The sequence below is a fragment of the Henckelia pumila genome, chromosome 1 (assembly GCF_033568475.1).
Source record: "Henckelia pumila isolate YLH828 chromosome 1, ASM3356847v2, whole genome shotgun sequence".
Classification (NCBI taxonomy): Eukaryota; Viridiplantae; Streptophyta; class Magnoliopsida; order Lamiales; family Gesneriaceae; genus Henckelia; species Henckelia pumila.
In genome coordinates, this window is record NC_133120.1 from 153,896,106 (window position 1) to 153,967,464 (window position 71,359).

A 71,359-nucleotide genomic window follows, 5' to 3' on the forward strand; every position below is an offset into this window, starting at 1 on the left:
ATATATATATTTTTTTTGAAATATTTATAAATATATCTTATAACGAGTATATATTAACTCAAAAGATATGATATGAGTATCAGTGAATTTTTAAATTAAATTTATGCTTTTTAAATATAAAATATTTTCAAAAATGATAAAACAAAATAAATTTATAGATTAACCCTTAACATAACTATGGAAAATGTTTTAAAGAAAAGATTCTTCAAACCGAGAGGTCAAAGCTTTGTGTGCGTGTATATGTATGGGCATGAACATGTATATATAGGCTACTTATCACCGATATCTAGCCATCATTTCCCCTTTTTCTTCTTCTCACTCGTTTTTTCTCTGTTCCTTCTCCTCTTTCTGAATCCCATTTCAATTTTTTTTATATACACAATTGTATACCCAATCAAACATACAAACCATTCGTATCTACATATTTGTTAATGATTTTTGGTTTCTTGAAAAAAAAAAAAAAATCTTTACGGGGTTTTTTTTAAAAGATTAGATCAGAATAATGGTGGAAACGAGAGGGAGCTCTTCTTCTAAGCGCCATCTTTCACTTTCTTCTCCATCATCTTCTTCGAAACGACCCAAGGTCTAATTTTTTTCTTGTGTAGGATTTCGTTCAATTTGTTTTGTTTTTTTGTTTTCGTTTCGGGTTTCTGTGTTTTTTTTTATTTCTGGCGGGTTTTTCTGCGCACAGTTGTCGGAGGCGTCGTCTTTATCTAAGAATGATTCGGTGTATGCGGAGGAATCCGTGGGTGCGGCGGCGGCGGGAGATGAATTTGTTAGAAATAATGGTGGATCGGATGAGGTTGCTGGAGGCGGCTGCCTAAAGAGATCAGAAGCTGTGGGGGCGGCGGAGAAACCTCCGGAAGTGGCAGTTGAAAGTGAGACTTTAGTTTCTTGTGTGATCTTTGAGTTGCATGTGAATTTATTTTTTCTAGTTCTGTTTTTCGGTGATTTCTTTATGGAAATCCTTCGGTGTTCTTGATGTTTTTTTCCCTTTCAATTGAGTTTTCTTTTTCTTTTTTTTTTTTAAAATCAAGTTTTTGCTAATTCTTGAGTTTACTCGATGAGTTTTTGGTGGATTATTGAATTTTTCAATCGTGAATTGTGTGCTGTAAATGTAGGTAATTCTTTGATTGAAGTGGAGCAAGTAAATTCCATTGTGCCTGTAGACAATGGGAAGAAGAAAAGTCAAATGAAATCTAATGCTGGAGTTGCATGGGGAAAACTTATTTCACAGTGCTCACAGGTAGGCTTATGCTTATTCATTCAATGTATGTTTCTTTATTTGAATACAAATTCATAATGACCTTTTACTGCAAAATACAATCCAGAATCCGCATGTTGTTATTCAGAGGCCTACTTTCACTGTTGGCCAAGGTAATCAATTTGACTTGTGGGTGAATGATGCAGAAGTTAGTGAATCGTTGTGTTGTCTGAAACAAATTGAGACAGAGGTAAATGTTATTTTATTTTCTTGTAGTTACCTTCAGGGATGTGACAATGGGGAGATTCGGCGGTCATCGCCCTCTTGAAAAAACAAGGGCAACTTAGGATTCAGTCCCGGACATCAAACATAAATTAGGATTCAGTCCACGTGTCAGAAAACTTAGTTTGAGCTCCCTGGCCCCACATGTTTTTATCATTTCAGCTTCATGACATTTTTTGGGTCCAAATAGGTACATATTGTTGAAATTATGACAAAAATTTATGCATTTCGGGTATCAAGAAATTTTAATTGGGTATATTATTTATGTCACGTGTAAGAAATGAAAACTAACACAATAACTATTTGTACAAATAGTTGAGATTATCGCCGAACTTTACAAATTTTAAGTATTAACCGAATCAAATTAGGTATATAATTATAATTTTTAGGTATGAAATGTTAGAACGTGTTTGGGTTAATAAGGTATGTATTGTTGAAATTATGGTACAAATGTATGCATTTCACGTAACAAGTGAATTAAATTGAGTATCAATAAACTTAAATTGACTACATGTACTATAATTTTGGAATATCTAAGTTTAGGGAGTCGAAATGAAAAAAAAACACGTCAGATCGAGAATTTAAAAACTAAGTTTTTCTGATACGGGGACTGAATTATAACTAATGTTTATACTCACGGACTGAATCCCTATTAACCCAGAAGACAATCCCAAAATTTTGTGTTATTTTTTGAAAGGTGCCAGTTTTGTCACCAAGTAATTGAATAGCGACTTCCCTGGTTACCTTGGTTTTTGTATTTGAAAAAAATTTGTCCCTGTTCAGATTTTAATGATTTGATGCCTATTGTGGCATCAATTACTGTTTATCCTTAGGGAGGAATCTCAGTCACATTACTTGAAATTACTGGAAAGAATGGTTCTGTCAAAGTGAATGGCAAAATTTATTATAAAGATTCCACTATTTACCTCAGTGGAGGTGATGAGGTGGTTTTTAGCTCGACTGGGGATCATTCTTATGTATCCTTTTGCCAAGATATAATTTCTCAGTTGCAGTTTCTTTGTGGTTGGAATATTTTGTGTATTTTTTTTACCTCAGACCTGTCACTGCTTCCTCAACTTGTATCAGCAACAGTTTTCCTTCACTTAGTATCAGATTTTTCAGCAACTTTCCGATGACTCTAGTTCTGCATCGAGTCTGCCATCTTCAGTAAGCATGCTAGAATCCCATGGCAAGCCAATAAAAGGATTACAAACCGAGGCAAGATCTGGAGATCCTTCTGCTGTGGCTGTTGCATCAACAGTTGCTTCACTGTCTAATCTTCGTGAAGAACTCTCTCTTATTCCTCCATCCTGTAACAGTGAAGGTGTACAACAAAATTCTGAATCACCATCAGTGCCTTTGGCTTGTGAAGTGTCAGATAATCATTTGGAGGATACTATAATGGAGGATAATTGTTTGGAGGATACCAAAATGAAGGACACCTCTGACCGAGAACATGGCCCTTTGCTATCAGTTCTTGAGAAGACAAGTGTTCCATCTCCTGATATTGTCAACAAAAGTTTAAATCGTGAAACATGGAGTGGGGAGATTGCTATTGAAAACAATGACTTTGGACCAATTATGCAGGTTCTCGCTGGTTCGACAGTTTCTGAGTATGAAATAAGTAGCAGCATCTCTAAAATCCTCGATGAGCATAGGAAATTTATAGATCAACAGAATGGTACTGACCCTCCTATTTCAATATCATCAAGGCGCCAAGCATTTAAAGTTGGGTTACAACAAGGATTACTTGATTGCAAAAAGAGTGGCATTTCATTTGAAAACTTTCCATATTACCTAAGGTAAATCAATCAAATTATTTGTCAATGCTCTGTTATCTTTATACCTTCCTTCATCTCTGTCTGCACTTTCCCAAACCAACGGCGCCAATCAAATTTATGGTCATGGAGGCATATTAAATATGTGATATTGTCCTCAATACTCATCGAAAGGCTGAGGTTTCTGTTATCGTGCTGGCTGTTGAGTATGTGAACAGAGGCCTCCATGTGAATATAAACCTCGCTTTCTTGTTCGAAAATGGCTTGTAAAACTTAAATGAGTCCAGTTGTTTGGTTGAGAGGACAACTGCACTGAATATTCTTATGTGCATGTATGTGTTTATATTCAATATTTCAAGGACACGTGTAACATGAATTGTTTTCTTCTATATACATGGATGACTTGAGCGATTTTACTCGCTTTCTATCTCTTGCCCTCCTTGTTTCAATGGTCTATGAACATGAAAATTCCGACTTATTGTTACTGTAATGTGAATATGTGGTTCGTGTGTCCCTGTTTTTTAACCCTTTCTTTTGCTTTGGCATAGACTACCATTATTTCCTTTTACCATATCTAGTTTTTCCTTTTTTGTTGTTGAGTTTTAGCAATTTGTATGACTTTTGACAGTGAATCCACGAAGGATGCCCTTATTGGTTCGGCATACATACATTTGAAGTGTAGCAAATTTGCAAAATTTGCTGCAGATCTTCCAACCGTGTGTCCAAGAATTTTATTATCTGGTCCTGCAGGTATAGCCTTGCATTTCTGATATGCTGTTGATATTTTTGTTTTCCTTCTTGATTGTGTCTAATTTTCTTCCAGGTTCTGAATTATATCAGGAAACCTTGATTAAGGCACTTGCTCAATATTTTGGTGCGAAGCTCCTAGTAGTCGACACCATTATACTGCCTGGGGTAAGCTTTTACCATTTTTACTCGCTAGTGTGTATATCTGTCTGTTTACTTGATCAAGCAGTTCATCATTTTCTGTTGTAAAATTTTTCTGCTTATATTCATTTACAGCAATTAAGTTTATTCAGGGACCAACTACAGAGATAGCTGATTCTATAAAGGAAAGTTCAAAGCCGGAGAGAGCACGTGTATATACTAGACGGACATTGCTACGGTCAAAGAAACCAGCATTTAATGTAGAGGCAGATAATACTGGTAGTCCTATTATAAGCTCCCAGGCTCCACCTAAGCAGGAGGCATCTACGGCTTCATCAAAAAACTATGTTTTCAAGAAAGGTATCTCATTCAATGCTTTTATTGTTGGTTTGTTAGAGTGTGAGTTGAGAACCATATTCTGTTTAACCAATTGCTTTGTTTTCTTTGCAGGTGACCGGGTGAAATATGTGGGTTCATTATTGTCGGGAGCTTCAGTGAGGTTGATAAGCTACATTCTGAAACTAAGTCATAATGTGACAAATTTTAAGTGACATCATCTTTATTTTATGTTTATGTCGTGTTCACTAACAAAATCGGCCATAAATATGTATTGGACATTGGCTTTTTCTGAATTCTAGAAGTTCCTTCAAAATTCTCCTTTTCTGCTACGTGTGTGCGTGTTCCAGAATTTTCTTTATTAAAACCCTCCAGGTATCTCATTATCAGTGTCGGTGTCTGTGATGAGTTCTGGTGAAAAGCTGGAGGTTCTTTGATGTTTCTTCTCAGTGTTTCACTCGTCATACCTCTTGATTTTTAGAACATGCAGTTTTATTAATTCGATATGATCTCAATTTTTTTGATGCCCTGAACAAATTATGGTATTGCACTATTTGACACGCTTGTATTCTTATGTGCATCTGGCATAACACATGTTCTGTGCAGGGGTCCGATTTATGGTTACAGAGGCAAGGTTGTACTTGCCTCTAAGGAAAGTACTTCAAAAATTGGGGTTAGATTTGATAAAACTATCCCAGATGGTACTAATCTCGGGGGCCTTTGTGAAGAAGATCATGGCTATCTTTGTGCTGGTAATTGTTTGCTTTTTTCATTTCTGGTCTTTCATTTTATACCCCTGAACAAGTGTCATCGTTTTTGTGGGGTTTTCTTCAATGCAGCTGACGTATTACGCCTTGATAGCTCCATCGACGATTTTGACAAGTTTGCCATCAATGAGGTCTTCGAGGTTAATATTTTGCAACTCTATAAAAGGCTTATTCTTGGCCCTATTTCTCTGTTCAAGGAGAAAAATTACGAATAATTGTTGAAATTTTGCAGGTCGCGTCTCTGGAAAGTAAAAATTCTCCTTTAATTTTGTTTGTGAAAGACATTGAGAAATATGTGGTGGGAAGTTGTGCAGCATATGCATTGCTCAAAACTAAACTCGATAATTTACCAGAAAATCTTGTTGTAATAGCTTCTCATACTCAGACAGACAGCAGAAAGGAGAAGGTAAGTTTAATGTTATTTAACGTTCTTATTATCCATTCATCTCGTAGAATTAACATTAAACGACCTACCATGTGTTCCAGTCTCATCCTGGGGGATTACTATTCACAAAATTTGGAAGCAACCAAACTGCGCTGCTCGACTTTTCCTTTCCGGTAATTAAAATAAATAGTGTTTGCTTTCATTTTGTTTAACTTTGTAGTTAAGTTTATGCAATGACCATTCAGAGACATCAGACAATGTTGAGAAGATGATATTTGGCCATGAATGTTTTCGTCATTTGATTCACGTATCCTAGAATCAGTGATTGCATATGAAACTGAATGAGTTTGGTCCTTGATGTAGTTTAAAATTTATTTTATTTTTCAAGGATAATTTGGGTAAACTGAATGATAAAGAAACTCCAAAAACAGCTAAGCAGCTCAACCGCCTTTTCCCTAACAAAGTGACCATACAGATTCCTCAGGTAATCAATTGTTGGTTTCTATTTAATATGTGAGTCTGTGGTTAAAATTCTGAGCAGACTGTGAAGGTTGTTAAACTTTTACAGGATGAAACAGTACTATCAGACTGGAAAATGCAGTTGGATCGAGACATTGAAACGATGAAAACACAGTCAAATATTGGTAGCATTCGCTCCGTGAGTCACCTCTGTCTACTAACCCCTTTTCGTGGCTACTCCCTTTGCTTCATTACATGAGAGTCTAAAGCGCGGCAAGAACCCATGGAGTGATCCATATCTTTATTTTTGTATAGAGCAACATGACATTAGTTTATAAGTTTCAAATTTTGTTTGATTAACAATTTGCTGGGATATGGTGGCTCTTTGATGTGAATTTTATAATTTTTTAGCGGAGTGTGTTATTCTATTTTGTCATCTATAGTGCAACACTTGGGCGGTGGTAATTATGCTGCTCTTGAGTAAAATGTAGATTGATAATTTTAATTATAAAACACTGTAAATTCTCTCTCCAGTTTTATGTTGTATGGCCTAATTATTTACCATATGATTTAAGCTATGGATAAACTTGTTATCTATGTTGACATTACACTTTGAGTCTCTTATTCATTTTCTTGTTTGAATTCAGGTTCTAAGTCGAGTTGGTCTCTTATGCCCTGATTTGGAAACTTTGAGCATCAAAGACCAAACTTTGACCGGTGAAGGTCAGTTGTTATCACACAACTTATAACTTCAATTTAGAGAGGCCACCCACTCAAATTCTTCTTTTAACACTATTGACTTGATGTTGATAGGCGTTGAGAAAATGATTGGCTGGGCTCTAGGTTATCACTTAATGCATTGTTCCAAGGTTTCTCTCAAAGAGTCTAAACTTGTCATTTCAAGTGAGAGGTAAACTTTTTTGCCTTGAGTTTCAAACTTATTACAAGACTGAAAATCGGAATAACTGGGGATGTAAGAAAGGAAAAACAACTAGCTGGTTTTGGTTTAGGCTCTTATTGTTTTTTGCTTTATATTGCAGTATCAGTTATGGGCTCAACATTCTGCAGGGTCTTTCGAATGAAAACAAGAGTTTCGAAAAATCTCTCAAGGTGAACATTGCTTCCCCTCTGTAACTTGCTCGTATAAAATAACTAACTTGATGTTTTCCGATTGTTTCATACAACCTGGGATGGAGACTGACTGCTTTAGTTCAGGACGTGGTTACTGAAAACGAATTTGAGAAGAGAATCCTCAGTGAGGTTATCCCACCGGGTGATATTGGTGTTAGTTTTGATGACATCGGGGCGTTGGAAAATGTGAAAGAGACTTTGAAGGAATTGGTGATGTTGCCACTTCAAAGGCCAGAATTGTTCACCAAAGGACAGTTGACAAAGGTAATTGAATTGTACTTATAGTGCATCTTTAGAAGTTTTAGTCAATCCCTCAACTATTGCTTTGGCAGCCATGTAAGGGAATATTGCTATTTGGACCGCCTGGCACTGGTAAAACAATGCTAGCAAAAGCTGTGGCAACTGAAGCTGGTGCAAACTTCATCAACATATCGATGTCGAGCATCACGTCAAAAGTACGTTATTGTTTGCGCTTGAGTTGTAACCTTTCTTGCACATTTTTCTTTTTTGTTTTGATGATCAACATGTTCTATTTTTGTGAATAGTGGTTTGGTGAAGCAGAGAAATATGTGAAAGCAGTGTTCACGTTAGCTAGCAAAATTTCCCCTAGCGTTATTTTTGTGGATGAGGTTGGTATAATTCACCGATATTTCTTTTATTTTTGTCCTTATCACTCAACTTTTTCCTACTTCTCACTTGTATATGTTGCCATAGGTTGACAGCATGCTAGGGAGACGTGAAAATCCCGGAGAGCATGAAGCAATGCGCAAGATGAAGAACGAATTTATGGTGAACTGGGATGGTTTACGCACCAAGGACAAGGAACGAGTATTAGTGCTTGCCGCCACAAATAGACCTTTCGATCTTGACGAGGCTGTAATTAGGAGGCTCCCTAGGAGGTCCTTTTGTCTCAACCACTGAAATCTCTTTGCAAACCATAAAGACATAAGTTTTTGATGTATTTAGGCAAAGGGTAACCGACTTTCACTTGATTTGTTTACATCTTGTGCAGGCTGATGGTCGACTTGCCAGATTCTAGGAACCGAGAAAAAATTTTAACGGTGATATTAGCCAAGGAAGAGTTGGATCCAACATTTGATATCGAAGCAGTCGCTAAAATGACAGAAGGGTATTCGGGAAGTGATTTAAAGGTTGATACACAACTATATATCCTGGAACTTCTGGACTTTTGTTTAAACTTGCAATTTTATGAACTATTGCTGTTCTATGTATCGCTTAACAACTATCCTAATTTTCGTAACTTTTTCCCCAGAATCTGTGTGTAATGGCTGCGTATCGCCCCATTAGAGAAATTTTGGAGAAGGAGAAGAAGGTTTGTGCTCTGTCCTCATGAAGCTTTCCGGGCTATACCAATATTTTGGTTTCATGTTCAATCTAATGTGTCGAAATGATGTGAAAATAATGTAGGATAATGCGTTGGCTCGAGCAGAGAACAGGCCGTTGCCCGCATTGCACAGCAGCTCGGATATCCGTCCCCTGACTACCGATGATTTTAAAGTCGCACATGATCAGGTATATTCACGAGAACCAGGGAATGTTGTGGCATCGTCTAACGTTCCTCGTTATGGACCACACTGATTTACCAAATGCAGTTGGTGTCATTCAACTTAACACTAAATGTCATCACTGATAGATTCATAAACCTATACTGTTCCGGCTTCGAGGAACTGAAAACCATGTTGGTAATGCAGGTGCACGCAAGTGTTTCGTCGGAGTCGCAAAACATGAACGAGCTCCTGCAGTGGAACGACCAGTACGGAGAAGGCGGATCAAGAAAGAAGCAGTCACTTAGCTACTATATGTAGGGAAAGAGTTGTATATCTAATTGCCAACCTTATTCTTTTTGTTTGGGAAAATTAGTAGTTTTTTTGTAAATGCCTAAATTTTGAAATGATTATGTTTCGTGCAAACTACTGCTTCTAAACTTGAAATTAATTTTAAGAAAAAATATTGATCCTGATCCGGTTCGATATGGTTCGGATTTTGAATTGGGTTATTATGGTCGGTCTTACATCCGGGTTTGCCATCGTACAGAAGGTACCACTATTACATAAAGTAGATGTGTGGTCATTTGCTGCCCACACAATTACAGTGGAGGTATGTAGCATCGAACTTCTCCTCAATACGATAATGCCAAAACCAGTCCAATCCGATGAGCTATAATACCGTTGGTTCGATTCTACCGTCTTGCAGTGAGGAGTTTAGTTGGTGGGACAGGATAATTGATGAATTTGATAATTTGGTTGATAACGAATGAATAATTTAAATATTAAATTAAATTTGAAAGTGTCTTTGTTTGTTATGAATGATTAATTAAATTAGATAATTTGTATGTTGTTTGTTTTACTTGATAATTCTATGGATACATATATGTATTTTGCCGGTTACCGATGTTATGTTGTCATATTTATCAACCACAATTTCTCTGGTATTTACCTTCTGTCACAATAGAGTGGAACACCCACTTCACCGATAGTTCTTCAGATTTTACGACCATGTCGTTCATCACAGATCAGCGAAGATCTTCCTTTGACGATCTTTCAACGAAAAATTTAATGTATATGCATAATTTCTTAATTCATTATTTTAAATTGTAGTTTAATTCATTTGTTTTTTTTTCCAGTTATTTCAATTTAAATGATCCTTTATTTTTATTTTTTAACATTTCGAAAGTAACACAATTAAATTTCACATCGAGGTCTCGTTTCTTTCATTTCATATGTTCAAATCTATAGTTTCACGTCAAAATCCGAGAAGGTTATAATCAACGGCCAAAATTTAGTTAGATCCACCTTGTGCCTTTTTTTAAAAAATAATAAAAAAAATTAGAGTAGATTACATTTTATAAAAAGTGGCGTCGCCCGGACTCGAACCGGAGACCTTCAGTGTGTTAGACTGACGTGATAACCAACTACACCACGACACCTTGTTGGTGGAATTAAGAGATTTTAATATATATATATATATAAATAAATATATACGTAATAATTTCTTGTGCTATATACCATACGATCTGTTTTGGCGGCAAAAAGGGTAAAAAAAACAACCCAAGAGCCACCGCGGCACCGCCTAGGTTTCCGCCCGTACCGGAGCTCCATGGACGTGTATGCAGGAAATATACTTGCCGTCTCAGCCTGTGTATAATTATTCCGATAATGCCGATGGAAGGTGGGGGTTCTGAAGCATCCGAGCCTCCATCCATCAGGCCGCTCAACAAAGGCGTTGTTCACCGAATCTGCGCGGGCCAGGTGATTCTTGATCTCTCTTCTGCCGTGAAGGAGCTCGTCGAAAACAGCCTCGATGCGGGTGCTACGAGTATCGAGGTCGCTCTCAAAGAGTACGGCCTGGAGTCCTTCCAAGTCATTGACAATGGCTCCGGCATTTCTCCCAAGAATTTCAGGGTATAATCCTTAATTCATTTCTTCTGCTTTTACTTGAAGTGGGATTTGATTCTTCGGGTTGTTGGAGAGCGAGCTTAGTTGTTTTGCACCACTGCCATTTCAGTTTGTATGTCGTGCTTCCTCTCTTATGTGTTTGTATTGGAAAAATTGATCTTGCCGGCATGTAATAGTGTCTGAATACTTGATTCTGTCATGTAGGTCTTAGCTTTGAAGCATCATACGTCAAAGCTAAATGGTTTTCAAGACCTCGAGTCTCTGACCACGTTTGGTTTTCGAGGGGAGGCTTTGAGTTCGCTTTGCGCTTTGGGGGACTTGACTATAGAGACACGTACTAGTAGTGAGGTCGTTGCGACGCACTTGACTTACGACCGATCGGGTCTTCTGACTGCTGAGAGGAAGACTGCTCGTCAAGCCGGAACTACTGTCACTGTCAAGAAATTGTTTTCCTATTTGCCAGTCAGGAGCAAAGAATTCCAACGAAATATTCGTAAAGAATATGGAAAGTTGATTGGTTTATTGAATGTGAGTTTCCTGATTGTGAATAATTATTGGTTTATTGTGTTTTGGAGTTCATTCAGATATTGAATTGCCTTGCAGTAGTGGTATAAGACATTATAAAATTTTGAGTTTAGGATGAGAGGGAGTTCAAGGTCGCCGTTAAATTACAATTTGTCCCTCTTCTTTTATTGCATTTTGGTTCAAGGTCGCCGTTAAATTACAATTTGTCCCTCTTCTTTTATTGCATTTTTCATTTTAGAAAGACCAAACCATTTGGATTTCACTTTGCCGATGAATGTTTCAGACTTTCCAAATTTTACTCTGGCCAATAAAACCCGTGCTCTTTTATTCATGAGGAAAAAGAATCATTGGAAAAAACTGAATATAGTTTTGTAACATATATAGTTGATTTTCCTTTTGTTCTAATCTTTCCATAAAGGGAATGGTGAACTTGCAAGTTCAATAATTAAGACACTCTGGTCTGTTTTTTTTGGAAGGATGCGACAATATGCCATTCATTCCACGACTTTATCATGAAAGCATGTTCCCACTTTCCCTAACAACCTTTTTCATGAATTGTTTTGATTTTTAGGCCTATGCACTAGTTGCCAAAGGAGTTAGATTAATTTGCACCAACACAACTGGTAAAAATGCTAGGTCTGTAGTGCTGAAAACACAGGGCGGTGGATCTCTTAAAGACAATATCATCACTGTGTTTGGTATGAGCACCTTTTCTTCTTTGGAACCCGTGAGAGTCAGCATTACAGATGATTGTATGGTTGAAGGCTTTGTTTCAAAGTCTGGATATGGAAGCGGACGTCACATAGGAGATCGGCAATTCTTTTTTGCTAATGGTCGCCCAGTTGACGTGCCCAAAGTTGGCAAGCTTGTGAATGAGGTGTATAGAGGTGCAAATTCCCGACAATATCCTGTTGTGATCTTGGATTTTTCAATTCCAACTCGGGCATATGATGTGAATGTGACACCAGATAAAAGGAAAATATATTTCTCCAATGAAAGCACAATCTTGCAGTCCTTAAGGGAGACTCTGGAGAAGATTTATTCATCAAATCAAGTTACTTATACTGTTAACACAGTAGAAGAACTTAATGAGGAGAATCTTGCCTCCAAGGTTGATTCTCTGAGTGAGAGCTCTGAGATGCCCATAAAGCAATTGTTTCAAGACGATAATGTGGTTCGAGAGGAAAATGATGATAAACAATGCACAAATGGCAGCGCGGCTTTCACAACAGTTAAAGGGAACCGCATAGATTCTTCTGCTGAGGAGCTCGGTACTGGTGTTCATGCAGTGAAGAAACAGTTTATGCTCAGAGTTCATGGGGATAAGAAAAGCCAACATATTAATGCTGTCCAGTCAAGGCTGATCCTTAAAGGTGGTACTGATAATTCACTTCAGCAATCGAAAATTATCCAGACATCACTCAGCAATTTTGTTACAGTAAATAAGAGAAAACTAGAAAACATGGATACTGCGTTGTCTGAAGTTCCGCTTCTTAGAAGTGGACCTCTTGATAGATTAAGGGACAATCGCTCTGTGAATCATTCTTCATCACTGAGATCTCCAGTCAATTCCAAAAAGTATGATGATTATAAAAATAGTACGTGCAGTGAAGCTCAACCGGCAAAAACTCCAAGAGTCGTTAGTTTCTTTGATGATGCAGAGCCGAACGTTTCTTTATGTTCATCAAACAAAGAGCAAAGCGGAACAAGAGAGGTATAGATTTTTGTGTATGTTACTGAGAAAGCCCTTGCGGTTGGTTGTTTGTGGTGAGGATAAATATATCCTTCTAAATCTATTGCACGCACACATTTATATACCTAAATCACATGAACTTTTTCGTCTAGGCAATGGACTTACCGGAGCAAATAATTGAAGAGAGAGCATCATCGGATGCCGGTGTTCCTAGTGCTTTGAGAAGCACTAATTCACAACCTGCACATGTTGATCTTCCACCACATTCTTTGGGTAAAGACTCCCCAACGGTTTCTTCTGGTATAAACGTTGGTTTTACCTTGCAATTTAGTGTTAAAGATTTGATGTCAAGGAGGAAACAAAGGCTGTCGAGACTACAGTCCATAAGCCATTCATCTGGAAGAATGAATTTGAAAGGGTACCTAGCAAGTCAATACCGTTAAAAGAAATGAAAGAAATCTATTTACTAATACTAATCAGTAACTTTGTTATGTACAGAGGTTTTGCTGCAGCAACATTGGAGCATTCGCAATTTGCAAATGAGGAGGGGAAGGCTAAGGCTCTTGCTGCTGCTACCAGGGAGTTGGATCGGCTATTTAAGAAGGGGGACTTTAATCATATGAAGGTTCTAATGCCCTGTTTTTTATTAAGGTTTTTGTAAAGAGCTTGTTGAATGCTGTAGCTCCTCCGATGCTTGTGTTAATTCCATTTATTCTTCAGAAGTTACCTACTTCACAGTAGTTTAGGGACCATGGTCTCGAAACAATTTTTTTTTGCCAGGGTCTTGAAGATATTAATGAGGAGTTTATTTCATGAGTAGCTGCACAAGAAGGATTTTTTTCGTCTAGTTTGGCGTGTGTAAAATTCAGTGTCCTACCTTTTTACCACTGTCTAACACAGAAAAACAATTGTGGTCCCATCAAGGTGCTAAATGTGATCTGAAAAAATAAAAATTGTAGGGATCCAATTTGACTAGGACATTCTGTGTGAGAGAATGTGATAAAATTTACAGAGCAACATGGGCAAAGTATGTCAATTGTCAAAGCAACTTGTTACAAGGCAAAGTCAATTATTACAGTATCTTAAATTGTTGCCCTAGCTTTACTTCATGATTATGTTATGCCACAGATTATGAAATTTTTTGTTCTGCAATTGCTCACCTCACCCTCTCTTGCATGCAGGTCATTGGACAATTTAACCTTGGATTCATTATTGGCAAGTTGGATCAGGACCTCTTTATTGTAGACCAGGTGATATACCTCTTTTCGACATGGAAGGATAAAAGAATAAAATTAGTTATCGTATGGTTTATTTCTTGAATATTTAATTCATTTTTCGAATAGTTAGTATCACGTGCTTAAGAAATTTTTCATCAGCATGCTGCAGATGAGAAATACAATTATGAGCGTTTGTCACTAACAACCATATTGAACCAGCAACCTTTGTTCCGGTAAGACGTTTGGCTTGGTAGCAGGCATAAGTCTATCTATGTTCAAGACTCTCTAACCCTAGCAATAGAAAGAAAAAGAGTTCTTATTTTTCCTCTAATACGACGATATTTTATTTAGGCCATTGCTCATGGAGTTATCTCCAGAAGAAGAGATAGTCATCTCCATGCACATGGATACTTTCAGGTGCAAGTTGTATTAGAGCATCCTCTTTCTCTTTCATTGTTCAACATATATACTCTTCTGTATCTGAATGTCATGAAAATGTGGCTATTGCATAAGTTTTTGCCTTTAGCTTGAGTTTGTGGTTCATTAACCAACCTCATTGACAATTGACCCAAGGGCTTCGTGCATAACTGAGTTTGTTGTTTCTGTGGTTTGGATCGTAGAATATTTCTTTTGAGCTATTGGGGATTTTTTTTTTCCAGAAATAAACAAAACAACATGATGCCACAGATGTGTTTGGCTTTATTCATTTCGTGTCAACTAGTAACAATCACATCCCACATTCAGGACTTATCTTCCTAATAACCTAACTTTCTTGCTGGATACAGTTTCTTCCGACTTAGTAAAAGCTGATTTGTGTTTTGTTATGCTTGACTTTCAGGAAGAATGGCTTTTTATTGGAGGAGGATATGCACGCTCCTCCAGGAAATCGCTTTAAACTAAAAGCAGTTCCATTCAGTAAAAACATAACTTTTGGGGTTGCAGGTAAATAAAAAAGTCTGCCGTGCAAATTTATAATTTCGCCAAAGTTCTTTTTTGCATGCAGGGAGCACAGTGGTTTATTCCGTTAAAACAAGATAAACTGTAATTTGATAGTTTCACAGATGTCAAGGAGCTTGTATCTATTCTATCCGATAGTCATGGAGAATGCTCCATGATTGGCAGTTATAGAGAAGACTCTGCCGATTCAGTTTGTCCGCCTAAAGTACGTGCAATGCTAGCGTCACGTGCATGCAGGTCATCTGTTATGATTGGAGATTCTCTTGGAAAGAACGAGATGCAGAAGGTGCTTAAGAATGTTGATGTATAAAGAAATGCAATATTAATTTCCCCTCTTAAACCTAAGTTTTAGTCTCTGAACTTTAAGCAATGAAGAGTTTGGAATCATTGGATGGCAATTTTGATTTTGTTTCGTCTGATCATTTCAGATATTAAAACATTTGGCAGACCTCAAGTCTCCTTGGAATTGTCCGCATGGAAGACCAACGATGCGACACTTGATCGACCTAAGAACTGTAAATAGTCAAATTGGTGAAGTTCCGGCCTTCTGGTCTCTTTCTTCTTAGGTACCATGCTTTGTGGTGTTTAGTTAATTTATCTGCAGTCGTCACCGGTATGTATATGGTTTTATCGACATGGGAAACTTGGAATTTGATGAGCGGGAATCTTAACTTGGAATTTGATGAGCGGGAATCTTATCTTTGTAATTGTTGATTCTCAGCCAAGAGCCTTTGGTTCCCAGAAGAATTGTTATGACTACATATTTGACGTGAATGTAGACACACCTCGAACCTGAAAAACTTAAGGCCATGTTGACTCTAGCCCAACCGAATTTTACAGAAATATAATGTTTGATTTGATTAAGATTATGATAATTGATCGACTGCAGTTTTACCATTTGACCACTATGAAAAATAACGGTTTAGAAGAGTAGATTTGAGAATATTATTATGATTGAAAAATGAATTGATTTTTTCACGTGTGTATTATTAAAGGTTATTTTATTTGGTTTTGTGATCAAAATGGCGATTTGAGGTGTTATGAAAATAAATCATATTTTGTTAACATTTACAATAAATTTTTAGGTAGTTTTGATCACACGCACTGTAGTAGTGTGCAGAATTTTGGTGAATGACTATTAAATCCACTAGTATGCTTTAGTGGTTGCTCACGAAAATCTTGCACATAGATGCGCGTGAGAACAAAACTAATTTTTTTTTGGGTATATAATTGTTCATAGGTTCATGAAAAATGTGCTTTTTGGATTATTTTTCATGACATTAGATAAAAACAAACTCATTTTTGAATTGAACAGGTGAAGAGTATTGTTAAGCGCATCTTACATGCATTTGTTTATCCAACTTTGGTCAACTTTTCTATTTGAAAATTAAAATTCTGTAGTGCATTTCAATAACTTGGGTGAAAACTGTGAGGTTCATTTTTTATTTTTATTTTTTTAAATTTGACCCGATCTAATAACAATTACCAAGATATCTCTTATGAATCAAAGCAATAAACACGCAAAAAACAATATAAATTTGAATTTATCGTCTTACATTTCAAATTATTTACTTTCAACACAATGGAAAATAATCGAAACTTTCAACTAAATAATCTGGTTTGTCTAAGATTTTGGTACATAATTTAGTTAGTTTTTCAACATTGTGCTATGATTAAAATCATGTGTTTTTGTTTAACCTAAAAAAACTCATCCAAAGCTACTCCGCCTTTTCTTTTCAACTAGTGAAAATAGGCCCTGATAGACTCTGCACGAGGAAGCCAAAGCCAATGACTTCACTCGCTAGGGGACATGATTCATTCACTTGCATTCTTGCTAGCACTGCAAAGCCATGTAATCTGTCTTATTCATTTTCATTACAATCAGTTTCTTGAATTTAACATTGATTTGGTATTTTCAAATCCATATGTTACCTCGAGGACGGGGACTTGATAAGCTGAAAGCGCAGCACCATGATTGGATAAATATAGTCCTTGCCAAGATGGTACAAACCACAAATGTATAGTGTCGAGGTGCAAAAATAAATCAAGTAAAGAGAGACGTTATGCCATATAAAACACGCTTTTGTCACCGAAAAGTAACTCCAGCCGATGGCATAGGCTCTCTACGTTACAGATATTAGAGACTGGCGAACGTTCAGCTGTCTTTGGTTGATTCTTCCTCTGCCTTGTCATGAGGCTTGCCTTCTGGCATCTTGATTTGCTCTGCCAAGAAATTGGAAGATTATAATAAATTTATTGCACACGAAACACATAAATCCAACTATTATAGACCTATGGTTAAATAAATCCTGGGTGCATGCATTTGTAGAACTGGAAAAAAAGAAAACAAAGACAAAAGGTGCAGAAATATTTTGAAGCTACACTACTGTTTCAAAAACCACTTAGCCCTGTGGTACGGTGCTCTCAAATTTAAGGAAAAAAGCCGTCTCTGGAACACCTATAACTGGTCATGAGCCAAATCTTTATAATTCAAAAAATGATGAGAGTATCCTCTACTTCACCAACATTCAGAGAAAAAAATCAGGAAAATGTATCACATTGATAAATCTGTTTACGAAAGGCTAACCAATTTAATAGGGTGCAATGTGAAGAGAACTTCACAACACCTCTTTCAGGCATATAACAGAGTGAAAATGCAAAAGTACCTTCGTCATCGCTACACTCGGAGTCATCTCCAATGGGATCATCTCCAAGGCCACTCATGTCTCCCATGCCACCCAGGCCTCCCAGGCCACCCAGGTCTCCCAGGCCACCCATGCCTCCCAGGCCACCCATGCCTCCCAGGCCACCCATGCCTCCTAAGCCACCCATGCCTCCCATGCCACCCATGCCTCCTAAGCCACCCATGTCTCCAAATTTCTGCATAACGTGTTGACGAAAAAGAACTGTTAAATGTTTTTTTTTGGTGAAACTAGAACTTTTAAATGTTACTGTAACAGAAAACATCCAGAATCAGGACAAAAAACAGGGAAAAGCATACCGAGAAATCCATACCACCCATGTCCAAATCCGCAGGCGCAGCACCTAATCAATCATAAGTCTAAATGATCTCTGGTGACAGTTGTCAAAAATGAATAAAATATACGAAAAAACACGAAACATACCACTATCGTCATCTTCATCAACCCATTTATCCCAATCTACTTTCACATAGTGAGGTGTCTTCTCACCTCCACGCAATAATTTATTCCACCATTTTGCCTCTGTTTTTTCTATAACACAGAAAATACTTCTCATCCCAATGTTTATTTTGCTCTCCTGAAAAAGGAACAGGTGGAGAATATTAAAAAACTTACGGCCTTGGTGAGATTTATTTATCTAGAAACAGAAACAATTGAAGCTAAACCCTTGAAACTAATAACTAATTAAGACCTACTGTAATGAGTGTATTCAATTTATGGCGGTATAGCCTGATCTGTTAAATTCCAAACAGATTGTTCCCTGAACGTTTTGAATCTCACAAAAAAATTTATAAATGTTATATCATGCCAATTTTCTGGTATTTCCTTGGAAATGACACTGAGATTTTTTTAAGAAAGCCATAGATTACAACGGACAACCAAGCGCTTGACCAAATGATTAAAGAATGCATTGTACTGCAGACTAAGGACAGGAGTTCGTCTTTACTCATGTTAGTACTTGCAAGTAAAAACCATTAGTAAAATACAAGAGAAAGACTTCTAATGCATAAAAAGATATACATCATACAGTGGTACAAAACAACAGTTAACAGTGGAACTGATTTATATATGTTCCATCAGGAGCTCAACATACAGCAAATATTATCTCACCTCTACATTAACTTTGTCAAGAAGATCAAGTTTGAGCTCATAAAGATGATCGTCTGTCCCAGCAGAAGCAGAAAAGGTAAAAACCCCTTCTGGGTCAAGGTTGACCTTTGGATTTTTGGCATCCGACAACTGCACTGTCAGATAGACCTTGTCCTCCCTTTCAGCCCACTTAACTTCGGGATGTCGGCTACAAGATACATGAATGATAGTCTTTTAGACTACTAACCAATTTTATATGATTGCAGAGAAAAACCTCAAAACAACTTCAATATTCAACGACTATTGTGGAACTAGAAAATTGTTGATTGACAGGTGAAAAATATATAAATTAATATGGTCGTGTTAGTTCGTTGTGATAAACTGATCGTATTTTTAGATCTTCTTGAGTTTCTTTAAACTAAGACCAAAGCTTGATTCTGCAATCAGTCCCCATCCCTTAACAGAAAGTTAATCTAGAAAATAAATATATATTCAGATTCCACAAATGGCAAGGCTGGTACACAAAACACACCACCAGCAGGAAGCAAATTCCCACAGCACCAGTAACGAAGACTGAAGTCTATAAAAATTGTAACTATTACTTGTTAACTCAGGCTCATACACCTATGCTGTTGGATTAGTTTCAATCCATGAATCACAAATTCTTAAAAAAAGCAGCTAATCCAATACAAAACTCAATTTTTCCCCCAAATCAGCCTCACTGCGTATCCACTTTCCAATAATTCGTCAATTCTCTATGCTACTCCGTATATCATATCCTTCTCCATAGAGCTTCGATTAAGATTACTGAACTATAACGTAAAACTAGAAAAAGCATACCTCATCTTCGATTTTGATGCACAGAAGAGCAAAGAGACAGCGTGAAACCAAAACCCTAGCTGGGAGCAGAGGCGGAGGAAGCGTCTCGGAGAATGAACTACTGCGCTTTTAAAACCTCCAAGAAAAGAGGTTTACTTGAAAACCCGCACACGCGGATGCAAAGCGTGTTAGAATTTGAACTAAAAGCGTTATTTGCTTAAAAATCCTTCGCAAACGCGATATCTCTCAATGGACATTGAGGCCCAATAGTAAATATCCGGTATCGGGCAGGGACGGAATTAAAATTAATTTGATGAAACTAAATATGATATATCAAAAATATCTTTTAAAAAGTCAAAAAAAGGAATAAAATTTTTATTTTTATTTTAAACTTCATTTGTTCATTATAATTTTTATTTTTGTTTTATTTTCAAATTTAAATTGATTGAAAACAAAAATTAATACATATATAATAAATAATATTCATATTTTAATCACACAACTTATTTTATTTTCAAATTTAAATTGATTTGAAACAAAAATAAAATATATGTATATAATAAATAATATTTATATTTTAATTACACGCGCAACTCGTATGCAGGCGCGACTAGTTTTATATTATATCAATGACAAATGCACACGTCTTGCATATGTAAAATTTAACTTTTTTCATATGTTTTTCTAAGGTAAAATTTGGGTGAGTTAGAGGTTTAATTTGCAATTTAATTTAATATAGAGGTTTAATTTGCAATTTAATTTAATATTTGACATACATCAACGTACCAATTCAGTTTTTTTTTTTAAAAAAAAAAGGACTCAAACTTAATATAATAGAAAGAGATATACTATCATAAAATAAAATATTGTTTACTATTCAGAGATATATTAAAATTCTTTTTTTCCCTAAAATGATCCTCTAAAAATTTTATATTCTCAAATCAATAGCAATTTAATTATTTTTGTAGTTTGGTTGGCTTTATATAAAATTACGGATAAAAATTATTCGTGGTTAGTGTTGCGACTTGCGATTATTATTTGTATAATTTATGATTTTTTTTAAATAAAAACAATGGTGTAACTATATTAAATATGTGATACTCGTGACCAAATTTACAATATAATAACTAAAAATATCTTTGTAAATTATTTTATCTATTAGTGAAATAAAATTAATATTTCTAATTTTATGTTTATTCTAAATTTTAGTTCTCGTCTTATACATATAATAAGACTTTTTTAAACGTTTTTATAAATTCATTTCAATTATAATATTTATTCATTCTATTTAATTGTTGAATAGCTCTAATGTTATTCTCCAACACATTAAGAAAGTGAAAACTCCAAATTTCTATATCAATTTGGATCGACAGAAAAATACTTCGAGGACATATATATATATATATATATATATATATATATATATATATATTATTTTAAGTATTTTAGATATATCTTTATGTTTACATGGCGATATAGATAATTATTTACGTTAATTAGTTATTATTCTTTATATATTGATTTGCCAATAAACAATATGTTCTAAATTCTCCTACCACAAACCCACGTTCTATTAATAAATTTTATCAATTTGCATTAATTATTTTATATAATTATTGTTTAATTATTAATCAGGATATATTCCTTAATGGTCCAATTTAATTTTTGTTAAATAAACTTAAGAAATTAATATTTACACTTCATTTTTTGTTAAATAAACTCCATCTTTAATTTTTATAACTATATTATCCATCTTGGTTGATGGATATAGTTATTTTGTATTTGTCTAATTGTTTTTTCTCAAACATATATATATATATTTGTAATTCATATAAGTAATGTGCGTTTGAATTTTGAAAAATGATGAAATATTAATAGTTAACTTATGACACATGTATTCTCCATCGTCATAGCTCGCGTTTAGGTGGATGGATTTTGAAAGTGATTTATTTTTATTTTTGTCTTCGTGAAGTTAGGCGTTTCAGTCAATCTAGTTAATTAATTATTTATCTTAATTACAACTGAAAATAACTTGTCCTATACTTTAATAAATTCAAAATCTAAATACTAATTCGCTGAAAAAATAAGCTTTCAATGTAATAAAAAAGGGATGGTTTTGCAAGGCCAAAGCTAATTTATTGACCGAGAGAGATGAAAAAATTTCCAAAGTCAAGCAAGAAGCCGAGATCCAACAAATTAAAGACACTGAAACATAGATAGAAATCAAATGGCTACGATATGTATCTGTCCTGATGCTCTTGAAGAAGCTTTGCCGACGATTTGGCGTCCAGATAAAGACCGTTCACCTCTTCAAGATCCGCCTAACAAAACGCAAAGAATATGAGCAAATGTTCTCTTCAAAATTACCGAGAACTAGAGTGAACGAGATTACCTTGCAGATATTCTCACGACCATTCATTTTAGCTATTATGCTGGCTGGAGATAGCAGTTGAACAGCATGTCTGAGGAAGAAAAACATTAAAACAAATTTTTGAGACGAAAAAATCAAGGAAAACAACAAAAGTGATGCAAACCTCAGGGATGCTTGTTGTCCAATTTCTCCAATATAAGCCAGACTTTCCTCGTCTATTTTCAGTTCCTCCACCTGCGCTCGGATGGCTAATATCTGAACCATACATAAAGAATTTGTCAAGATTCATCGTGTGTGTACGACGGTTTTGACGGCATTTACAGGTGGGTTTGTGCTATGTAAGATAGAGGTAGGAATCTTACCTGTATCATTTCAGTTGGACCATAGGTTTGTGTTCTTATAATAACCAAGCGGTCTAACAAGTCAATTGGAATTCCATGAGGACTAGCCATGTCAGTGCCTCTGCAAAGTAGCATGATTTTTAAATTAATCTTAAAGATCAGCTCTTAATAAATGAACATGGTCCCCGACACAACAGATATTTCTTACCTGACATTACAAATTCCTCGATTTGTAGCAAATATGACTATTGGTGATAATGAACTTTCTAAAGCACGGTTCAAATAGGAAAAACATTCCATATCCAGCATATGCACCTGAGTAATTCTCAGAATGTCAGTTGATTTTTAAGGGTACCTTTTAAGGTAGCATGTAAATGAATGTGCCAGAGAAAATAACCTCATCGATAAATAAAACACCAGGAACAAGTTCTGCTACACCTTCGTCTATGTACCGGTTAACAACCTGAAATTCATACCTTATTAACACTCAATATACTGAATGATCTCAGCATGAAGAGAAAATTGAACGATTCAAAAAAATTGAATTTGCTCCGTAGTATTTTTTTGGAGAAAAAACAAACAATAGAAATCTGAAACACAATAACAAACCTTATTTATTTCTTGCCTTAGTTTGTCAGTGATTTCAGTTTTCCTGGGCTTCATCATTTGACCCATTAGGGACAATATATCTTGTCCTCCTTGAGGACGTGCATTTGCAGCGTCTAGATCATGCAATGTAACATCCTGATAAGGAATAAAATCAATGTAAAAAAGGATACATAATAACTTGATTAAATCTTTATATCCTGTCATCCAGTTTGAAGTATGTAACTTGGACAAAAGCGGAGAAAACGAAAAAAGACAAAAAAAAAAAAAAAACAAGGAGGAAAGCTTGTCAAGAGAGTTTTCACAAACCATCCAAAAGAACACATCGCCAGATAAGGTCTGGTGTTCTTTACATTATTATCTGAAGGCCTTTATGACTAACTCGTATCAATACACATTCTTCTCAAAACAGATGACAAGTGAAGGGCGCGCAAACAAAACTCTAGAGGAAAGAAGTAAAATCAATTGCACATTAAAACTTCTGTTGAGTAAAGAAATAACAATATATAAGATTGGAAGTTAGGACACTTCCACGGATTATAAGCATCAAATATATAGGAACTCATATCGACAACTACCCACATACACATACCAAAATCATATAATTCCAAGAAAAAATCTCTCCCATAGTTTCCGACACATGTCATGTTTCTCACGGCTTACCTAATATTAACGGAATCACACTTTTAGGTATCGTTTGATGAACATGATGAAGGTGGGATTTATTCGTCTCATATTTGTAAATTTGTCACAATTTTCATTCATTCCATTTCATCAACTGGCTCGTGATGACATTATATGTGGATTGCACTAAACATCGTTCTCCATCCAAATGATGAGCGTATGCTAAGTATGACATGAATAAAATTTATAATCACACCTTTAACAAATCATGGTTGATTTAGATTTTGCAAGGGAATTAAAAATATTATAATTACAAATTCTAATTCTAAATATAATTATAAAATAGTGAACACACAAATCATACAAGTTTAAAACATACCAAATAATCTTATCTTCATACAATTAATCCTTATTTTACCCCTATTTTCACAATACTTATTATTCATCCTTAGTCATCACATCCATAACACCAAACGATATCTTACGATTTTTATAAAGCTAAACAATGTAAACCCCCAAAACAAACAAGCTATATGGTTGTTTTCCCTTCATGAACAACCACCTGAGGTGGTCACCAGATTTTCCCTTTCTCTGGCCTCACCTTTAGCCTAAAAAATAATGCCTCCGCCAAATAACAGAATGTTAATTACTAAACTAACAATTTTTTTCCCAATCCCCGTCAACTCTCCATCAGACAATACTTTGTGAGAAATACAACCTCTAAACCAAGCCCAAGACTTGAAATGTGTGAAATTAATAAACAAAAGTGAAAGTAGTTGATAACATCAAACATATGCTAAATGCTCCCAAGATGCAGTGCCATCATTGAAATTGTCATAGAAGATGTTGCATTATTGACTATAAATTATGGATAAGTATTACCTTTAACTGTTTCATGAAAAGGGGAAAACAGGCAAACTGGAAGTTCTTTACAATAAGTTGATGTAATATTGTTGTGCATTTAATATTATAGGGTAACAAAACAGCACATCACATTACACATATTAGACATTTTCTTCTCTAATAATTGTCTAAAGAGATGAAAGCCTCTGTATAGTGTCGAAACATGGAACTTCTGCAAAAGAAAGTATCCCCAATTAAATCATTTTTTTACGTTCTTGTGTGCATCGCAAGCTAAATGTCATGGTCATAATTGATCTCCCAGGAAATGCAAACCAAAACTTTAGTATTGTTATCAGAAGCAACAATGCCCATTTCATATCAATCTCAAATGATATTGCACAGCATAGACACACACCTGGACTATCTCTTTTTTCTTGTGAACCTCTCCTTTAGGAAGTGGAACATATTCTTCTGCCTCAAGATCAAATTCAGTGGCGAAGACATCACTCCTGCCAACCCTTTTAACTGCTCCACTATTTGCTTCGATGTATATAACATCACCAACCGCTACCTGCAATTTTAGCATTATCGTTGAAGCTAGAAAATGTGAAGTTGAACATTGAAAAGAATTTCCGTAAATTAATGAACCGTGGCAGGAGTGTTATTTAAGATGAAAACATTTTCATCTAAAATCCTTTTACATGAACATGAGGAACAATGGTGTTGCACAAGGAAATGACATCTAAAACCTTTATCTGGCAGTTAGAGAGGAAAGTATCACAAATCTTCACAAAATATTTAACCAAAAGAGTCAGGTTTCTAAGGAACTCACCTTTTCCTTAATCAAGGCATCATATATTGTAGGATCCAGCTTCAATTGTTTGGTTCCTTTCACAGTTTTCAACCCAATAATAACATGGCTTATACTTTTACCATATCCACCTGTTGTACTTTCAGTCTCTTCCGGAGATAGTTCTGTCACCTGTCATCCATCCATGCGGCACATAAACATCAACACAGGAATAAATAAAATGCATTATAAATAGCATAGAATTGATTAAAAGAATCATAATTAGCTAACTTGCCTCTCCTTCGTAGACCTCTTTGTTTTCTTTAATCCGAAGGCCAATTGCTCTTCGGAAATTCTCCATTAGAACCTCTGTCTTCTTTACTTCGGATGAGTACACTTCTGACCCCACCATTGGGCAAAATGGAACCTGCATGTTTTGTTAAAAGGAAAAATATAACCACAAGAACTTACTTGCAAACATCAACATGAACAAACCACTAAAATAATGCAGTTCAAATCGCCAAAAATATGAACAAATACGGACAAAATAATACCTTGCTACCGAGTTCCTGTGAAATCCCTAAAGCAAGAGCAGTCTTTCCAGTACCAGGAGGACCAGCAAGTAATAATGCACGCCCAGCCATTTTCTTTTGGCGTATCATATCAACAACAAGACCTGAAGCTTCCCTCGCAGATGCTTGACCAACAAAGCCCGAAGCCAAAGGTAGTGCTTTTCCATTAGGCTACATCCAATAAGTGCATGGAACAAAAGTAATTTGTTAAGAAATAAAGGGAAAAAAAACACATCTTCACCATATCAAGTGGCGTTGCTCAATAAGCATTCACCACAAAACCAGAACTATAATGAATAAAGAAAACATCAATGGAAACTCAAGTGCAACATTTGGGCGGGCTTAAGAAAATTTCCTTTTTCTGTACACCCAAATATCAAAACCCAGCTTCTTTAGGATCTTAACTGCAACTTCTAAAGGGATAAAGAAAACATCAAAACCTAGTTTCTTTTGTATCTTATCTTCGACTTCAAAAGGGGTAAAGAAAAATTAAAAAAATAAAGTAAAATCACAAGCACAGATACAATCTTCAAAAACAGCAAAACGGCAGAGATGTACGCAGCATAAGCTAAAAACGGCACAATTTAAATAGCCTCTGTAAAGAATTCTAAACAAACCTCAAGTCCAAGGCCTTTAATGTGAGTATGAGTGGCTATTCTCTGCGTCTTTGACGTGGATTGTACTTCTTCTATTTTCATTTCGCTGCCTATTCAACAGATATTCGACTGAATTTCTCAAGATTCTACTCTTGGTTTGCTGAAGCTTGGCGCTCTTTCTACTGCTCTGGAGGCGAGGCGAACCTGGGGGTTTATTTGATGAACGGAAAGTTGAAATGGTGTGAGGGCTTATTGGGCTATATCCCACTTTTGGGCCTGTGGATCCAATATTCACAAATTATTTTTTTTATTTTAAATTACTGATTTTATATATCACAAATAATTTTTATTAGATGGAAAAAAAGATATTACACTTCATAGTTGATAATTGATATAGGTATTTTTCTACAATTCAATTAAATGTTGCATTGTCGAGGCACTAACAATCGCTACATATTTTATTTGTTTTCTAACGTATGCCTTCGAAATTTATAGTTTTCCTACGATATTTAATTAAATAGTTATTATAATAATTTGATCGTTCGCAAATAATTTTTTTGTAGATGTGTCAAGAACAGGAAATCGGAGCTGATTGATCCACCCACAACCCACTGCAACTCATCATTAGGCGTGACAATTCATATTTTAGGGGTGAAAAAACATCAACTCAACTCAACTCAACTCCCTTATTTTAAGTGATAGGACAACTCGTCACAATCCACCATTAGGCTGGGGCGGGTCGACACGGGATTTGATGAAATTTTCAACCCAACTCATCTATTTTATATGATGAGACGAGCCAATCCGACAAATCTAACTCATTTTCACGTTTTTACTTCCTTGTATATCGATATTTGTTGAGGAATTTTCTTAAATGAACTCCACTACAGTACCATAATCAATATTAGCCTTAGATAAAGCTAATCTTTCAAGAGAATTTAATTATTTTAGCCTTATTTGTTAAACATTTTACAATATAGCCTTATTTAATGAAATAATCCTAAAATACCCTCCTAAAATGAATTAGGATACTTAATTTTCTTACTTATATGATGTGCTTATCTGTTAACATTTTTTTTACGAAATTTAAAATTAGTTTTTCCAAGTTTTATTTAAAATTTTTAATAATACAATGCTGAAATATAACATTTAGCTTTTAGATAATAGAGTTTTAAAAAAAACTTTTAGATAATAAATTTTGTAACATAATGTAGCCTATAAATAGTTTTCGGTTTTTTGTTTTCAATTCAAAATTCTTCCATTTATATTCTAAATTTTTTTTAACAGTTATAAAAAAATTGTAAATTTATGATGTGAAGTCCATATATATTTTCAATTGGCTGATTTTCTTTAAATTTCATTTTATTTTTTATGTCTAATATATTTTAATTCAATGATGATACAAAATCATAAATTTCTCTTCCATATTTTCAAATTATTCATATTGATATTTTAATTTTAACTTTAGAGTAACAATTCACCAATTGTACTAAAAAAATAGATGAAGTACTCGAAAGAAAAACAATTCACCAATTAATTTAAATGTTTTAAAAATAAATTTGAGTATTATTAATTTTTATTATCGGTGTAATTTTTTTATTTAATTTGTTATCATCAGTATTATTATCTTCATCAATATTTTAATTTTTATTGTTTTTTATTAAATATTATTATTATTTATTTTCTAAATAATAAAAAAATTAAAAAATGAATGTGTTAACTCTGCACTATCTTCTCATACATATTGCAAAACAAGAGTTCAAACAAAAAAACTGTTCTTAATTAATTAATTTTTTTAATAATGATAATTTATATTTTATTTTCCTATTAATTTTGAAAATCCCATACTATATTTTTAGTTGTTTCTTTTATATATAAAATTTCAGATTTTAATTATGAACTCGTATTTTTGCAATTTAATAAATATGTTTTTTTTCGTGTTTATGTAGAAAGAGTTCAAAAGAAGACTAATTAAAAAAATATTTTAAAGGTAATTTTTGAAAATAAATGCTATTTTTAAAAATTAACTTAATTGAAAGCCAAAATTGATTATAATAGTTTAAGGAAAGGAAGGCCGTTTTGGAAAATCCCTCATTTTTCAAATTAACCTTTTAGTTATGTTAAATGTCACATATAACCTTAAATTTTTCTTCCTTCTCTCGCCATAAATACCTCATTAGATTGTCTTGCAATACTATATGTTGAAATTACCATAATTGATTTTTATCTTGGAACCAAAATATGAATCTAAAATATAATTTCAAAACAAATGTCTAAAATATAGATGCACGCATTTAGATGTGGTTTTTGCATTTTTGTTTCAGCTGTATTTTAAATTATGATAATAATAAAAAAAATTATTGATTTCACAATTCGATCAATATATGTAATTACTTATTTTTCTAAATAATTTAAAAAATCCTAGATCTTGAGTTTTTTTTTAAAATTGAAACCATTATTTACTCTATTCACTCGACTAGATGAATTGAATCGCTTTTCATTAAATAAATAAGGTCGTAAATTAAATAAAACTAAGAGCTTTAATAAAATTTTATTTTAAACGGATTTATCAGGTATTGTTATGTACAATATCAAACAAGCGTTAATTAAACAAACCGAGAAACAAATACAAAAGCATGGAGATTGTGCTTTGATTCATAATCTAAATAATAATTTATTGCTTAACTAAATATCATTTCTACGGACACGATATTAAATTGAGGAATTGCCAATCGATATGGTAACACAAAATTCTATCATATTTAAATTCCAAAAAGTTTAATTTTGGAATTAGATGTTGAATTTACCAAGTAGTAATATTGAATGTGGATGGAGAGAAAGGTAGAAAAAAGGGCACTTTACGACTTTATAATTATGCAAAGCTATACTATATTGTATAATATTTAGTAAATAAGTCTATTTTGAAAAATACAACTATGAAATGGACTTGAATAATTAAATTCTCTAATTTTAATTTATAAAGCAAGTCAATTGTCCAATAAATACTAAGGAAAAAAAAATTCCTTATTTTATTCACATCTTATTGGGTGTTAGAGGTTGGCTAGACTCGTTGGGTTGACCCGCCCCGCCATACAAAATTGGTAGGTTGGGTTGACAGTTTTCCAACCCGCCTAAAGGTGGGCTTGCCCGCACAGCCCCGCCTAATGGTGGTTTGTGGGTTGGCCCGCAAAAACCCGTCAATTAACACGTGAGCCCATCGGGTTGACCCGACCAGCCACCTAAAATATGTGGGTTGGGTTGGTGTTTTTCAAACCCGCTAAAAGGTGGGCCGACCAGCCCCGTTGGCCCGTTTTGACATATCTATTGGGTGTTTAATTAGTTTAGTGCTATCTAAATGAGGGCTGACAAAAAATACCGAAATACTGTCATACTGCATATATTGTATCGAAATTTTTGGTATCGGTATAAGATTTGGAAAATTTCGGTATTTTATTTATACTGAAATACCAAAAAATATTAATAAAATAAATTTTAATTATATAAGAAAAAATTATAATAAAATATATTTTAACTAGAGTTTGTTTAAAAAAATATCGGTATAAACGGTATCATGCCGATACCGTACCAGATTTCGGTATACCAAAATTTTTCGATAAGAACGGTATGGATTTATGTCATACCAACATTTCGATATACCGAAATGGCGGTACAATATCAATATCAATTTATCGATATCGAAATTTTCAGTACGACCCTACCCAAGGGCGGCCCTTGCCAAGAATGGGCAGGGCACGCGCCCAGAGCCTCGCCTTTGGGTGGGGCCCCAAATATTTTAAAAAAATTCTTATACATATATATATATATATAAATCATAATTATTATATAATGAGATTCAAATAATTATTTTATATTATAAATATAAATATAAATAATGAAAGAAAACATAAAATTTACTGCGTCGTATCAATTGAATTGTCAATATTTGAGAAAAATATTGTGTAAATCTTGAATTGGCTTTGAAAAAAAATGAAGTGTCTGATATTAATGTTATTGATCTACTTTTAGAACTACAAATGTTGCAATATATTCCACCTTTGGAAGCATGTGAAACAAATAAATCTTGGACAACCATTAAAATTTTAGAGCTTGGATTGAAAATGAAAGTTTTTCTTATGGTCATGGTTGCATATCAAATTTTAATGAATATTCATGTGTCTGTACCATCAGCTGAAAGGAGCTTTTCCAAGTTCAAATTATTGAAATCTTATTTGAGAACCACAATGAGTTAAGAGAGACTGAATGATTTAGCGGTCCAGTGCATCGAAAAAGTCATATTGAAGGATATATCATACGACGACACAATTGATTAATTTGTTTCAAAAAACGCTAAAAGACTGTTTTTTAAATAATATTGATTTTTGAATAAATTATTTTGATGAATTATGTAAAACGTTCAGTTTCTTGATTTACATATTTTGTTTTACTTTGATCATGATATTCAATTTTTTCATATATATTCGACTTTTCAAATTTGATGCGAAAGGGAACTATATTTTAATTTTCGCTCAGAGCCTCGTTTTTTCTCAGGACCGCCCTTGACCTACCAAACCACCCCTATTCTAAATAGTTAAGCACTTAAGCTTATGAATAAATGTAGAAAATAAACAATATTTCCTCGGTCTCAATATTTTTATTCTATTTTCACTTCTTGGACTTTTATAAACAAAGTTGTTCGTGAATCGTGGTACTTTATCGATCAATCTAGATATTTATTTTGAGTAAATAGTTTTAATTTTTTTATATTTTTAATGTTACATTAAGAATATTTTTTAGAATCAGTCTCCTGGCATGAGACAAATTAAACATACTAAGTATATCCATAATTCATTTTACAGCCAATCCATGGTGGCATTTGATTACTTTATTGGCATTAATTACATGATACTTAAAAATGATGAAATTGGAAATGTGTAATGTTTAGTTCTAATTCGGAAAAGAAAAAATGGACAGTCGATGAAAACGATTGAACCGTATTTTTGTCCATGCCAAAATAAAAAGTGATGGGGTTTGGTGCAAAGTTTGGTGTCCATTTATTGGCCAGAAAATATTAATAACAGTATTTTTGAAATCATGAAATTAGACCGGGTGTGATGGTAATTGAAATTGAAATTGAAATTGAAATTGAAATTGAAAATACTGTTTTTAGTATTTGGCAAAATGATATTTCAAAATGAGATTGGTATTTCATGATTTCTATTTAACTAAGTGAATTCCTAACAAAACTGAATTGCAATTCCATGGATTTAAATTCCAATTCCAATTCTAAATCAAAATCTAATTCATAATTCTATTTCTTAGACATCCAAAGTCCAAACACAATGTGTGTTAAAATAATATTTCGAGACAATTACATTTTTGATACTGTAATTTGCACATTTTTTATTTTTTGTTTTGTTAAAAGTAAATTTGCAATTTTAGTCATGTAACTTGCATTCTTTTTTCGTTTTTGGTCTTATTAACATTGAATTTGTATTTTTGGTCCTGTAATTTACATGAATTTTCCATTTTAAGTCTTGTTAACACTGAATTTATATTTTTAGTCATGTAACTTGCATTCTTTTTTCATTTTTAGTCCCGTTAACACTGATTTTTTATTTTTTCGTCCTGTAACTTTCATATGTTTTTATTATTTTTCTTTTTCTTTTTCTTTTTCTTTTTCTTTTTATTTTTATTTTTATTTTTATTTTTATTCATATTATTAATGAATTTATATTTTTAATTCTATAAATTGCATAATTTTTAATATTTTTAATAAAAATATATTATGATTTACATATTTTAAAACGTTTAAAATTTAAATGAATTAAATAAAAAACAATCAACTAAAAATTATTCAAAATATTTTTGCACAAAATACCATCTTATAAAATACATAGTATAAATAAAACTATAAATAATACTATTAAAAATAAAAATCCACCTTTAATATGTTTAAAAATAAAAATAAAAATATACGAAAGTCGAAGGACAAAAAAATGAAAATTTAGTGTTAACAGGACTAAAAATAAAAAAAAATGTAAATCCAGTGCTAACATGACTTAAAATGAAAAAATCATGTAAGTTACAGGAATAAAAAAAAAATCTGAATTCAATGTTAATAGGACCAAAAATGAAAAAAAATAATGCAAGATGTTGGAGATCAAACTTTAAGTTTTGGTGATAACAAGTCAAAACAACACCAAGTACCAAAATAAATGAGATTCTAAAGACAAAAGAAAGACAGATCAAAATGGGTTCGCACAGACCAAACTTATCAAAGCTGTCCAGATCGAGTTTCCGATGTAAATGAAGTTCCAGGTAAATCAAGTATTTGATCTATGTTTCTATCACCGCGACTAAACTTCAACAGATCAAATATAATGAACTCCACTAGAACAATATTTCAGATCGACTGAAACCTTATTTCCTACCCGAACGAGTTCAATATTAATTACACTTCATCAAGTGTAAAGGCCATCGATACAGATCAGATCAAAGCACCGAATGAAAGCATCAGTTGTCGAGGTTGTTGAGCTCGAAGACAAAATCATTTAATGAAGATTTGATCGTCGCCTGGCTTCCCTCAAAGTCAAGATTTGTGAGCCAATTTATGAGATTTGTTGCTCATTTTCAAAGATGTTGGCGGCTCAATCTCAGAAATTATTGGCGGCTCACTGGCTAGTTTTTTAAGACTATATATACGTGATAATTCGAAGATTCAAAGACATAGGAGTAAACAATACAGATTTATCGAATTCGATTGCTTTCTAATTCATCCGAAAAGCCAAAAAGTATTCACTCCATATTCTAAATTAGAAAACTCATCTTACCAAATCAAAATTTCAAAGTTCTGAGTTAGAGAATATTTCAAGATCGATCAAGCTCAAAGATATACATATCACATCAAGAACGATTCAGATCAAAGCTAATATTAGCTTTCAAGATCAAAGTGTCGAAGCACATTCTGTTACTTCATTTTGTAATTCAAAGCAGAGTGTTTGTTCTGCTTCGAGAGAGTGTGTTGCTAGGAGTTCTTCTCAAAGAGTTGATTGGATTGGATTTGTACAAAGCGTTGTATAAATCAAAGTCTTCTAGTAGAATCCTTCTGAAAACAGAAGAAGGGATGATGTAGGAGATTGATTTCCGAACATCTATAAAAATCATCTATCCCTTTTACTTACTGCATTTACGTTATTTTATATGTCTTAGTTGTTCATAGTTCAAATCTGCGAGAAAGATCCTTCTGCCTGAGCTTATCAGATCTTTCGAGCAGAACAAAGTTTTAAGCATTTAAAACTTCTGTCTGATTTTCACAATTTAGATCGAAGAATCGTTGAAACTTAAAATAGTGTATTCACCCCGCTCTATACGTATTTCGATCCTAACACAAGATACATGACTAAAATTGTAAATTTAATTTTAACATAACCAAAAATGAAAACCGTGCAAATTACAAAACCAAAAATATATTTCTCCATAATATTTTTTTGGTAACACTATTTTATGTTGTTGATTGGTATAGATAATAAACATCATTTGATAAATAATACCAAAAATATATTTTAATATATGGTAATCAATATGATTGAAAAATGTATATGTTAAAACGCATTTTATCTTAATTTACAACATTCTTATTGACAGTAATCTTATTGTAATTGTAGGTTAAAATAAAGAGTCAGTGTTGTCCGCGGTGTCACAACACCAACAATAACACAGTGCAGTGGAAAATAAACAAAAATAAATAACAAAAAAAATTAATTTTGCACGAGTATAAAAACTCGTGCGGGTGCCTTAGGGCTAAATATCACTAGTAAACTTAAGATCAGTCTTACAAAAATAATCCTAGTGATTTTACGAAAAATCATTAAATTCTAAATTTCTCAACAAGTTGAGAAATCAAACTTGCATCCTAAATAAATCAGAGTAAAACAAATCAGATGCAACTCCCGTAGCCTAAATTGAAGAGACGGAAAAAATCTTCGATCAACACAGTTCCCACAGTGTTGTCTCTGATGTCTTCAACACGAACGGCAGCACGGGGACAAGTAGTAATGACGACTACAAAATTGTTTCAGAATCTTCGAATTATTCAATGTGATTTTTTCTGAAAGCTCTTATGAATTCTTCTATGAAGTTCACGATTGTTTGTGCGTAGAATCCTTTACTTATAGATGAGAGTCCAACATAGAAGGATTTTCTCGTAGAGTCCTACACAAATAAGGAAATTAGTCTTTGTTATGAATAAGACTCTTTTAAATATAATTGATAATATCTTGATAATATATGATAATCAATAATGCACAATATTTTATTATCAAGATATTAATTAATTTAGGCAAATATCTATTTCGATATTTTCGATCATAGCACATAAATATTTACCCTATCACATCAATTCATATCTTGATAATATTTTATAAATCTTTTCAATTCGATAACAAGATATAATTAAGTTAAATATCTATTCTAAATATATTATCGAGATCATAGAATATTTAACCATATCATATCAAATCTTTTGTCTAGAAGGCAAAATTCAATATTCTAATTAGCACGCTTAAGGAAAAGATTTTCAAGGAATTAATATTCCTTTCACTTATTCTAAAATTTTACTGAATTAAACGATCTTTCATTAAAAATGAATTTTCTCTTGATTATATTTAAAATGCTCGTTGAAATTTTTCATAAAAATCAATGAACGAATAACTCAGGGAGAAATTATTAAATATCAACCGAATTGATAATTTGGCATGAAAATAATTGGTAATTAAATGAGTCTTTGCTCAACCTATGTACGATGAGACACACCTCTCGTTAATTGCGGTCCTTTAGGTAAATTTCATGCCCTTGCGGGAAAAAACTCTGTAACATTTTATGTGACGTTGTTTTGAGTAGAAATTTTTATTGGTGTGACAAATTTATAATTTGTAATACAGTTAGAAAAATCATTTTAATTTTGATATATATGATATTAATCAGTTACTGGTGTTATACAATTTTGTATCATGTAATGTTATTTAATCGTATGAACATATCCGTGACTATAAATTTTGTAGGTGTTTGTTGAAAAATATATAAGAATTTGTAGCGATTATTAAAAGGTGAAATTTTGTCATATTATTTATCTATTTACTAGATATTTATCTTACATCAATCAAATCATTAAAAATTTATCATATATCAATCAAAACATTGAATTTAAATTACTATATTATTCTTAATAGAAAAATATTATTCAAATTTTATAAATTTTTAAAATGACAAGATGATAATCTACCATCTTATTTGAAATTTCACCATTCAAATAAAACAAACTATTATTTATCAATCAAATCAAATACAAACATTTTATATTTTTTATTATATTATATTATTTATGTATATATTATTATCATATCTTTAACTTCAAACGATACCTTATATTATTTGTATATAAATCCTGAAACTTTTAGTTATCCGATTTTGTAACACTAACTGATTATATTTTTTTTTAAAAAAAACCTATTAGCTTATAAATATATACTTTTTCATTTAACAAAAAGATATTATATTTAAAACTTATTTGGGATGAATTGCGAGAAGTGCAATTATTGCGACACAAAACTAAGAACAATTCTTTTAAAAAAAAAAACTAAGAACAATTACTTGATTTTTATGAACTGTAAGAAGTTCAATTATTGTCATGGAGAGTTTGGGACACATTAATAATAGTCATGCTATTAAAGCAATCGAAATCATAATATAGTAAAGAAAAGTATAGTGTAATTGTTGTCTCATATTTCTCATTCATGCTTATGAATATATGACATGCTGAAAAGATGGAATACTTTTTCATTCTTGGTAAAAGATGTGTCGTACTTGTAGGTATAAAATATCGTGCATAAAATTAAGTTCAATCAAACGACTCAAAAATTATCGTTACTCAAAAAGTAGTATAAAACTCTTTGAACAAAATGATACTAACATATACGGAAATGTTAGAGCATTCTCTTTCATGTAACTTTAAACTATAAATATTCGATCTTAAAAATGGTATGCTAAAATATGATTTCAAATAAACATTCGTGAAATGAATAGAGTTGTTGGGGATTGATTGTGATTGTTGGGGATCGATTGTGAACTACTGCCTAACCTTTTGCATATTAAGTTTAGTTTTGGTTGGAAAATGAACCACTTCCTTCTCGACTGTACATGTCAATTTACCAACAAGTACATGTAAATGTGCGGAATAAGGTCAACTGACAGTTTAGAATAATGTTTCAAAATGACTAAACCGGTGATGTAAGGAACAACTGAAATGTAAAAACTTGAGTTTTTTTTTTTATGGATGTTTGGAGACTCAATTGCTCTTACATCACCCCTTATTGCTTGGTAAGAAGGATCCACTAGAAGACTTTGACTATTACAAATACTTTGAAACATCCCGACTAAAGACTAGGACTTACTCAACTGTCTATCCCAGAACTCCTAGTACCTCAACTGAATGCAGTCCTCGACTAATTCATTACATGGAGGTTTGCAACACCTCAAACTGATATATTACATGGATATTACAACTCAATAGCTTAGCACAAATCGATCCTACACTTGATCAAATATATTCTCTGAAGTGTATGCTATATCAGTTGAGAAGAGAACTACTTTTTCTTCCCATGCATGCTCCTTAACTCGTATGTCTCTTGGTAGACTGATATTCTATTTATAATTTCCAATTTCAACGGTAACTTGACTTGAATTATTACCGTTGGTATGACTTGTTTGGTACCTTGTACCTTTTCTGACACGGAGTACACTGGTGCTTCTATATCTCGGCGGTGTCAGTCTTGTACGGAAGACTCTATCAAATTTATGAGGTAGTCTTGTGATTTGAGTCGTAGTTTGGTCAACTAATCAGTTTTCCTAACTGATAAGTCAAGATTAATATCCAGACTTTGATAATTCAATTTAACTCTGTACAACACCAAATTAGCATTATTAGTCATGTCGTAGTTTTAGCTCAACCACTGATTATCTATCTTCAATTGACTCGTCCAGTTGATGTCTTCAATTTTAGTCGTGGACAAAGTCAATCGCCTGATTATTTGCCTATGTATTTACCAAATCATGAATGTTCCAACAAGAGTGCATAAGACTTTTGTGAACATGCTTAACATAAGATTTTCGGACTCCGTGCCATGCAATCCTCTCGCCTCCTCGACTGCTCAGCCCCATGATCATCTTTTAAATAATCAACATCTTCATTTTTCTCTACATCAACCAAGTATAGTGAGTTTGAATAATTAACAAGAATAATCATATGATAACGAATACACAATAAAATCTTATAACATGCATTGGACGTGACTTAGCATAAAACATATCATTCTTTTCTGTTGGGTGATGAGATTCATGCAAATTTTGTAACCATTAGAGAATATTCATTGGGTCCATGATCATGTAACTAGTTGTACAATGGCATATAACATTTGGTGCATCATGTACAAGCCGAAGACAATATGTGTATCGTCCCAAACCGGTCATCGTTATTATGCACATAAACTTTTATTATTTGGAAATACCCTCTCCGGGGCTCATCCCGGGGTGTCAGTCTTGTAATTCCATCCCGTGAGCACATTCATGTTTGGAAAAGCCCTCCACGAAGCTCATCTCGAGGCACCAATCCCATGTTGTCACAACAAGTACACTTAAAAAATCAAATTTTACTTTTCATGCATCTTTATATCATCATAATCATAATCAATCATACTTTATAAATCATCGTAACCTCTTCCTTTCGTAAAAATCATCACATTCCTAAACTTTTTCATCATAAAACTTCTTTTCGTGTCATGCTCTTTAAATTCTTCATGTCTAAAATCATGCATGCTAAATCGAAATAAAAGCTAGCACGCCCTTAACATTTCATAAATTTCATGTCTTTTATAAGAACATATATTTCATAAATAAATAATATCATATATATATATATATGCATGCATAGCTAAATCGATGCACATGAATCTTTTTTTCCGTTCTTTATTTCAAAATTTGAAAATCTTTCCATTAAACATCTTATAAAGACTTCAAACACCTTAAAGACCTTAGAAATGAATTTATGACTTCAAAACAATGTTTAAAAAGAGTCCCAGGAAGCCCTTAGCGCTAAGGCGCTTGGGCGCTAGGGTTGTGAACCAGGCAACGCTTAGGCGCTAGGGTTTCGACCTTGGCGGCGCTGTGGCGCTTCGACGCCTATTTGCTGCGCAAATAAAGAAAAATAGCAATGTCTTGGTTTTTTTCGATCTTTTCTATCCAAATTAAAACATACTAACTCACACGTTTAAAATTTTGATCACTTTCATGGAAAAACTTCTAAATTAAAAAATGATTCGTCCAAAAAGGGCTCACTTCAAAAGATTTGAATCAAAACTTTCGCTTACAAAATACACACACCAAAATCTGTGATTCAAACTTTTCTTGCATAAATTCTCAAAATCTTTAGAGAAAACATCAATAACGATTCACGTTTTATAGTTCTACATTATGATATCAAAATCTATCAAAAATCCATGCCACATACATCAACATACAGATTTATATCAACATATCTATATTATTGGATGATGGTTTCAAAAGATTGAAGAAACTTGCATTTTTCTTGCTTGGTATGAAAATTCGGACTACAGGAATACGATGTCAGCCTTTATCCAAATGAGCGACATCATAATCCTCTTGAACGTAAGGGTGAATTTTTCAAAATTGAGGGAAATGGGAGAGAGACAATTGAATGCAGAAAGAGGGCAGGAGAAATTTTTATGCGTTAAGTTTGGACTTAGAGGGTGTTTGGCTGAATAACTTATAAGCTCTTCAAATTTGTTTGGTAAACAAATTTTCAAACAACTAAAGAGGGTATTTGAAAGCTTATAAGCTATTTTTAAAAAAAAACGCCCTTACTTTTTTGAAAAAAATCTTATTTTAATATTCTATTTTTCTAAAATATCCTTGTATATTTTCATAAATCTGCATCATATACTCCACCCATTAAATATTAAATATTATTTTTAAATTTTTTCTAAATCACTTAAAATTTTATAAATTAAAATAGTTTTATTTTTTTAATATAGATTTATTCTTAATTTATTTTCATATATGTATAGCTCAAAACATTATCTTCATTTAATTATACATTTTTTAGTAATTTTTTATAATAAAAAGATTTTATAACACTAAATATATCAACATCTTTAAGTTGTTTATAATAATTTTACCCAAATACTTTAAACACTTATTTTTAAAATAAGTCATAATAACTTATAAGATCATAAAAAAACTTCTAGGAGTTTATAAGATTTTTTTAATAAGTTTAACCAAACACCCTCTAAAAGTTGTTAAAATAAGTTTTTTGACAACTTATAAACTATTAAGTAAGGACACCCTTACATTTTTAGAAAATATTTTTTTAAAAAATATATATTCACATTATTTTTATATATTTTATTAAATACCCACCATATTCCCTACCCATCATTTACGTAACTTATCAATTTTTTTAAAAAAAATTAAAATATAAAATATTTTATTTTTTAATATATGTTTAAAATTAATGATAAAATTATAAACCTAGCTATATATATAATTATTTAGATTAATTTCATATTATTTTACATTATTTGATAATTTTGACAATAAAAAATATCTTATAATACTAAACACATCAATATTTTTAAGTTGTTAAAAATAAGTTAATCCAAATACTTTAACATCTTACTTTAAAAATAAAATATCTTATAAGCTACTAAAGCAGCATTTAAGCTCTAAGAGCTTATAAATTATTTTTTATAAGTTTAGTTAAACACAATTTTAATCATTTATACATAAAAAGCCTATAGGTCGGAACTGTCCATAAAATTAAAATATTACCTTAAAATAATTTTCTTCTCTAATCTTTATAAAAATTACATAACATACATAAATTTTTAAATAAAAAAACTACATAATATATAACTTAAACTCCTTTAAAATTTTGAACATTGCTCAAATGCTAGTATCGATTCACTTTGTCGCCATAATTATATCCCTACCACAAAAATATCAAAACTAACTTTTGCATAAGAATTCATAATTTAAATATTAAACGCATAACTTTCATAATAATTAATTAAGTTCTCGTGAGTGAATTTGTGAATTTTTTAGACATTACAATGTTGATTTACAATGGTTAATACGGAGCATATTCTAAACATTTTGTAAAATTGTAATATAATAAAATATATGTATTTACCAACATACATTTTTGTTTTCTTAAGCTACCAACAGACTTTTTTAAAAAAATATATCGTTAGCTACATTTTTTTAGCGGTTGATTTGGTAGCACGAGGTAGTTGGCTAGATCCCCGACATAACACAAACCTCACTTATTATTAGTATTACGTATTTGTACTTTTGCAATTCTTTTTTTGGATTGGAAAATGCTAGTATATAAAGATGGTAATTACAAATTCAGTTACAAATCGTATTTGAATTACAAAATTATTTTTATATTATATTTAATTTGGACAAATATTTCAAAAATGCATTCAGGATAGACCTGTAATTTTAAATGTAATTTACAACCCAATATGTAAATCTTATTGTACATGTGGCATGATCCGTCTTTTTTTTTTTTTTCAAATACGTATACATCTTGATTCATATGAAAAATAGCCTTCACGTGTCACTGATTCAATAAATAACTCAAAACTATTTAAGAAAAAAATTAGAGAAATTACATATTCTAGTCCATAATAATAGTTTTTTAAAAAATAGCCTTCTTTATTAAAGATTATAATTTATAGCCTTTTATAGTTTAATAATCCTAAAATACCCTTTATTTTATTCATTTACATCATCTTAATAAAAAAATTACAGCTTAGAGAAATAAGAATCATTTTCCAAAATAAGAATAACGTGATATTAATACATATAATAATTAATAAATAATATTATTAATAATAAGAATTAATTAAAATAATTATATTAATGATAAACATAGAAATTATATTGATAATTATAATAATGGTAATAAGTATAATACTGAAGATAATAAATGACTTGATATTAATAATATTAATATTAATCATAAACGGAATAATAAAGGTTAAATACATAATCTGAAGAATAACAGGGAATAATATTGAATAAGCTAATAATATTAATGACAATAATAATGTTTCTCAAAAGGGTTGATCCTGAAGAACTTCATCCCACATGAGTGATGATAATAATGTTAATAACAATAAATGATGATTAACATGTTTATATTTTTATTTTTTAAGCTAATTTGTATTTATGGATAAGATAATAAGAACTATTAATATTAATTCATAATAAAAATATTATATTTTTATGAAATTTATATTATTAATATAAATTAAATAAATAAAAATTTGAATTTAAAACAAATGAAAGAAATTAAATTATCGTATTAGCTAGGTCAATTTATTATGTGTGCTAATGTAAAAATGAACTAAAAGGACATATTTGGAACTTAAGGCTAATTTTAAAAATTAATTTGCATTAAGGTCAAATCTGATTATATGTATTTGTAGAAGGCTATTTTAAAAAATCCCTCAAAAAATTATCATAAAATAGATATATCATTTACAAGTCTTGAGTTTGGATTAAAATGGTATCAAATTCATTTTTTAAAAACTCAATCTGATTCAACTTCAATGTCGGATTTGATTCAACTTGGTACGGATTTAACAGGGAGTGTTTGAGAGAGAAGTACTAGGTAAAAAAATAATTGAGGTTGTTGTGAAATATGACAAGTGTTTTGCAGATATAAATGCCAAAATTATAATTTTCAACGTCCATTCTCAATCTTGCTTAATTCTAATATTTTTTTTTTTGAAAAACTTAATTCTAAGATTTTAGCTATCTTTTAAAATCCAGAAAGCATTTTCTATAAGCTCTCGAAACGCGCGCTGCCTCATTAATTCCAAATTAATTAACGAAACTAGATCCAGATTGATACGATCCAAACAACCATCCAAAATATATATATTGTATAAGTCAATATATTATACACTTTTAAAATATTGTACACTGAAAAAACGTTACTAGTGGATATTGGTGCTCTGGTGGACAATCCTAAATATAATATTTAAATATAAATGGGAGAAACGAGATCAAATAAATTTAGAAATATAGCTGAAGATAACAACAATAATAATAAGTTTTCAAGAGGTGTTAGAATTAGTGGAGTAAATAGTAAACGATAAATGATTAGGAGTTCGAGACCCGTTATTGTAACATCTTATTGAGTGAGCTTGTCATACTCATACATAGTTTGATGCGGTTTATCATATTAACGTGATTTGTAAAAAGGTGCTTACTATAAATTTTTTTCCCAAAAAAATATAGTTTTTGCTCATTTTAATGTAATTTTTTTAACATTTAAACTCTAAACCAAAATTGTTTCATACTCCTTCCGTCCCAATTATAATGTTCATGTTTTTTTTTGTTTGTTCCAAATATATAGTTATATATCATATTTAATAATATTTTTTTACCCTTCTTTGCTAATATATACCTATTAATTAATTACATCTTCAAAACAATACATTTTTTGGCGGACTTTTTCTACACAATTAATGTGGTCCTCGGAACTATTCTACATCATAATTTAGAGTTCCAACAAAATTATAACTAATTGCTCGCCGATGGATCTGCTAGAGGACAAGAGCATAAAAAATTTTAAATATAGTATTTTTCACAATTTTATATAGTACATCTTTTCAATATTATAATTTACAGGGTGAGTGAAATATAATGGAACATATTTTTTTTTAAAAAAACAATTTCAAAATAAATTAAGCCACTATTACGATTAATTTCATGTATTTACCGAAATTCATAATAAAGGGAAATTTTATAATGTACGCAATAATCTTAGATGACAATATGTTTAGATATATATCGATGTAAAAGTAAAATATATGACTAGCTACTATTCTTATTAAAACTAATATGCTAAAAAATGTAAACAATAACGATCCGTTTATTATTTTTGGGTTTGAAAATGTTATACTTCGCTGTAAAAGACTGCATGAATATTTTTAAAAACAAAAGAAAAAAATTTACCACCTAATTGTTATATATCTGAAAAATATCATTAACAAAAGGGGTGTAATATAAACTATTTCAGTTTTGGCACACACCGGAAAAATATTCGGTTGTGTTTAAAATTATGGAATTCAAGTTGAAATTATTTAATTTGATAGTTGTCGAACCGTCGAAAAACTTCAATATTTTATTAGAATCATATAACATATATTAAAAAAATATATCTTAAGCTTTTATTTTCGAGTATCTCGCGAAAATGTTCGAAAATCCATAATTCAAATCAAATTAATTCGAGCAAAAAAAAAAAAAAAATCAAAAATATTGAGCTTCAAATCCAACTCAAATATCAAACATTAAAATTTTCTCAATATTAATTAGGCCTCGATTGAGATGGACCGTTTACCACTAAAAGGAAACATTTTTCCACTTCTACATTGTTTATAAAAAAAAAAAAAAAAGAAAAAAAGAAGAAAATGTCTATAAATCATCGCGAACTCCATTGAAGCCATGCTAGAGCTGTGCTTCTTATTTTTCTTCTTTCTTTTTACTTTATCATGTGGAAATGGAAGTGGTCCTTCTCCATGTTCATCTAGCTTCTTCAATTTTTTTTTTTTTGTTTGTATATATTGAATTCGATGAATTTAAGCTTCATGAGTCAGTTGCATAGTGACGTCATGCATTTATTACACCCTTTAAGTTTATTATAGAAGGTATAGCCTTTACTGATCTTTATTTCGTTTTAGAATCTAAGATGAAATCTTTTTGTATCGTTTTAATGCAGCAAATTTTGAACTAATATATATTTCATTTACTGATACCTGCAATCTCATGTCGCTGCTGGAATTTGTTAGGCCTAGCTAGCTGTTTTCTGGGGCCGCAACGGTGCCGGAGCTGCTGCTTCTTTTGTCCGAAAGCTGGGGATCAAAGAGGAAATCCCACTTCATTTCTTGGCTTGATTTTGAAGTTTTGATCAGCAAAAGTATAATGGCATCAGATTGTAGCAATGTCCCTTCTGTTAGGTTCATTTTTCTTTCTCTCTGCCCATTAGTACTTTATCTACTGTGGACATGTTGTTCTTGGTTGCCATGTTCGTTTTCGTCAACTTTTTCATGCAAGTTTCCCTTTGGTAAAAAGTCTGAATAGTTGATGGTTTATGTGTTATACTGGTTGTTTTGAGCAGTAATTAGATTGTTGAATTTATTGTTGTAGCTTTGTTCTTTACTTCAGTCTTCGCACATTCGATTTTTTTTTTAAGGTTCATTTTTTCTTTTAAAAAAAAGTTGTTGATATTGTTTTTCTTTGTCAGTTGTTCTTGTTGTTGCTGGAACTAAAGGGTTCACTGGGATTGCAGTGCTGGGGGACTTTGAAATTTGAACCAATTATGGATTCAGATACCAAACCAGAGGAACCCCTTTTGAACAAATTGCACTTGACTGGGTACGCTTCGGCCTCTGTTATGTCTAAAGCCTTTTGGATTTGGTTGAATCCCCTCCTAAAGAAAGGTTACAAGTCGACCATCGAGATAGATGATGTGCCAGCACTTTCACCAGAGCACCGAGCTGAAGTATTAGCCGAGCTTTTCACGCGAAATTGGCCTAAGCCTGAGGAGAACTCGAACCATCCTGTGGTGAAAACTCTGGTTAGATGTTTTTGGAAACGAATCGCCTTCACTTCGTTTCTTGCAATCTTGAGACTCGGTGTGATGTATGTTGGGCCAACACTTATACAACAGTTTGTTGATTTTACATCTGGAGACAGAAGTTCTCCCTATGAAGGATACTACCTTGTGTTGATTCTATTGATAGCGAAATTCGTGGAAGTATTGAGCTCACACCAGTTCAACTTCAATACTCAAAAACTGGGGATGCTTATTCGATCAACACTCCTTACTTCTTTGTACAAGAAGGGGTTCAGGCTTTCGAGCTCGGCTAGACAAGCTCATGGAGTTGGACAAATCTTTAACTACATGGCGGTGGATGCTCAGCAGCTCTCGGATATGATGTTGCACCTAAACAACTTGTGGCTTATGCCGTTGCAAATCATTGTGGCCTTGGTTATCCTTTATCAGTACTTGGGCGCCTCAACGTTCGCCGTACTAGGTGGAACTGCCTTATTAACCATGTTTGTGTTGTATGGTACCGGAAAAAACAACAAATTCCAGTTTAACATTATGATGAACCGTGATTCGAGAATGAAGGCAACAAATGAGATACTCAACTACATGAAGGTGATAAAGTTCCAGGCATGGGAAGAATACTTTGACAAGAAAATCCAGTCATTTCGTGAGAAAGAATATGAATGGCTCTCGAAATTTATGTATTGTGTAACTTGCAATATCATTGTGCTATGGAGTTCGCTGCCGTTTCTCGCCACAATTGCATTTGGATGTGCTATTCTTTCAGGGGTTCCACTTACTGTAGGCACAGTCTTCACAGCAACCTCGCTCTTAAAGATGTTGCAAGAGCCGATTAGGTCCTTCCCGCAATCGATGATTGCCATTTCACAGGCAATAATCTCTTTTGAACGACTGGATAAGTTCCTTACCAGCAAGGAGATGGATGATAAATCAGTTGAGAGGGTTCAAGATTGTGGAGGAGACATTGTTGTGGCCGTAAAAAATGGGTCGTTTAACTGGGACGATAACACTGGGAAAGAAATAGTCAAGAACTTAGATTTTGAGATCAGAAAAGGGGAGCTTGCAGCAATTGTTGGTACTGTGGGATCAGGGAAGTCTTCCCTTCTGGCGGCGATTCTTGGCGAGATGAACAAACTATCAGGAAAGGTACAATGTTCAAATCTTTTGTTTAGTGGATATTGTTTTCAACTCTTTTAAGGATCCCATTTTTTCAAATTAGAATGTATCCAACTCTTGTGAACTCTAACTGGTTTTTCTGCATCACAGATCAGAGTATGTGGTTCCACAGCCTATGTCGCCCAAACGTCATGGATCCAAAGTGGGACGGTACAAGAAAATATACTATTTGGCTTACCTATGGATGGAAAGAGATACAAGGAAACTGTCAGGGTGTGCTGCTTGGAGAAAGACTTGGAAATGATGGAGTTTGGCGACCAAACTGAAATCGGAGAACGTGGTATCAATTTAAGTGGCGGCCAGAAACAGCGAATTCAACTTGCAAGAGCTGTTTATCAAGATTGTGATATTTATTTACTTGATGACGTGTTTAGTGCTGTTGATGCTCACACTGGATCAGACATATTCAAGGTGCTGATGTCTTAATCTTTTCAATACTAATCTAATATACTCATTCACAAATATTGTTAATGTCACCTACTCAGATTACTGTTGCAAATATATTATGGGAATACCTTTAATAGATGAATAATGGGGCAAAATAATTTTTTTTACTACAAGGAGTTGAATCATTGGATTGCTCTTTCGCAGGAATGTGTGAGAGGAACCCTCAGAGATAAGACCATTCTACTTGTTACCCACCAAGTGGACTTCTTGAATAATGTTGATCAAATTTTGGTACGTATGGACGCCTTCAACTTCCAAAATCTTAATGACATCACTTTTTCGAGTTGTAGATCGATGTGTTTTATATGACATGGAGTGTACTTGATGGTGGCATCTTCAATCCAGGTCATGAGAGATGGGATGGTTGTTCAATCTGGAAAATACAATGACCTCCTGAAAATGGGCATGGATTTCAAAGCTTTAGTCACGGCCCACGAGGCGTCGATGGAACTTGTAGAGGTGGAGACAGCCTCAGAGAACATTGCTTCCCCGAAATTATCTACTCAAAGATCATCTAAGTTTGGAGAAGAAAATGGTGAAGCTAATCCTCAAGAAAGGTCTGAGGTGAATGGGGGAAGTTCAAGGCTTGTCAAGGACGAAGAGCGAGCGACCGGGAAAATAAGTTTGCATGTTTATAAGCTATACTGCACTGAGTCTTTTGGATGGATAGGAGTGATTGCTGCATTGTTCTTTAATCTTTCATGGCAGGGGGCTTTAATGTCAAATGACTACTGGTTGGCATATGAAACCTCAGAAAAACGTTCGGCGTCGTTTGATCCTATTCTGTTTATTGAAGTATATGCTGCCATTGCTGCCCTTTCCTTTGTATTGGTTGCTGTAAGAGGAACTTTGTTTGCAGTAATTGGATTAAAGACTGCTCAAAATTTCTTCAAACAAATTCTTCACAGCATCTTGCATGCTCCTATGTCATTCTTTGATACAACACCTTCAGGACGAATTCTGACTCGGGTAGATCTTCGCATGACACCTTTTCATTGTAAAATTTTTAAATATCTATAGATTTTTGTATCAAAATCTAATCCCTCAAATGGCTTTCTGTACTTGCAGGCTTCGACTGATCAGACCAACGTCGATACTATAATCCCTTTCTTTCTTAGTCTCGCGATCTCGGGGTATACATCACTTCTTACTATCATCATCATAACTTGTCAATATGCTTGGCCGACTGCAATCCTTTTGATTCCACTTGGTTGGCTAAACATATGGTACAGGGTATGTCTTTATCCCTATGCTCGAATTTCTTCTGTCTTTTTTATTTGTTCAAGCTGATTCAATAACATTCTATGCTCTCAAATCATTTGCATATATATGAGTGGACTTTTCTCTGTTGGGCTTTCATTTCTAGGGGTATTACCTTTCGACATCCCGGGAATTGACTCGACTGGACTCTATAACAAAGGCTCCTGTCATTCACCATTTCTCAGAGAGTATAGCAGGAGTGACGACAATTCGTTGTTTCATTAAGCAGGAAAGATTTATTGAAGATAATATTATTCGTGTAGATTCAAATCTGCGGATGGACTTCCACAATAATGGATCTAACGAGTGGCTGGGATTTCGTTTAGAACTTATCGGTTGTTTCGTTCTCTGCGCCTCTGTGTTGTTTATGATAATGTTACCCAGCAATATAATTGATCCAGGTATGTTGACAATGCAGCATGATATCAGATAACTAGTCATCCTTGCAAAGTGAAAAAATGTGATTTTTGGACTCATTATTCAATGACATGATCTTGCAGGGAATGTCGGTTTATCCCTTTCATATGGGTTATCGCTTAATTCTGTGCTTTACTGGGCTGTGTACTTGAGTTGCTTTCTGGAAAACAAGATGGTTTCGGTTGAGAGGATAAAACAGTTCACAGTCATACCGTCCGAAGCAGAATGGAATAAAAATGACATTTTTCCTCCACCAAGTTGGCCAATCCGTGGCAATATCGAGCTGATAAACTTGCAGGTGAAGAACTTATTTTTATACCATTTATGACCTTTGTCGACATTTCAGCGTGCCACGAGAATTGGGATGATCATGAACTCATCAAACTAGCTGTATCTGACATGTTTTTGGATACAATTGTTGGTAAACAGGTCAGATACCGTCCAGATACTCCTTTAGTCCTTAAAGGAATTACACTGAGCATTAAAGGGGGTGAGAAGATAGGCGTTGTTGGCCGTACAGGCGGTGGGAAATCGACGTTGATCCAGGTTTTATTCAGGTTGGTGGAGCCATCAGGTGGAAGAATAATCATTGATGACATTGACATTTCAGCATTGGGCCTTCACGATATTAGGTCTCGTTTCGGCATCATACCTCAAGAGCCTGTTCTTTTTGAAGGGACTGTGAGAAGAAACATCGACCCCACTGGATTATATTCGGATGATGAAATATGGAAGGTACTCTGGTGATTGCTTAAGTAAAGGATGTTCCTTAATGCTAGTTTAAAACACCTAATTTTTTTGTCTGAGATGTTATGAATTGCTTCTACTGTTTTTCAAAAAGAAAATGAAGGGATGTGCTCTTCTACTTACCTCTGTTTTCATTCGCTTGTTGGACGTTTATTATGTGGTTCGTGGATTGGTTTTGAAGAGCTTAGAGCGGTGTCAACTCAAGGACGTGGTTGCCGAAAAGCCAGGGAAACTTGATTCAGTTGGTATTTCATACTATCTTCATGCTTTACTATTTATTTTTCACAGTAGGAGAAATGGACAATGCAATTCTTTTGCTATTTTAAATGGTTGACGGGCATTAGCTTAACTATTAGTCTGCGTTTTACAGTCGTCGATAATGGTGAAAATTGGAGCGTGGGGCAAAGACAGCTTCTTTGTTTAGGAAGGGTGATGCTAAAAAGAAGTCGGCTTCTGTTCATGGACGAAGCAACTGCATCCGTTGATTCGTATACAGATGGAGTGATTCAGAAAATAATCCGGGAGGACTTCAAATCCTGCACCATCATCAGTATTGCACACAGAATACCTACAGTGATGGATTGTGACAGAGTTCTGGTAATAGATGCAGGTGACTTCCGTGTTCTTGTTCTTGTTCTTGTCGTCGTTAAGTAACTCAGACACATTAAAATGAATGCAACTGTTTCATGTACATCTGAAGTATGATTCTTTTCTCTACACTATCAAACAGGAAGAGCCAAAGAATTCGACAGGCCGTCTCACTTGCTTGAAAGGCCTTCGCTCTTTGGAGCATTGGTACAGGAGTATGCCAACCGATCATCAGAGCTTTGAACAGCCTGTAGGACGACGTTTTTTTAAATGGCCAGTACCTGCATGCTAGGAGTACTGAATAAGCTGCTGCCAGAAACCTAAGATGCATCCTGGAAAACGATAAAGATCAGCGTTTGTAGCTATGGAGATTTCCAGTTTTTGAAATTTATTCAATTGAAACTATTAGATAAGTTGTATTTTTGACAGTGGAGCAGCTCTCATCGTGGAGCTTATGTATTATTGTATTTCAATGTTTATGTGCTCAGTAATTTGTCTATCAAATCATGTACTAGTGAATCATATGTTTCTGTATTTGCACAATTTCTTTGGTTACTTGAGTTATGGAGAATTCAAGCACAACATTAAAAAAAAAATGTGCCACATTCTTACATATTACCATTAGAAAGAAGATTAGGGGAACTGCAGTCTATACCTGGAGCTATTTTTGTAACACACGAATGCAGCTGATCACGACGTCGGTCATGACCAACACAAGCTAGCTATGAGTCTCTGCAGCCTTGTCCCGCGTAATGAGTTTGTCGGGACATATGCGAATGAAACGCACAAAGGTTAGACAGGTCGTTCCCCGGATGCATGACTGATATGTGATATGGAATTGGCGCTATTTTCTTGAATTATTCAGATACTACTTGTGATCTGCTTGCTAAAATGGTTATTATTATTATTATTTAAAAAAATATGAGTGTGAAAATTCAATTGATGTAAGTTATCACAATTCAGATATTAATTGATTATTAAGTCCAAAATGTTATATATTAACATGGGATAAAGGCAATATTTCAAATATATTTCAACAATAAGTGCAAATTGCTCAAAAATCTCCAATACAAACATGTTTTGCTCTGCACTCCCTAGCCACTTTTTTGTACCACATTTTTTGTTAATTTGTACCATATCTTGTATGGTTTTGTACCACATCTTGTATTGTTTTGTACCACATTTTATGACTAGGGATCCCAAAACAAAACATGTTTGCATTTGGGGATTTTTGAGCAAATTGCCCTTTCAATAATATGATCAGTATGCGTGTGTGTGTGTGCATATTTCAATATTTATAGGTAATTAATTAATAAATAAAAAATGTATGTGGTCATTTCTTGGGCGAGAATTCTGTATCAATTCCTAAAAATATAATATGGTCCAGTCAAATAAGTGCACGAGTATTTAATTTGTTGCAGCGGGTCAACCCAAACGTGTCGTAGAAACAAGTACAAATTGAAGCATAGTAAAAATTAATTTTAGGTTTGCGTGATGAAGAAGGCAGATTTAAATTATCCAACATATAGGTAGTGTTTAGAAAAGCTCGTAAGAAGTGTTTCTCCGTTTTATCAAAATTTCAATTAAGAAAAAGACGAGAAATATTTTCTTGAAGTTTTTTCAAACACTGTCATATACTTGTCGAAATTAGCTCGCAAATTTTTTTAGGGACAAAAAACAAACCGTATAATGCACGCGGAATCAAATTTACTATTTCTACAATGGTTTGATTCATTCTCATTTCAGCGTGATTGTATAATGGATTTTTGAAGTAATTAGTTCATATTTAAATAGTGTTTGAGAGAGCTTCTACCAAATATTTCTCAGTTTTTTTTTTCACAAAATTTCATAAAATCTCAAAATTTTGTGAAAGAAAAGCTTAGAATTGCTTCTTAGAAACTTTTCCAAACACTACCTTAATCTCACCCTACGAACATAGTTAAACAAGTTATTTTAAGTACGTAATAAGTCTGAAACCTAAGTCTAATTAGTTAGAATGCCTTTAATAAAAATTTGCTCAAAATCACTAAGTTTGTGTGTGTGTTTTATTTAGTGTATATTGTATATAGATTTTAGATTGTATTATAGCTTACATATAAATTTTTCGATTGTGTAGTTTTATAATATATATTTGAATTTGTTGCCCCAAAACATGAAACATATTGGGGTCAAAATTTTGAACCTTAGAATATAGATAAAGTGCAATAAATAAACAAATGGATTGACAAAAAATGAAGTCAAACTTCAACAATCTTGCATACGCCTTTGAATCAATATTTGAACGTGTTCCACAAATTCTTAACATGTTTTAACTTTTAACAAGTCACCTTATAAAATGAGGGCCTGAGGCAGCAGCATCTTGAATAAAAGTTGATTTTAAAATTAGATCGTAATATCATTTGTTAATTTAAACACGTATTTTTTTTTGTTAAAAATAATTTATTGTGTAAAATGAACGAGAGATATATAATTAATTTCTTTTCAAGTTATACCAAATGGAATTTATAAAGAAAAAAATTTCAAATTTTTAGTCTCATATGTAAAACTAAGCGCTTAATTATTGCACCTCAACAATCTCTCATTCAATAATTGCACTTATTGCAATCAAGGAAAATCGAACTCATGACCTTGACTTTCATACAATTATAAGACCGATCGCTTGCCGTTTTACCAAAAATTATAGCTGGTGTTAAAGATACAATTCAAATATTTTAAAACATATCAAACGACATTATTCGATCGTTCAACCCAACAAAAACAATCCTCGCACCCCAACATCATAATTGTGTTGTGCACTATACATATAGGAACTCTTTTAAATGGTAATTAAATTCAAATTATTTCTCTTGAACTATACCTTATGCCCTCTGAATTTCACATCTAATAATAATAATAATCATCATCATCATCATCATCATCATTAATTGCATGTAGATTGGATCACACATCGCGTGCATTTAAAATATGTAAAATAAATATATATTTAAATATTTTTAATTTTATTTGATTGAGTAGTTTTTGTGTTCTTAATTAGTTTTTTAAATACATTTTATCTCATTCTTGCTTTGTGTTTTTAATATATATTTGTTTTTTTGTTGTCGATGATGTTTAATTTGTAGTTTGATATGGTAATTTTATACACCAAAAAAATAAAAAGTAAAAAAATCATGAGACCTTATGTGTAACAGACCGGGTACGTCCCACCCTATGTGGGGCCCGCGACACTGTACTCATGGTTTTCCTACTCCTGACAGCGAGTTTCATGCCCTCCCCAGACTCGAACGTTGTACCTCCACGATAAGTACCAAGATTCCTCAAGTCTGGTATCACTTGAGCTCGCCCTTTTATGTAACAGACTGGGTGCGTCCCACCCTCTGTGGGGGCCCGCGACACTGTACTCATGGTCTCCCCACTCCTGACAGTGGGTTTAATGCCCTCCCCAGACTCGAACCTTGTACCTCCAAGATAAGTACCAATATTCCTCAATTCTAGTACCACTTGAGCTACTAGGTTCGAGTTTGGGGAGAGCATGAAACCCACTGGCAGGAGTGAGGAGACCATGAGTACAGTGTCGCGGGCCCCCACAGAGGGTGGGACGCACCCGGTTTGTTACATTATGCTTACTAGATAGTATAGATTATATATTAATTTGCCCTTGTAGCCTATGAGGGCTTAGTCCAATGACTAATAAGCAATGTTCTAAAAAGCTTGATTAAGTCTCGCTTAATCTCGCTTAAACTTGAAACTTTTTTAAAATGCTTCGCTTCGGCCAAAAGCGATAAAAAAACGGTCAGACATAGGTTGACCATTTCAAGTGTCATTAAATACGCATAAATGTGATTTTTCTAAAAATCAAAATTGATTAATAAAATGAAAATAGATTATAAATTAGCCTTTTTACTAGTGAGTGATTACTAGCAATGTTAGAAATGTATAATATTGTATGGTCAAGTGTAGCGATGATGTGAATGCAGAACATATTGAGAGATTTTACAGCTAATATTTTAAATTAGATCAATTAATTTAGTTTATGTTCGATGACACGAGAAATGAAATGAATGATTAAATAAATTCTTACTAACTATTCATTTTAATTATGAAATTTAACTTGATCAACCAGTTATCTTCAACAATAATACAACTTTAAATTATATAAAGCTTATATATATATATATATATACACACACACATTAATAATTTTAATATTGTGCGTACGCGCATACGTAGTTTTGGTAGTATTCATGAATATTATTGTTAATTTTTTTCTATTTCAAGTAAATTTAAAATTAAACCAAACCTTAATTAAATTCTCACCTCACGACCATTTCAACTTCAAACGTTTCACAGTCAAGTCAGAATTCATATTATATTTCAAGATTCAATTTCACACACTGCCATGTAATTCCATATATATATATATATATATATATACATAAACACACACCCCATCCCTCCATCTTCTGCATTCAAAGCATACCCGGCCGATTTTCCATCTTTGTTTTCAGATTATTTCTTGATATTCAATCAGAAAAAAATTAAAGAATATCGTCGTCCATGATCATGAAAAAAACTGCTCAGAAGTTGATCTTAGCAGTAACTTTCCTACTTATAATAAATATCGTAAAACCGACCGATGCGGCTAGAATTCTCGATGAAGAGGAAGAAGAACTATGGCATCGGCGCCGCAGCCTTTTTGTGGAAAAACCTCCGGCTCCGAATGGCTGCACGTGGATTCCGAACAATGGCGGCCCTCCATGCAAGCTCGCCGTGATCAACGAGCGGCACTTCGCCCGCGGCCGCGCAATACTTTCTCCGCCGCCGCCACAGTTACCCGGAAACGATGGATTTCCTAGGCAGATGGTTCAATCAGGAGTTGCAGCTGATAACAAATGACGCTGCATGCATGGCCAGATTTAAATTTCGAAAAATATACATTAATTTTTTACCCCATGCATGGAGAATACAAATGATGGATACTTTATGATTATGTAAAAATAATAAATACCTTGTACAAAATGAAATGACACATCTTAGCGTGTCATTTTAATTTTTTTTGGTGTTTATTATTTTACGTCATACAGCAAATTAAAGTAATTCTTCATTTTATTTTTCACAAAGAAGCATGATCATAGCATAGCATAGCTTTGTTTTTTTTTTTTTAATTGTAATTTTTGATGTTGAATATTTTGACAATTGACAAAATTTTCTAGTATAACTTTATTCAGAAGATCAGCTAAATTATACATATTTTTTATTTTTTTGGTTCTAATAATTAATATCCATTTCCCCTTTTTAATTTTTATTCTTTCAACGTGATGTAATATATATATATATATATATATATATTTCATTTTTTTCCTCGTGGAAGTAATGTTGTGCGCATGTTAATTAATAAATACACGAATGAGAAATGAAATAATACTTTTTTTATTCTATTTGTTAAAACGACACATTACACGTACATACCACATGAAATAATACATATGGCCAACCATATTAGAGAACTTGTTTGTGTGGCCTTGGAGCGCAATTTAAGCAGCTAGCTAGCATTAATTAAAAAGAATCACATATTTATCCCAAACACTTCTTTTTTTTTTTTTTTTAAACTTCTACTTTCTTCATATATTTACATACAAAGCTTGTAAATTTTTTAAACCCATAACCTTGTACATGGACTAATTCCATTGATTATATTTTTTAAAAAAATTCATATAATATATGGACTTGCTTTCCATCTTAGTCCGGACATGGGTCCAACCATTAGAGATAGGTCGGGCATGCCCGAAGCCTACACATTGATAATCCCGGGACGTCATGACCGGGCTCATAAACCCCCCAAGGGTTTCCTAATTTTCAGCCTAGACCAAGTGAAATGGGTCTTAGATTTCCAATCCCGCACATCATTTTGGTCTTGTGCCAATTTTTTTGTATATGTCCGAGCCAGTTGACCCCTAACTCTTTTAGTTCTATATTATCCTTAGGAGTCTTGTTTTGTTTTTTCCGGGTTCCCTTAGATGTGGGGAATTTTACCAAATTCCTTCAGATCAAGAAAACAGCCCCGGGTCGATTTTATATTTCTATCCAGCCCGAGTACAAATTTTTGAAGGGAAAACCAAGCTCTCATAAAGGTTGGAACAATAGATTTTTCTTTGTTTGTCCTGAGCCCGAGCAGCCTTGAAAGTGTCGATCTAACTGGGCAATGAATTTTACTTCCCCTGACTTTCCTGTTCCACCCAGCCATAACTTCACCAACTTTCTTGCTACCCTATATGAAAAAACCTTCAATATCGAGAGCCTAATCAAGGAAGACATGATTTGCAAATATGGCTTTTGTAGGAAAGGGATAGAGGTTCAGGGTGATTTAGGTAGGGGTACTTAAATTTTTTAATCATTTTCTTCTCTATTCTCCCGTGCACTCGTGTTAACTTTTTCTTTTTCTTAATATACAGACGAAAGAATAATCGAAGCTGAAATGACGGCTGACTTCCGAGCTGCAGCCAAGAGGTTGAAACGAAAGAAACCCGAAGCCTCCGCGAAATCTGCCACTGAATCCGAACCGCGTATTCCCGAGCGCAATCCAAGAAAAATTCCAAGCAAGTTCGGGGGGATGAAGCCCCTAGTAAGCAAGAGCCCATTCCCCAATCCAGTACCGCTGTTCATGGAAAGGGGAAATAGAAGGTATTCATTGATGTCGGCTCCTTTCCCGAGCACATGGAGCGAGGTGATCCCGACCACCCCTATAGCCCAGGGATTTCTTTCTTTGCTCGGCCAGACCAGCCCCGAAGCCTGAACATTTTGCAGCATATGGTCTCTACTGAAGATCTAGAGATAGTTCGGGCAGTCCCGGACAAGGAGGCTGAGGAATCCTTGGCCCTTTCTTTTATGCAGGTAATTCCTTTTCACTTTCCCTTAGGATTTTTATTCTCTCATCCTTGAATAATACTTTGACCCTTTCATTTGCAGACCATGGTATGGGCAGGATAGGTCACTGCACGATCTTATAAGGCCCGAGTTGACCATTCTCTAAATCAAGATGCTCTGGTGAAGCGGATAACTGTACTGACCAGGCAGATCCGTGACCTTAGAGACGCTCATGGTCAAGAAGTACATGACATGAGGTCAGACATCGAGACTGCTCAGGACGGATGGGACGGGGCCAAGAAGCACATCAAAGAGTTGGAAAATGCTCTCCTGGCTAAGGATCAGGAGTTCGAGGCTGGATGGGCCAGGAAAAAAAATGATTTCCTCACTTCCTCTGATTTCGCCGACCTGTGTGCTGAGAAGAATGTTGCTTTTTTCGAGGACGATTTTAAGGGGTGTCTAGCTCAGATCCGGGCTGAAGGTTATTCGGAAGCCGAGCATCCTTTCTCCTCCCTCGATTCTTCCAAGGCCTTGGATGACTTGCCTGATGAGGAAGAGAAATCTTAGCAAGAGGAGCCTGTGCGGGAGGAAAAAGAGGTCAAAGCCAAGGGTGACGCTGCCCCTTGATTTTAATTTTTTGATGTACTCGTTCATGGTTAAAACAATGCTCCAAACAAATTTTGTTTTCCTAGACCCTGTGCGATTTTGTTTTAGTTTTCCTTTTCATTTCATGAACGACCCGTGCTGGGTATTTTGTTATGACGTGCCAAATTTCATTAAGTATTGAATACATTCATGGGCTGTAAATTTTAACAAAATTTTGCAGTGTTAAATGTTAAAGTAGCTAGTAGTGTTGCATATATATGAATTTTTTGTCATCGAAACTAGCCGACTCCGGCCAAATTAAGGCAAAAGCTTCTTTGTCCAATGCAGAAGCTAAGAATCGTCGATTGAAGTTGAAGGAGTACGAGATCTTGAACAAAGACACCTCAGAAATGACTACTGAGCAACTTATCATACATGAATGTTTGTGCAAGGATATCAGGTCGAGTTGGAATATCTAAACTGTTTGCGCATTTCGATTGATTGTATTGTTTAATTATTGTATTTCGGAGTGTTTGTATTGTTTAGTTATTGTATTTTCGAGTGATTGTAATGTAGAAGTACTATATTTCCGAGTGATTGTAATTTTAAATTATTGTGGTTTCGAGTGATTGTAATTTTTAATTATTTGATTTTCGAGTGATTATAATATTTAATTAGTGTGGTTCCAATTATTGTGATTTAAAATTTTTATCAACTTTGAAAATTTCATTACAAACTAGTAATATCAAATTTCTAATTATCCAACGACTTGACTTATTATCTTTGAAGCAAAATGAGTTTGATAAAAGAAATATAGAACGAAAAAGGAAAGAAAAGATGGTGGAATTGGTATAATTATTAAAGTTGTTGGATTGCTCAAGTTATGTGGATTCTCTAAGAATGCAAGCCACGTTAGGTATCTACTACAATCAATTTTAGAGACTTTTTTTATTAAAATAATATAAAAATAAAGAATATATATTAAAGTATACAATTTGAAAAAGTTGATGAATGTATTAAACTATCCATTGCAAAATATTCGTTAGAAACTATCCGTTGCAAACTAGCCGTTAGAATCTAGTCGTTGCAAAATAGCCGTTGGAAACTAGTCGTTGCAAGATATCCTTTATATATAGACATATTGTGCTAAGATATTTGCATTTCACTAAGATACCTTTCACAAACATATATACAACAACATATTTCCTCCGAACATGTCTCATTCCACGGACAACTCTAGCTCAAGTTCCAGCTCGACAAGCGAAGAAGAAGTACATTTTCAAATCGATGAGCAAGATAATGATCCGGTAGAAGAAATGATTTTAATGGTACTTCAACAACACCAACAAGTTATGGAAGCATATCAGAGGAGAGAAACACACAGAAGAAGAAGGTTCATCCAAATAAATCGTGAAGCCGGTCATGAGAGGCTCGTCAATGATTATTTCTCTACAAACCCGGTGTATCATGACGGAATATTTCGAAGACGTTTTCGAATGCAAAGAGAGTTATTACTTCGCATAGTGACTGCCTTAGAGAATCATTCGACGTTTTTTCAACAAAGGGAAGATGCTGTGCGAAGAAAAGGGTTGTCACCACTACAAAAATGCACCGCTGAGATTCGCCAACTGGCTTACGGAGTCCCTGCAGATCATCTTGACGAGTACCTACGTATGGGTGAATCCACTGCCATCAGGTGTCTTTTCAAGTTTTGCGAATACTTGGTTGAAATATTTGGTGATAGGTACTTAAGAAGACCAAATGCTGATGATGTTCAACGTCTTCTTCAAATGCATGATGACAGATACGGCTTTCCTGGCATGTTGGGTAGCCTTGATTGTATGCATTGAAAATGGAAAAATTGTCCGGTTGCTTGGAAAGGTCAATTTACAAGGGGACATGGGTCACCAACAATTGTGCTAGAGGCGGTAGCGTTTCATGACTTGTGGATTTGGCATGCCTTCTTTGGGGTCGCCAGTTCACGCAACGATATCAACGTGTTATATGAATCTCCAATCTTCAACAACATATTGCAAGGAAATGCGCCGGAGGTTAATTTCACGGTGAACGACACTACATATACGAAAGGTTATTATTTAACAGATGGAATATATCCCGAGTGGGCTACTTTCGTTAAGGCTTTTCCTTGCCCGGAGGATCCCAAGAGAAAGTTGTTTAAGGAAAGACAGGAATCTGCAAGAAAAGATGTCGAGCGGACATTTGGGGTGCTTCAATATCGATGGGTGATTGTCAGAGGCCCAGCTCGCTATTGGTATAGGAAAAATTTAAAACAAATAATGTTAGCATGCATTATTTTGCATAACATGATTATTGAGGACGAGGGAGGTCACGTGATATGTAGTAACCCAGATACCATTTTAAGATAATAATATGTTAAACATGATTAAGGGTTGGTATTTAACCAATTTCGGAGTGTTATTGGACTTCAGAAGTAAAATTTGAGCTTTTTAATTTTGGGCCGGATAGTAAGTTCCGATCCCGGATAGTAAGCTCCGATCCTAGATAGTAAGCTCCGATCAGAACAGAAGCTCCGATCCTGGAACGGAAGTTCCGATCCCCAGCTGCCAGAAATGATCGATGACTCAGTCGCGAGTTTTGACAAGTGTCGATCATAGAGCAGATCGGAAGCTCCGATCGTAGATCGGAAGTTCCGATCCTGGCGTGGAAGACATGCACGCAATGAGCTGGATCGGAAGCTCCGATCCCGAAATCGGAAGTTCCGATCCTGGCCGAGAAATTTGGCTATAAATAGGGCCGTTCAGAGTTCATTTTCAATTACGAATTCCCGAGTTTCCTTCTTCAGTTATATAGTGTGAGATATACACTTGAGGGCCCTATCGGTTATAATCAAAGTTCTGGAATAACCAAGTTGTGGTTATAGTCATCCGGGACTAGCGTCTTCAAAGGGCTTACTTCGGACGAAGGTATGGTCCGGGAATCGATTTAAGTTTTGGGAGTACTTATTAGCTTAGTTAAGGCTTATAGAATTTATGTATGATACGGTGAACTTTTGAATATAGGCTTGGAACCTAGGATCCTATTATACTTGAACTAGCCTAGAGGTACGTATACATTGACTGAGATTGCCAGCGAGTATACATGTTTATATGTTGCATTTATTTGGCATTATTATATGGCATGAGATATGATTTACCGTTTTCTACATTCATATGTCATGTGCATATACACGTTGAGCCTATACCTTGTTATACCTGACTATAGAGCCGCTCAGCTCTATATTCGATAGTCTGTCACTGAGAGTACCGCGACGGCGGGGGCATTTATGTCTGTCTACTCTGGTGTACTGGGCGAGTGTGGTTGCACCCAGAGGTTGATCCGTGCGGTGTCAGCACTCATATGGCGCCGGTTCTGAGCATGACTTTTCAGATGATCTTTTACCAGTCATCATGTTGCATGCATTATATACATATGTTTACTCATGTCTATGTACTGGGCGTAGCGCTCACGTCCTAGTTGTTATCTTGGACACCCTATTCCATGGGGCAGGTCGTAGGATGAACGGAGCTGGTAGTTCAAGGCAGGACTAGGGAGCAGGAGCCTTGAGGATTTTATTATACAACAGGATTCGATATAGCTGTATAATGTTTACTGTTTAAGATTTCGATTTGGTTGTATCATTACAGTATTAAGCCTGAATTATATTACTAAGCTGATATGTAAATTATGGTTTTGTTTCCGCATGTCTTACTCTGTTAAGTTATTTTGTTGTATTAAGTTTAATGCATGTTATTAGTTGCCAGTTAGTAGGTGATACCATGCGGGGTCACTACATGATAAATTGGTACAACGATGAAGGTGATGAACTTGCACAACCTATCCAAGGCTCCAACCGAGGCTTTCAGGATTATCTTCGGACAAATTCAGAGCTACGTGACACTCAAGTTCATCACCAACTTCGCGCGAACTTAGTGGAGTATATCTGGGGGAATTACAACAACATGAATCCGTGAATTAATATTGTATTTGTTATTTTTAATTTCTTTGTATTGTGATTTTTTTAAATTTATTGTTGCATTTGAATTTAATAATTTCGTTGTATTGAATAAATATATTAAAATGATTTTTTTATTTTTAAAATTAATTAAATTAAAACTTAAAAAATAATATTATAATTTTAAATATATTATAAAATTTAAAGAAAATGAATTTATTTAGTATAAAATAATTTTATAATGTTGAGTGAAATGTGGGACCCATAAATAATGAATGTTAATGTTAATAGGATTGTGGGCGGAAAGAAGGATGTGTTATTAACAGTGCGGCCCATGACTTTTGATGATGTGGAGGGTGTTATTTAATAAGGGTTGACTTCGAAGGGGACCCCATCCCACATGAGTCAGAGATCCATTGGCTCATGCGGGGATAAATCGAGTGATGTGCACGAGTAGGCAGAGACCTGAGGGAGGGAACAACATGGTCCAACCCCCAAAGCATACCCCCAAATATTTCAATGAGGAATATGCTCCACACGAGGATCGAACCCACAACGCTGGAAAATTTTTTTCCACGTCACCTTAGGCCTTACCAACTCGCCTATGCCCCTGTGGGCATGTGGAGGGTGTTATTGGTGTTATTAACAGTGGGGCACACGGTACTTTTAACTTGTTCTTTTATTCTTATCATTAGTTGAGGAATTTTGACAAGATTTTCGTAGTTGGAAAATCATATCTTCGATTAATTATTGTATAATGTGATGTTTTTGGTTTGCCATTTGTTGATTATTTATATGTTCCGTACCCCCCTCCATTGTATCGACCTTGAAGTCTTTATCTCAACGAACAAAGGTTACTTTTTGGCGTTCATGCCTAAATATATACATAGAGTGACGAGTGTTAATCCAATCAACCATCATAATAATAAAATGCAGAAAAAGTCCTCACCCACCAATTCTCTGTTGAATAATCACATAGAGCAGAAAGTTAAGAACAACCAACATGGCTAAGGTCTCTAAACAAATCATAAACTTCCTCTGAATAATACCACGGAAAATCACAGTACAGTCCAACCGAGCTATTTCATACCCCAAGGCCAAACCTTCACCAACAGCTAAGCCACCACCAAGGTTAAACCTTATGCATTTCATCCAATGCAAAAATAGTCGATAAGAGAATGCCACATACACGAAGACACTCCCAGAAAAATCTGTAACCCTGATGCTCTTAAGAATTCCAACCCCACTGCACAATTTATATTGAAAATATGATATGTTGCGAGATACAATTTCCATTGGTGGGGGAACTACGCTAGATATTATCTTTCCATTTTAACGTCCAAGACGGGCAAAAATAGAAAGTTAAACAAATCTTGGCAATCTAATGACATATTGCATGGATACGCACAAGACCGTAGCCACTACCATGACTGTTTTGAATTATGATAAATTGCTATGCAAAAGTTTTATCTTTGAAGATGCCCAGTACCAAGACCGAATGATTACAGTCTGGTTTCCATTGCTTCTCATGGTGATGTGGACCAGATTACAGTCTTAATCTTTACTTTAATTAAATTTTACTATATTGTAATATAAAAGAAACAATACAACATAAGTAGTAGAAAATACGTGCATATTGAAATATACATTGGTATGGTTAAATAAAATTGCCAAAAAAAAAAATGCTGAAAAAATACCAATGAGAGAAGACGGAGAAAATTTCTGAATATTTAATTTATATTTTGCAAATATGAAAGAAACAATACAGAATAAATAGTAAAAATCTAAAAATTCTTGGACACATCGTGCATATTGAGATAAAATCCACTAAAGGGAGATAATATCATGTTCCTAATAAAACTAAAACCAAACTTGTTATGTGAAGACTAATTCAACGGAAATAAACAATCGCAGTGATTAAAGCAAGATAACATATTGTAGCCTATCGCACTATGTATTCCAATACAAGCTCAATCAGAGTTACATCGATCATTGTTTTATTTTAGCGCATTATGCATTTGCATCTTTCGTCGAGACAAACTTTATGTACAAATTATCAAAAATCTCTTTCAAATCAAAGTAGAATCTTTTTGCATTGAGATCGTGGACGGGTAAATGGAACATTCTGTACAAAACTTCGACAGCTGCGACTGTCGATACAAAAGACTCAAAAGAACAAATAGTAAGCATGGTGAAGCGAAAATAAGGAGAGTCCGTCGGAGAGAATTTCGTGTTACCTAAGAAATTGCCCTAATCCCACGATTTTGGGTGTTGAAACACGACTTTCTCCACTTTTGGTCCTCAAACTTTAAAATAGGGTTTTTCTCACTTAGTCCACTTCACCATGCTTACTATGTCCTGTTCGAGCCAAAAGTATTATTTCCTTTCACTTGGTTAGAATTTCCTAAACATGGAGTTTATAATTTTTGTTTTCTTGCGCTCAGAGGTGTCAAAGATTGACTTTAGCATCATCCCGAACCAAGTATTAGGGTGATAGAATAACATACTAGAGATTTTTAACCCACTCTCATTTATCAGAGTGTAGGCATCAATATGACATGGGTTTCTGCTCCTTTGTATCGGTCCTTGCAGCCTTGGAAGTTTTGTGCCGTCCACGATCCCAACGTGAAAATTTTCTACTCCGATTTGCAATAGAATGCAGTGCATATATACCGTGCTAATATAAACACAACGATAAAACTCTGGTCAAACTTGTATTGGAGTACAATGCAATACGATTGACAGTGCATGTCGTGCTTTAATCACTTCGGTTGTTTATTAATTAGTCTTAAAATAATAATTTTGGTTTCAACTTTATTAATAATAGATGATAGAATATTATCTTCGTTTTGTGGATTTTATTTCAATAGGCACGTTATGTCTATTGAGAATTTTTACCGTTTACTTAGTATTATTTCTTTCCAGATTTAGAAACCTTCGCTGTTTTTTTATTTTTTTCTACATTTCTTTTTATTACAACTTTTTTTAACTCTATCAGTATATATCTCATTTTTTCTTAATTTCTTTTTATTATAACTTTATATAACTATATGAGTATATATCTCAATACGCATGTTGTGTCTATTGAGATTTTTAAGAATAATATTTTTCTTTCATATTTCCATAATATAATATTTAATAAAAGGTGTAGAAATCTTCACTATTTTCTTGGTTTTTTTGCCTTCCTTTTTTGTTATAAATTTATTTACTATATCAGTATATACAAGGGTTGGTTATCGCATTGATTATTATTATTATTATTAACACATAAATAAAGAGATTTAAGACTTTCACCAAGGACGGAGTTGTTCATTGGGTAGGAATCTTTACACTGATTGGAGTGTTTTTTCAGCTATTACAGATTAAAAGCTTTCAAAGAGGTCGTATAAGCTGGTTTACATGACCATGAAAAACATGGAAACTAGATTGTCACAATTCGGTTCGGTAGTGGGCATTTTCTAAGATAAAACTTATTATAACAATTTATTGTAATTCAGAATAGTTACGGTAGTGACTACGGGGTCATTGGTTTCCATGCAATGCCGTTGAAGTGTCGAAATTTGTTTCACCATTTCTTTTTGCCTATCTCGAACGATAAAATGAAAAAGAGAATATCTAGAGTAGTTTTCGCACCAATGCAAATGATATCTCGCAGCATATCATATTTTCGGTTAGAAATTGTGCACTGGAGGTGGAATCTTGAAAACATCAGTGTTGCAAAATTTATGCCAATGGCATCAACGATGTAACGGACTGGGCAAGTTTATACTTTCTGTGTAGGCCTACCTGAAAATTTGGGCACAGAGTGATAATCGACTTCTTTTTCGAGCCGCTAGATGGGAATAAAGTTTTTCTTTATGAGATCAAGGTACCACCCTCGCCATTTCGTCCTAAGAAATTTTTGTTATTGTTTCAATTGAGTTAAATACCTCCCTTGTTCCTGGTTTATTACTTTATTTTAATGTTTAATGACGTCTTGTTTTGTGGTGATGTCAAATGAAACTTTCCGCTTTACAGCCTCGAAAACCCGTCTTCGTTATACCTACGCGTGAGGCACGCAAATTCAATTCAAGTTAAAAGTTAAATAAAACCCTTGAATATGTTCATTATTGAATTTGGATTTACTAGTACTTTTTAACTCTTAAACTGGGGGTTTATCACTTGTTTTATTTGCGTGATAGCTATGTGAATTTATCAATCGCGATCGAGTCCAAGTCAATAACTATAAGGATATGAAATGGAGAGGGTTAACATAGAAAGTCAAAGAATAGGTATGCGTCATGATGATCAGCAAGTTCTAGATGTTGTAATCAAATGGAGTGGTATTCTAGCAGTAGGTGTTTTTAAGTAAATGCTTGAATATTTTCGAGTTCTGGGTTGATATTGTGTGATGCTAGTATCTGGCTACACTCTATGCATAAGTGGAGCCTTCAACCATATATCAAAGCCATAAGTTTTAGAGTGAATTTGCAAAAGAGGAATATAATCTCATCATCAAAGGTTAAACTTTTTTTAATCATTGTTAATCTTTTCGTTGGCATACGAAGTTGGGTGTTAATTTTTGTTATAGGATAAGGAAGAATAAAAATTCCATCTGGCCATTAAAGATTACGATGTCGAAACTGAATGTGGCGATGATCACTCTCCTTACACATGGTACCATAACGTGTTCCTCTTTTATTATTTTGTCATTAGTTGAGTGTTTATATATTTTAGCTTTAAGATTTTCTATTTTTCTTACTTGGAAAGTCATATGTTATGCTCATAGTTTTGTGGTCATTAGTTATGTGATGTTTGCTGTTTTCCATTAGTGAATATTTTATGTTCCATCCAATGTTGTTAAAACCGGACTGGTTTGGTCGCGAATCGGTCACGGGTCGGATCCGAAATAATCCCAAAAATTGTTTTTCCGGTATAATCGCTCGGAACCGGTCAAACCCGGTCAAAAACCTATTGGATCGGCATTCAACAAAAAATTTAATTTTAAAAAAAATGTAATTATTTTTTATTTCCCATAAAAAAAATATTTCCCATATTTAATATATATATATATATATATATATATAGGATCGGCATTCAACAAAAAATTTAATTTTAAAAAAAATGTAATTATTTTTTATTTCCCATAAAAAAAATATTTCCCATATTTAATATATATATATATATAAATATATATATATATATATATATATATATATATTTATTTAAAGTAAACCAAATGCATTACTTCATAATGTCTTGATTTACAATACTAAGTAACAAAGGTGGTAAGTCACCATTACACCATTCAACAAAAGAAAAGATTCAGTCGCCACACGAGCTAACCAGTGAGCAATTCGATTTGCCAATCTCGTAATGCGTTGGACAGAATCGAAAGCTCTTGTGTCCAGCATATATCGAATATCCATCATGTTCATCCCATTTGGACCCAAGTCGATTGATAAACCATTGAGAGCCTCTATTGCTTCAAGCGAGTCAGAAAAAACACCAACTTCTTTAGCACCAAGTTTTAAATTAACAAAGATCAATTCCATGTCTAATAGCAAATAGCTCCTCCGCCCTTTCACCGTTCCGGGATTACGGATTACACAAGACAAGGCACTCCTAACCGGCCCTTTGTCATCTCTGAGATAGTGTTTGGGAGAGCTTCTAGGAAGCATTTCTCAGCTTTCTGTCAACGGAAAAGCTGAGAAGTGCTTCTAGAAAGCTCTCCCAAACACTACCTGAGTACTGCACCAACACCATACCTGTTTCTACCTCTGTCAAACCCATCATCAACATCTAGCCTCGACTTATTTGGGGCTGGTGGTATCCATAATGTATCGGTGATTTTAAAGGAGCTGATCTTGTGGAGCATGCCATACTATTATGCCGAAAGGCATCCAAAAAAGAAAAAAAAAAAAACAGCCCATTCAATTTAAAATTTATATTTTTGCTTACATATACATGATTATTTGGTTTTAAACTTTTTACAAATCGTATTTTAGTAGTATTTGAACTTATTTTGATTTATTTTTGTTTATAAAATAAATAATAATTATATGTCATATTTTGATCATATATATATATGTTGTTTAGATTTTAAACTTTGGTAATTATATATATTATTATATGCATACATATTTAAGGTTTTTAAAATTTAAAATATATCAATTACTATATTATATTATTATTTTATACAATATAACAATATTCCGGTCCGATCGGTTGAATCCTTTTTTAAGGGTTTATCGATTTGATTATTGGTCCGGTTATGATGGGATGACATGGAAACTATCTATTACTATGCCATGTGATGTCATTGGTTGAATATTTTTTTTTTAAAAAATCTAGCTTTATGATTGTCTTTGTTGGAAAGTGATATGTTCTATTCATTGCTATGTTATGCGCTCGATTGCGAATCGAATCAATCTTAAAAAGTTGGGAAATTTGTTTGCAAATATCGATCGGTAATGAGGACCGTGATATGCTACCTATTTGACTAATTGGGTGATAAACTTTTTGATTTTTCGTCACAAATAACCTCATTTAATTTAGTTTATCATCTCTTTTATAATGAAATGTTTTTGCTTCGAATGCGCAAGGAGTGGAAGTGACCTAACTCAAGGCTGTGCTGGATATCAACTGTTGGATGCTGCAGAGGATGATAGTTTGGAATGAGAACTTTGACTTAAACTGGCTTTCGAACAACTATGCTTGGATACTGCAATAACCCGACCCCGTATTAAATCCCATCATGTGGGTTGGATCAGGTGAAGCTGGTTCATAAGTGGGTCTAGGGCGGTCCAGGGATTGAGGGGGCCCAACCCGCCTATATATGTATACATTATATATATATAATTAAATTATAGTTTAATTTTATTATGATATTTAATGTATAATTATGAGTTTTTTTGATAATGATAAAGATGAAATGCATGTGTTTCAATCATGGTTATCAAATCGGATAATCAAAGAAAACTCGGTTCTTCGCTTGGGATCCCGAGGACAAGATCTCGTAACATACCCACCTACGCTCCCGATCGGGGTGGTGTTACATATCTCAATCCTCTAGACTTTGGTACAACTATAAGGAGTATTCAGACGCTAGGAGTAACTCAACATCCCAGGCCACTCGATTATAGCTCCCAAAACGTCTAATTTGCATCTAGGATGTTCGGCCCTCTCAAACAAGGATATAGGCTCAATATCAATGCAATTATGAATCGAAAATGCATTCAACTAAAATCATTTAATGCGAGAAATATAAAATCATATAAGAGCATATTATCAATCAACCTTTCAAATTTTCATTCAAGATCAAATAATCATGAAAGTATGTGGTTTAGGGAACTCGAGAATCAGATCTATTTCGAGTATTCATCCCTTTTCGATCGATGTCAGCTTATACCTCTATTCGATTCAAAGATGCTCCAACTCTGGATAATCTACATCAAGAGATATAAATCAAATGTTGGAAAAATGTTGAATGAATTGTTGGAATAAAATGACATGAAATGGGCTTGAAATACTTGTCCAAAAGGCTTGTCCCAATTGATGAAAAAAATTTGAATTTGGTGAAATAAATTGAAGGAAAAGTTGTCCCACATTGGAACAACTCCAATGTACTGCTCATCTTATATAATCCAACTTTGGATTACGGGATTGGGCGCTAGTCGATGCAACAAACACGCGGCCGCGCCGAGCCGGCCCGAGGCAAGGTCTTATGATCAATTATTCTTTTTTAGATAAAATTTAATTGAAAAAAAATAATATTTATTATTATTTTTAGTGTGCCCGAGCGGTCATAAATTACCGACCGAGCGCAGCCCTCACATTGCGAGACAGAAGTTGGCCGACCGAGCGGTGAAAATTTACCGACCGAGCGCACCCTTTTTTTTTGATACAGAAAGTTTGGCCAAAGTTGGGCGCCCGGGGGGTTAAATTTGACCGGGACGGGTTCGAGAATGGGGATAACATCCTCATACCGTCCCGATATGTTGCTGGGATTTGTAAGAATCTCCGGACCCAAACCCATACCCGAAAATTCTCTCCCGAATCCGCCTCGATTCGGATTTTTCCCGTGGGTACCCAAACCCGAAGGAAAAATTGTCATCCCTATCCTGACACAGAACCGTGTGGTCATATGGATCTAAAATTTGAAACCGTTTTTTATTTCATTTTATTTGTCTCTAGGGACGGATTTATTTTTAGTGACATCTCTCATTTTCAATTTTTGCGCCTCTCTGGGATTCCTCTCTTTCAACTCATCCTCCGGCGCCGCCGCAAACGACCCCAACACCGTCTGCCGTAGCTCCTCCTTTCTCAGAATGTAAATTTCTAATTTTAGGGTTATTTTCCACAATATTGGAAGTTTTTTTTTCTTATTGAAGTCACTTGTTAAAGCTTGAAGGGACCTGATTTTCTGCATCTGCGAATAACCTCTCGTTCCATGTAGGTGGTCTTTAAGATCTCTCCCTATTTCTCTTGACAGAAACTGAGTGATATTCCATTGTACATCAAGAGAATGTCCTGTGATTTTTTGAATCCTGACATACATTAATAGAAGAAACTAATGAACCTCATTTCATATGGTGTTTCCCTTTAGACTTTGATGAGCACTTTACTAGAAATTTTCTTAAAATGATGTCTTCGAGCATCTGTATCCGCACCTTGGCGAGCAGTTTGTACCCAAAAAAATTTGATTCAAAGTTCAAACCACTTAGAGAAGATTAATTAGAATGTCAGCTGGGGTATCTTAGTGAACCCTCACTTACTCCATGCTGGGAAATAATTTTAGAAAATTAGATTAGCCAATAAAGAAAAGATGAGCTAAAAAAATGGATTAACTTATAATATATGGTTCAAAATCAGATATGCTACAAAAACAGATATTTGATTTATTTGGTTTCACCTAGACTCTCCCCTATATATGCTGACCAGAAACTGTCAATGTGGTGGCAGAAGCCTGCAACAACTAATTCGTTTCAACACTCAATTGGGTGATTTCTTCGACAAGATACTCTATCCCACCAAAATCTCCGCTTCACCATGGATGTTCTTGACCCAAAATGCAGTTTTATCTTTCACTTGCTAGTTCGATTATCTAACAGCTAAAAGTACATCATAATTTTTTGTTTTTTCTTGCACTCAGGGGCATCAAATTACGCCTTAATGGCCATCTCCATGGCAGGTATTAGAGTTATAGAATGACAGACTATAGATTCTTAGAGGACACTCATTTGTCTGAATGTAGACATCAGGGGCTCATTAGTTGCTGCTCATATGTATCGACGTAGCAGTTGTTGAAGTTTTATACATGATGGATAAAAAACCTGTCCACCATCCAGTGAAAAGATTCTATTTTGATGTCTAAGAAATTTTCAACCATCTGTGCATAAAGTTTGAGTCCACAGAGAATGAAAGTGCACTGCATGCTGATACAAAAAACAACTATGGCACTCCGATCCAGCTTGTGCTGGACTACATAGTCCAATTCGGTCTATAGGCTACAACAAGATTTAGAAACCCAGCGGCCCGAGACACGCTGTCGTGCTTTAATTCCGACGTAAGAATTTTGTTGCAAATCAAGTTTGGTTTCACTTACTTTACTAGATATTACTAGGGATGACAACTTTTTCCGTGGGTTTGGGTACTCGCGGGGAAAATCCGAAACGGGGCGGGTTTGAAAAGGTGTTATTGGATTTGGGTTCAGGTTTGGGGATTTTTTAAAATCCCCGAATTTGATTGGGGCGGGTATGGGGATGTTATCCCCATCCCCCAACCCGCCCCAATAGACCTGATAATAATAATAAATTAATAATAATAATTTCAATAATATTTAAATTTTAGTTTTAAAACAAAATTATTTCTAATATTCCATTTTTTTTCATTTGTAATATACTAATATTTATTATTTATTTTGTATTAATTATTAGATTCTACAGTTTCCAATGATCAAAGGTTTGACAATGATTCTGATATAGATGTAAGTAATAAGTTTTTTTGTCATCATATTAAAGTATTTTAAATTTATATATATATTTCTATGTCTTATAATTATTAAGAGCCGGAGTCACACACTAACAACTAAATTTAGTGATGTGATATAATAGAGAAAAAAAAAGTAATTTCATGAAATATTGAGTGTTGTGACATAATTGAGAAGAAATTAATTTCATGATGGTGATACTAGTTATGAATTTTATCTTTTC

General features: G+C 33.9%; 5 protein-coding genes, 1 non-coding gene and 1 pseudogene across 12 annotated transcripts; 4 read left to right on the plus strand and 3 right to left on the minus strand.

Moving 5' to 3' along the window:
- Positions 1 to 292: 292 nt before the first annotated feature.
- Positions 293 to 9,235, plus strand: LOC140871394 (uncharacterized). Its single transcript, XM_073273916.1, has 27 exons — positions 293 to 583; positions 692 to 878; positions 1,122 to 1,246; positions 1,332 to 1,454; positions 2,320 to 2,463; positions 2,600 to 3,288; positions 3,893 to 4,014; positions 4,088 to 4,179; positions 4,305 to 4,512; positions 4,603 to 4,651; positions 5,095 to 5,240; positions 5,328 to 5,395; positions 5,488 to 5,661; positions 5,742 to 5,813; positions 6,029 to 6,124; positions 6,209 to 6,298; positions 6,747 to 6,822; positions 6,913 to 7,009; positions 7,140 to 7,209; positions 7,315 to 7,494; positions 7,563 to 7,685; positions 7,776 to 7,859; positions 7,945 to 8,129; positions 8,243 to 8,381; positions 8,504 to 8,563; positions 8,659 to 8,763; positions 8,943 to 9,235. The coding sequence occupies exons 1-27, from the start codon at positions 503 to 505 to the stop codon at positions 9,054 to 9,056; spliced, it is 3,699 nt and encodes a 1,232-aa protein (XP_073130017.1). The 5' UTR covers positions 293 to 502; the 3' UTR covers positions 9,057 to 9,235.
- Positions 9,236 to 10,103: 868 nt separating this feature from the next.
- On the minus strand, positions 10,104 to 10,177 carry TRNAV-AAC (transfer RNA valine (anticodon AAC)). Its single transcript has one exon. It is a non-coding gene; the product is annotated as a tRNA-Val (tRNA).
- Positions 10,178 to 10,284: 107 nt separating this feature from the next.
- LOC140871456 (DNA mismatch repair protein PMS1) lies at positions 10,285 to 15,877 on the plus strand. 3 transcript variants are annotated; one of them, XM_073274011.1, is made up of 11 exons: positions 10,285 to 10,652; positions 10,851 to 11,174; positions 11,743 to 12,885; positions 13,017 to 13,282; positions 13,363 to 13,489; positions 14,046 to 14,114; positions 14,241 to 14,314; positions 14,433 to 14,498; positions 14,920 to 15,023; positions 15,143 to 15,324; positions 15,467 to 15,877. In XM_073274011.1, exons 1-11 carry the CDS (start codon positions 10,407 to 10,409, stop codon positions 15,602 to 15,604), a joined length of 2,739 nt encoding a protein of 912 aa, XP_073130112.1. In that variant the 5' UTR covers positions 10,285 to 10,406; the 3' UTR covers positions 15,605 to 15,877. The 3 variants fall into 3 exon arrangements, 2 of the variants coding, with proteins under 2 accessions (XP_073130112.1, XP_073130166.1); XM_073274065.1 differs by lacking the exon at positions 15,467 to 15,877 and having other exon boundaries at positions 15,135 to 15,318; XR_012147717.1 differs by lacking the exons at positions 15,143 to 15,324; positions 15,467 to 15,877 and having other exon boundaries at positions 14,251 to 14,314; positions 14,920 to 14,990.
- A 1,108-nt stretch (positions 15,878 to 16,985) lies between these two features.
- LOC140871599 (uncharacterized protein OsI_027940) lies at positions 16,986 to 19,808 on the minus strand. Of its 2 annotated transcripts, none has more exons than XM_073274296.1 (6): positions 19,670 to 19,808; positions 18,851 to 19,037; positions 18,167 to 18,317; positions 18,040 to 18,083; positions 17,705 to 17,918; positions 16,986 to 17,261 (listed from the first exon to the last, which is right to left on the minus strand). In XM_073274296.1, exons 1-6 carry the CDS (start codon positions 19,672 to 19,674, stop codon positions 17,194 to 17,196), a joined length of 669 nt encoding a protein of 222 aa, XP_073130397.1. In that variant the 5' UTR covers positions 19,675 to 19,808; the 3' UTR covers positions 16,986 to 17,193. The 2 variants fall into 2 exon arrangements, with proteins under 2 accessions (XP_073130397.1, XP_073130318.1); XM_073274217.1 differs by having other exon boundaries at positions 18,164 to 18,317.
- A 1,934-nt stretch (positions 19,809 to 21,742) lies between these two features.
- Positions 21,743 to 26,600, minus strand: LOC140864586 (ruvB-like protein 1). Its single transcript, XM_073268865.1, has 12 exons — positions 26,413 to 26,600; positions 25,778 to 25,966; positions 25,519 to 25,650; positions 25,266 to 25,415; positions 24,849 to 25,004; positions 22,970 to 23,104; positions 22,758 to 22,823; positions 22,569 to 22,675; positions 22,382 to 22,481; positions 22,183 to 22,274; positions 22,041 to 22,110; positions 21,743 to 21,969 (listed from the first exon to the last, which is right to left on the minus strand). Exons 1-12 carry the CDS (start codon positions 26,491 to 26,493, stop codon positions 21,880 to 21,882), a joined length of 1,368 nt encoding a protein of 455 aa, XP_073124966.1. The 5' UTR covers positions 26,494 to 26,600; the 3' UTR covers positions 21,743 to 21,879.
- Positions 26,601 to 44,078: 17,478 nt separating this feature from the next.
- Positions 44,079 to 50,258, plus strand: LOC140889825 (ABC transporter C family member 4-like). Of its 4 annotated transcripts, none has more exons than XM_073297566.1 (13): positions 44,079 to 44,186; positions 44,328 to 44,495; positions 44,783 to 46,258; positions 46,379 to 46,699; positions 46,880 to 46,966; positions 47,081 to 47,704; positions 47,804 to 47,968; positions 48,102 to 48,396; positions 48,496 to 48,710; positions 48,842 to 49,147; positions 49,341 to 49,404; positions 49,530 to 49,769; positions 49,890 to 50,258. In XM_073297566.1, exons 3-13 carry the CDS (start codon positions 44,858 to 44,860, stop codon positions 49,988 to 49,990), a joined length of 3,819 nt encoding a protein of 1,272 aa, XP_073153667.1. In that variant the 5' UTR covers positions 44,079 to 44,186; positions 44,328 to 44,495; positions 44,783 to 44,857; the 3' UTR covers positions 49,991 to 50,258. The 4 variants fall into 4 exon arrangements, with proteins under 4 accessions (XP_073153667.1, XP_073153658.1, XP_073153672.1 ...); XM_073297557.1 differs by having other exon boundaries at positions 44,328 to 44,490; XM_073297571.1 differs by lacking the exon at positions 49,890 to 50,258 and having other exon boundaries at positions 44,328 to 44,490; positions 49,341 to 49,400; positions 49,530 to 49,726.
- An 8,149-nt stretch (positions 50,259 to 58,407) lies between these two features.
- Positions 58,408 to 59,580, plus strand: LOC140874257 (protein ANTAGONIST OF LIKE HETEROCHROMATIN PROTEIN 1-like; annotated as a pseudogene).
- Positions 59,581 to 71,359: the final 11,779 nt, after the last annotated feature.

Bases quoted from the DNA above. Each gene is read 5' to 3' on its own strand.
- LOC140871394 (XM_073273916.1), top strand. From the start codon at position 503: ATGGTGGAAACGAGAGGGAGCTCTTCTTCTAAGCGCCATCTTTCACTT. The intron at 4,513-4,602 runs GTATCTCATTCA...TTTTCTTTGCAG, and splicing joins AAACTATGTTTTCAAGAAAG to GTGACCGGGTGAAATATGTG. The intron at 7,495-7,562 runs GTAATTGAATTG...TTGCTTTGGCAG, and splicing joins CCAAAGGACAGTTGACAAAG to CCATGTAAGGGAATATTGCT.
- LOC140871456 (XM_073274011.1), top strand. From the start codon at position 10,407: ATGCCGATGGAAGGTGGGGGTTCTGAAGCATCCGAGCCTCCATCCATC. The intron at 12,886-13,016 runs GTATAGATTTTT...TTTTTCGTCTAG, and splicing joins AGCAAAGCGGAACAAGAGAG to GCAATGGACTTACCGGAGCA. The intron at 15,024-15,142 runs GTAAATAAAAAA...ATAGTTTCACAG, and splicing joins CATAACTTTTGGGGTTGCAG to ATGTCAAGGAGCTTGTATCT.
- LOC140871599 (XM_073274217.1), bottom strand. The intron at 18,084-18,163 runs GTATGTTTCGTG...ATGATTGATTAG, and splicing joins TGATGAAGATGACGATAGTG to GTGCTGCGCCTGCGGATTTG. The intron at 17,919-18,039 runs GTATGCTTTTCC...CACGTTATGCAG, and splicing joins TGGGTGGTATGGATTTCTCG to AAATTTGGAGACATGGGTGG.
- LOC140864586 (XM_073268865.1), bottom strand. From the start codon at position 26,493: ATGAAAATAGAAGAAGTACAATCCACGTCAAAGACGCAGAGAATAGCC. The intron at 22,824-22,969 runs GTTTGTTATTGT...TATGAATTTCAG, and splicing joins TAAGGCAAGAAATAAATAAG to GTTGTTAACCGGTACATAGA. The intron at 22,676-22,757 runs GTTATTTTCTCT...AGAATTACTCAG, and splicing joins GTGTTTTATTTATCGATGAG to GTGCATATGCTGGATATGGA.
- LOC140889825 (XM_073297557.1), top strand. From the start codon at position 44,461: ATGGCATCAGATTGTAGCAATGTCCCTTCT. The intron at 47,705-47,803 runs GTAGATCTTCGC...CTGTACTTGCAG, and splicing joins CAGGACGAATTCTGACTCGG to GCTTCGACTGATCAGACCAA. The intron at 48,711-48,841 runs GTGAAGAACTTA...GTTGGTAAACAG, and splicing joins TCGAGCTGATAAACTTGCAG to GTCAGATACCGTCCAGATAC.